We start from the raw sequence: 68,592 nt of genomic DNA, 5'->3' as shown, positions 1-68,592 counted from the left end.
ACATGGGTGCTGGGATCTGAACTAAGGTCCTCATGCTTATATAAAACCACTTTACCCACTAAGTCGTCTCTCTAGCCTCTTTCTTTAGTTTTTCAAGACAGGGTTTCTCTGTGTAGTCCTGCTGTCCTGGAACTCACTCTGTAGACCAGGCTGTCCTTGAACTCAGAGATTTTCCTGCCTCTCTCTCTTGAGTGCTGGGGGTAAAGGCGTGCACCACCACTCAGTATCTCTGTCATTCTTTTTCTTTTTTTCTTTTTTGGTTTTTCAAGACAGGGTTTCTCAGTGAAATAGTTCTGGCTGTCCTGGAACTCACTCTGTAGACCAGGCTGGCCTCGAACTTAGAGATCGGTCTGCTTCTGCCTCCTGAGTACTGGGATTAAAGTCATGTACCACCACCACCTGGCCTGTCATTCTTTTTAATAATTTATTTATTTCAATTTTGTGTGTATGGGTGTTTTCCACACATGCACGTCTGTGTACTATCTGCATGCAGTGCTCAAACTGAATCCTTTGGAACTGGAATTATAAACCACTGTGAGGTGTCATGTGGGTTCTGGGAACCAAACTTAGGTCCTCTGGGAATCAAACTTGCTGAGCCATCTCTTTAGCCCCTCTCCTTTTTTCTTTTAAACAAGGATCACTATTGTAGCCTTGGATGACCTGGAACTTGCTATGTAGATCAGGCTGTCCTCAAACTCAGTGATCTGCCTATCTCTGCCTCCCAAATGTAAGGATTAAAAGCATGAGCCCCCAAATCCACATCCATCTTTCTTCTGTGTGTGTAGGTGACATGTGGGCAGATGTACCTGTGCCCGTTCACATGGACGTCAAAAACAATCTCAGGGGTCATTTCTCAGAAAGTCTTCTACCCCTTGAGGCAGGCCTCTCGCTGGTCTGGAACTTCCACAAAAAGGCTAGGCTAGCAGGTTCCAGGGCTCTGCCCACCTCTACTTCCCATTTCACTGTCACTGGGATTACAGGCCATGCTTCTGTGGCCAGCTTCTTACATGAGGATCAAACTCATGCTTGGAGGGAAAGTCCTTTACTAAGCCATCGCCTCAGCTCTGTCTTCCTTCTCTCCCATCATCCCTTCCTTGCCTGCCTTTAGACCCCTTCCTTCTTCCACAGTTCCTACTTTAGTATTACTAATGCAGATACTACACAGAGGAAATGTGACGTCTGTCCTTCCGCTGTCCTTCTGCGTCGGGCTTACTCCCGGTACTATGTGGCTGTCCCTATGTTGTTCTCTTGCTCTAACACCCCTTCTACTCCCACAGGCCAGACTTGACCCTACTCCTCACCTGTACAATGACGGACACCTGGCTGCCAGCTTGGCTCTCAGCTTGGGATAATTCACCAAGTGTCAGGACGAAGTATCTTTTGTTCTGAGTTATCACCAGGGCACTCAGACGGACCAGTTTCCCAGCCAGATTTGGCTCCTTTACTTTGTGCTTCTTTCTAAGGAAAGAAGAAAAAAGACATTTTCATTTCTCCCTTTTTCCTCTATACAAGTCTTCCCTTCCACTGTGAAGAACAATCTTGTAGCAATGTAAAATGTCCATAATTCAAAGCTATTATCTAAAACCTTTCCAACCCCTCTTGCCCTCAGACAAGGTATATTTCCTCAGGAGTCAGTTTTCTGCTGGGAAAAGTGCCAAGGATGAGGTCTGGATTTTGATCCAGGGAACAACATGGTGGAAGGAGAACCATCTCCCACAAATTGTTCTCTGACCTCTGTGTAACTGTGTGTTATAAAGGGAGGTTATACACACACACACACACACACACACACACACACACACACACACACACGCGCGCGCGCACGCACGCACGCACGCAAGTGCAAAGAATCCTCTTGGGGATCAGGGAGATAGCACTTGTCTGACTTCTAAGCACAAGTTCTATTCCTAGAACTTAAAAAATAAGCGTTTTGAAGCCAGGCAGTGGTGGCGCACGCCTTTAATCCCAGCACTCGGGAGGCAGAGGCAGGCGGATCTCTGTGAGTTCGAGGCCAGCCTGGGCTACAGAGTGAGTTCCAGGAAAGGCGCAAAGCTACACAGAGAAACCCTGTCTTGAAAAAAAAAAAAAAAGAAAAAAAAGAAAAATAAGCGTTTTGGCCTAATCTCTGTGGTGGGAGATGAAGACAGGTAGGTCTAAATGGCCAGCCAACCTAACTTACAGGCCAGCTGGAGACCCTATCTCCAAAACTAAGAAGGCCGACAGTGTCTGAGGAATGGCACCTGAGGATGTCCTCTGACCAGCACGTGCACGTGTGCACACACATACACTAAAAGGACTTCTTGGGTTTCTTTTCTTTTGAAAAAAAAAAAAAATTATCTTATCTCATATGTATGAATGTTTTCCCTGAATGTATATCTGTGTACCACGTGCATGCCTGCTGCACAGGAAGGCCAATGAGGGTGCTGGATCCCCTGGAACTGGAAATACAGATGGTTGTGAACCATGAGAGTGCCAGGAATCAAACCCAGGTCCTCTGAAAGAGCAGACAGTGCTCTTAACCACTGGGCCATCTCTACAGCCTATTTTTCCCCATCTTTTGATAAGGGAACTCACACTGAGGCCCAGGCTGACCTGGAACTCACTAAATAGGCAGCAGGCTTCCTGCTTCAGTGTCCTAAGTGCTGGGATTACGGAGGTGAGCCACAACCAGTTCAGAGCCTTCCTCATGACTTACTTTTTTTTTTTTTTAAAGTTATTTATTTTTATTTTATGTGTATCGGTGTTTGCCTGTGTGAGGGTGTCAGATAACATATGAAGGTGTCAGATCTTGGAGTTACAGACAGTTGTGAGCTGCCATGTGGGTGCTGGGAATTGAACCCAGGTCCTCTGGAAGAGTAGTCAGTGCTCTTAGCCACTGAGCCATCTCTCCAGTCCCTCCTCATGACTTTCTTGACATTCAAACCCCCATCACTCCCTTGTTCCACCTATGTTACTGTCAAACGTCTTTTTCCCAACAGAAGTACCATCATCCTCTGGGTTTCACAACAGTCCTTTCTTCCTTCAGAGTGGAAATTACCTGTATCTGAGCAGGTAGGACGCCTTTTCTGGGTAGAGGACAGGGATAGGCGCGAGAGGGCCAAGACGGATAGGCAAAGGAAATACTGGCACGGGGGTACCCCACAGCTCCAAGTGCCCTTCCCCCAAGGAATTCTTCTTGGCAGGAGGGAGGTAACTCCAACTGGGGAACAGGAAGAGATGGCCCAACCAAGAAAGGTCTAGATCTGTAAGCTGGAAAAGATCAAAGCCACAGGTTAGCAGGGCCTTAGCAGCTGGTGTACCACTCCTGCTCATACTGGAGGCAGCGGGTCCCTTCTTCCGCTCACCTCACAGTCCACGATTCCAGTGTTATCTCTCACACACAGGCTTCCACTCCTGCACTCCTGTTCCACATCCTCAGACAGGTTTAGTAGTGTCCCTAAAAGTAACAGCGGCTTCCGGGGCAGGACACTGCCCCCTGGCCCAGCTCCCTGGGACCAAGCCTGGTGAGCATGGCCGCTCTGGGACAAGTGGCTGCGGCATGGCAGACGCTGGTGGGTCTTGAGGTTCTGTACCGAGACAAAGCTGGAAAGAAAGAAAGCAGTTCTGCACATCAGTTACGTCTAAAGAACTCTCAACCTGGACACACGCCTAGGAGTCCAAGTAGGGCTGAAGGAGAGCAGGGACTAGGGCATGTTTGACTAAAGAGCCTATGAAATTAAGGACGAGGTTTAGATCTACAGGTTAGGCAATGCCTCTAAGGGAAATGGGAAGAGAGCCTATGATAAATAGCTCCACAACAAGGGATCAAGAGACATGAAGTAGACTGTGCAGCAGTCTGAGGAAGTAAGTGTGCATGGAGGATTCCACTAAAGATTCCACACACAGGAGCTGAAGCAACGGCTTAGCAGTTAAGAGCACTGTCTACAGGCATGCTGCTGGTGGAGCACACATTTAATTCCAGCACTCAGAAGGCAGAGACAGGTGGATCTTTTGAGTTCCAGGCTAGCCTAGTCTGCAGAGTGAGTTCCAGGAGAGCCAGGACCACACAGAGAAACCCAAACCCTGTTTCAAAACAAACCAAACAAACAAAAAAGCACTGTTTGCTCTTCCGGAAGACCTAGATTCCATTCCCAGCATCCACACGGTGGCTCACAACTGTGTGTAACTCCAGTCCCAGGGCATCTGATGCCCTCTTCTGGCCTCCATGGTCACCAGGGACACATGTGGTGCACAGACATACACACAGGTAAAACACTCACATATGTAAAATAGCTTTAACGTAAAAAAGAAAAGAATTTAAAAAGATATAGAGGTATGCTGTTATATGAATAAACTGGTACGAGTCTACTGAAAACAATATGCAAATAGATACTGAGATTGTACGGATCAGCATCTCCCTTCAGGTTGATTACTTTTGAAGAGATAAGGGAGAATCAGATCAAAACAGACTTATCAGGAGAGCTCATTAAACTTCTTTACATCTTACAAGAAAGAGCGAAGCAGCCAGGCAGTGGTGGCGCACGCCTTTAATCCCAGCACTTGGGACGCAGAGGCAGGTGGATCTCTGTGAGTTCGAGGCCAGCCTGGTCTACAAAGCGAGTTCCAGGAAAGGCGCAAAACTACACAGAGAAACCCTGTCTTGAAAAACCAAAAAAAAAAAAAAAAAGAGCAAAGCAAATATGACAAAATGCTAAGAATTTTTAAGGTAGGCAGTATATCCATGGCTATACGGGATACTGTTGCACACTCCACATCAGCTGAATCACTTTCTACTCCCACTCTCCTTCTCTACAGATGTAGCTTAAGCCAAGTTAGGAGAACTTCAGGAAAAAAAGCTGAATGGAGAATAGGAAAACCCTGCAAATGAGGGTGTTTGGACTGCCTGCCTTTCCACACACTCTTATATCCTTCTCAACACCAATTCAACCACTCACCAAGCCCACCCCACCCTACCTGTAGTTCAGGGGCAGCGTAAAATCCTGGTTCTCCCTCTGGGACAGCCACGTCTCCTTCACACAATCGATTACTGACTGAGTCAACTGTTTATTAGGCTCCTTGCCAGCTGGGGAAAGGGTTGCTTGAATGAAGGTCTGGGCAGCCTCAAGCCAAGCTTGCTCCTGAGGAAAGTGAATCTAGTTAAAACTGGGTCTTCAAGAACATCCTGCCCAACAGTGGATTTTTGGGAAATGAAGAATTAGAATAAAATAAATCGCCAGGTGATAGTGGCATACACCTTTAATCCCAGCACTTAGGTGGCAGAGACAGGAAGATCTCTGTGAGTTTGAGGTTAGCCTGGTCTACATAGTGCATTCCAGGACAGTCAGGGCTACACAGAGAAACCCTGTCTCAAAAAACAAACAAACAAACAAACAAACAAACAAATAAATCCAGATTATCAAAGGTTGAATGTTTACAACCTGAAGAAGTTTTAAAAGTTAGTCCAAAACTGAAGGTAATTACATGGAAAAGAGCGCTTGCTATAGTAAGTGCAGCCAGAGACAAACAGGTGGCCACTTAGCTTGAGTTTGTCTCCTCTAACAAACGTATACTTATCCTTAAAATGCTCACTTGAAATACAGATTCCTGGCCGGGCGGTGGTGGCGCACGCCTTTAATCCCAGCACCTGGGAGGCAGAGGCAGGCGGATCTCTGTGAGTTCGAGGCCAGCCTGGTCTCCAAAGCGAGTTCCAGGAAAGGCGCAAAGCTACACAGAGAAACCCTGTCTCGAAAAAACCAAAAAAAAAATAAAAATAAAAAAAAATAATACAGATTCCTGGGGGCTGGAGAGATGGCTCAGCGGTTAAGTCTTCCAGAGGACCCATGTTCAATTCCCAGCACCCACATGGCAGCTCACAACTGTCTGTAACTCCAGATCCAGATCTGATGCCTTCTGCTGGCCTCTGTGGACACTGTAGGCACATGGTGCACAGACATACATGCAGGCAAAACATCCATATGAATTTTTAAAAAAGGAAGGAAGGAAGGAAGGAAGGAAGGAAGGAAGCAAGGAAGGAGGAAAGATTTCTCTGTGGCCCTTTCTCTGGCCATCCCAGGTCAACTGCCACTCTGACCACAGAGCTTCCATAGTACCTTGTACACACGTCTACTACATAGCACTGGCCCCATGGTTAGGGTTATTCCATCTTACATGGAGTCAGTAACCTGAAAAGTAAAAATGACAAAAATTGCTTTCAAAAGTCCACGCCTTTAATCCCAGCACTAGGGAGGTAGAGGTAGGCAGATCTCTGTGTTCAAAGATAGCCTTGTCTACAGAGCGAGTTCCAGGACAGCCAAGGCTACACAGAGAAACCTTTTGGTTTGATTATTTTGGTTTGGATTTGTGTCTTCATATTTCTGTCTTCAGACAGAGACAAAGAATATGAAGTTGAGTGGGTAGGATCTAGGAGGAGTTGACAGAGAAAAAAGATCAAAATATATTACATGAAAAAAAATTTAAGTCTATAAAAAAAAAAATCACATCACTGCTCTTAATATGTGAATATGTCTAATAGAAGACAAGGACATAGGCAAAGGCTAATTTATTTACTTACACTAAAAATGTTCATTTTATATGTATGGATGTTTTGCCTGCATGAATGCCTGGTGTCCATCCCATCTCCTGGAACTGGGGTTAAGGATGGGTGTGAACCAAATGGGTGCCAGGAACTGAAGCTGTATCCTGCAGCCTCTGGAAGAACAGCCAGTACTCTTAACTGCTGAGCCATCTCTCCAGCCCCTATTGTTTTTGTTTTTTGTTTTTGTTTTTTTTTTTTTTTGAGACAAGGTCTTGCTATGTAATCCTGATTGGCCTATAACCCAATATATAGACCAAATTGGCCTTAAAATCACAAAAATTCACCTGCCTCTGCCTCCTAAATGCTGGGACTACAGGCATGTACCATCATGCCTGTATTAGGACTCTGTGTATGTGTGTGTGTGTGTGTATTTTTTTGTTTGTTTTTTTGAGACAGGGTATCTCTGTGTAGCCCTGGCTGTCCTGGAAATCGTTCTGTAGACCAGACTGGTCTCAAACTCAGAGATCTGCCTGCCTCTGCCTCCAAGTGCTAGGATTAAAAGCATGTACCACCACTCTCCAGAAGGTTATAGTTTTTAATTATTCTATTTTTTTTAATCAAGCATAAGCACTTGAGTCCCTGTAAACTAAATATATACAAGCTATAACCCTACTCAATTTGACTCGTTTTGTCTGTCCAGCTAGTTCTAACCATCACAGCTCTATCTCTGGCCCTCCAAAGGCCTCTCTATTAACCTCTGGTTAGTATTCCACATTCAGCCCTTCTATAGCACCCTGGAAAACTACTTTCAATGCTCTAAATTATTTCAATGCTCAGCATTCTTGTGTTTTCACTACGGCAAACATTCTCTTTGCTTTCATGTTCAGTGTTAGACAGTGGACCAATCCATTATCCAGATACACTTGATCAACATAACCAAAGCCTAGAAGTACACTGTTTTCTTTCAGGTTTGTTTTTTTCTTTTTCTGTTGTCGCTATTTCTCTGATGTCCTATCCATTGTGTGACACACTGAAAACCTGTTTCTCAAAGTAGTAACACTGTCTCAAAGTGAAATCAAGTTTGGTTTTATTTATTATTTGTTTGTTTGGTTTCTCTGTGTAGCCCTTACAGTCCTGGAACTCCCTCAGTAGACCAGGCTGGCCTCAAACTGACAGAGATCCACCTGCCTCTGCCGGGATCAAAGGTGTACTGCCACCACCGCCTGGGGTCAGTGTGGTGACACTCCCCTTTAATCCCAGCACTCAGGATATAGAGGCAGGTGGATCTTTGTGAGTTCAAGGCCAGCATGGTCTATGGAGTGAGTTTCAGGGTAGCCAGGGCTAAGTAGAGAGACGCTGGTCCCCACCCCCTTCAAATAAAGGCCAGGGGTGTGATTTCTGGACCTTGATCTCCAAAGACAGGACTCTAATGGTAATGAGGAGGTAGTTCTAACTCCTGCAGAACTAACTGAAAGGCTGGGACAGACCTTTTGAGGAAGCTCACTTAAGAACAAATAATAAATGGGCCAGTGAGATGGCTTAGCAGTAAAGATACTTGGAGTGCAAACCTGATTACTAGAGTTCGATCTCTGAAACCGGTATAAAAGTGAAATAGAAACAACTCCACAAAGCTGTCCTCTGAACTCTGTCAGCTGTGGCACATATGCCCTACACACACACACACACACACACACACAGCATGAAAGAGGTCCCGTGGGCTTTGGTTTGGGGTGGTGTAACAAACACAAAGGCCAAGTGTGAGGTGTAGGAGTGCTGTGATGCAGAGTGCCCTGGAGGCCGAGGCTTGTCACGGCTACCCTAGTGGATTACACAGCAAGCACCAGGGTCACGTGATGTTAACATGACACTGTCTTAAAACACCCACCAACTGAAGGGACACTAGCCCACTTGAGCAGGTGGCTCTGGCAGGCCTTGCCCTTCTCCCCCATCCCCTCTGCCTTGCTAAAAACCGTTAGATTATATTCCCAAAGCTAGCCACCAAGGTCTGTCTCCTTATTTGGCCACTTCCTCCTCCTGAGGCAGATGACCAAGGTCCAGCTATTAAAGTATTTAAGTCCAGCAATCAGAAGCCCCTTTGGCTCACCTAATTAACACACTCAATTAAAATTAAACACCTTATCCTAACATGGGGTTTCCCATTTTACCTTTACAAACCTCCATTTGCCTATGGGCAACATTTGTCTCCTCTCTATCCAGAGGCAGTCCGTTGTCCCTCTAGGACAAATACTCCTGCCCCTTTTCCCTTGTCCCCTTGCCTTCTGCCTCGTTCCCTATCTCCTCCTTTACCACCGTATCCTAACCCATTCTAACAGACCGCCCCTTCTTCTCCACTTAAAAAAAATGACACCTGCAAGGTCATTTGCTGCTGTTTCTCAGCCTGAGGTCAGAAAGCAGACACTTTAAAGTTTCTTCTCACTGAGTAAAGGATCTCTGCGAAAACTGGTATTTGGGTGTGGTTTATGCCTACTCCGGGGTCCAGGAAGGAGCTCCTGTTGTGAAGGGGTTTCCTTCACCAACAACTACCAAGAAAGTGCCTGCTCAACAAGACAAGACAGTTCGCTATTCGTTCTGACCCCTCCACCTCCACCCAAATGGAATTAAGTTTTTCAAAAGACATCTGCTCTAACTCTTGCTTATCAACATGGCTCTGCTGCCTAGTAACGATGCTCTTCCAATGCTTTCCCGCCTAGCTAACTCCTACACGAACCTCAGGAGTGGGATGTTTCTCCTTTCCCATCCAGATACGTCAAGGGGTTCCTGGAGCCACACACAGCCCCACAACCTGCTGCCAGTCTCCCAGAGTAGGTGGGCGGAGTAGTGTTCCGGGCTCAGACCGTGGTGGAACCACCGGCCTGAAAAGCCCCTGCTCCCCAGGCCGCGACCACAGACAGCAGGTGGAAGGAGTACAGGAAGAAAGGAAATCCGGAACAAGGTGGAAAAACAAAACAAAAAACCCACGAGAATCACACAAACAGCACTCACGGAGGCAGATGCCTGCGCACGGCAAGCAGCCATGACGAGCCCAAACCCCTACCCTGAAGAACGCGGGAACGCTGGCCGCAAGGGCTCACGGGAGGGAACCTGTGACGTCACGGAGCAGCCCTGGCTCCGCCCCAGCATCCACCTGTGGTCGGCCCCGCCCCGCCCCTTTTGCCTGGACTTCAGTCTAAGGCGCACACTGACCTTGAATTTGTAGCGATCCTTCCGCTTCTGCCCAACAGCAGGAATTGCAGCTGTGCATCACCGACCTGACCTACTGTTTCCCTTCTATAGTCAGGCTTCTAGTGTTTCTTGAGAAGTGGGGCCCGGAGAGCACAGGAGCGCACAATCCACTTGGCTCCTAACATCTTGCAGTGTCCCTAATTTTACCAGGCAGAGAAAGTGCATCTTAAAAGTAGCCACAGGCTAGATAGGGTGGCACTCGCCTTTAATCCTAGCGCTCAGGAGGCAGGAGCAGGTGTATATCTGTGAGTTCGAGGCCAACCTGGTCTTCAGAGCGAGTTTCAGGATAACTAATTCTGTTACACAGAAAAATGCTGTCTCGGGGAAAAAAAAGAAAAGAAAAGAAAAAAAAGTAGCCACAGGCTCGTATGCAGAGGCAGGGGTATCTGAGTTTCAGCCCAGCTTGCTCTACATAGTTCCAAGCCAACCAGAACTATGAAGTTGGGAAAGGGGGAGGGAGCAGACATGGGACACCCATTCACATAGGTGTTGTGGACTTAACTCATTGATGCTTTTTCCCTTACCTGTCAGCTCCAACTGGAGTCTTATTCTATTTATTTATTTATTTATTTTTATTTATTTATTTTTTGGTGAGATGGCTCAGCCGTTAACGGCTAGCCTCACAACCAAAAATATTTATTTTTAATTCCAATTTATCCGGTTTGTGACAATGTGCCCTACAACTTGGGATTCACCTTTGATGATTCACAGATAGAAAGGTTGGATTTCTGCTACAATAATCACAGGAAGTAATACTGGATCTTCTCCCACCATTCCATTAGCGTGACTTAAATTTTGGGTTACTTTTTTTGTTTGGTTTTTGGTTTTTGTTTTTTTTTCCCAGACAGGGTTTCTCTGTGGTGTTTTGGTGCCTGTCCTGGATCTCGATTTGTAGACCAGGCTGATCTCGAACTCACAGAGATCCGCCTGCTTCTGCCTGGGATTAAAGGCATGCGCCACTACTGCCTGGCTTGGGTTGCTTTTATATGGTGGGACAGGTCAGAAGCAGCAAGGGTAAAAACAACACTCCATGCTCCAGCTCCAGAAATGTGAGGGGTTCCTTTACCCTTTAGTGAGGTCCACTCAGATAAGACTGGGTCCTTCACTTTATCCCAGAAAAGAATCCCAATAAAGAAACAGAGTTAAAAGAAGAAGAAGAAGAAGAAGAAGAAGAAGAAGAAGAAGAAGAAGAAGAAACAGAGTTAGTCTTTGTTCTTTGTGTTTGTTTCCTAAGACTTCATGTTGGTACTGGAGAGAAGTCTGAACAGTTAAGGGCACATAGCTCTTACAGAGGACCCACGTCAGTTCTCAGCACCCTGTCCAGTGGCTCACAACTGCCTGTAGCTCTTGCTCCAGGGCATCTGGCCTCTGAGGGTGGCTGCATACCCAGTTCACAAGTTCATGGGGGGGGGGGGCTGTGGTAGAACAGCAAGCCCTCTTAACCACTGAGCCAGCCCAATGAACCCAGCCACAGGAATTTTAACAACCTTTTACCATCACACACACTAGTCCTAGATTTTATCATCCACAAACATTTCATGACTTCCTCTGACCCTTTGCAACACCCTAAACCTTTTGATATCATCCTTATTGTTCCCTTTCCATGTTGGAAAAAACTACTCATTTCACCTTAGGGCAAAACCTTTTTTCCTGTTTTTTACATGTTGTTTGTTTCTTGCTTTTGAGATAGGGTTTCATGTAGCCCAGGCTTACTAAAACTCAATATAGCCAAGAATGACCTTGAATTTCTGATCCTCCTGTCTCTACTTTCCAAGTGTTAGGACTACAGGTGTGAGTCACTGTGCCTGGTCAACATTTTATCACACAAAAATCCTTCCTTATTCAAAAGAAATATTCTCGTATCCATATATGTTATATTATAAATGTATTCTCACATCCTTTATATGCATATAGAGACAAAGTCTTTACAATCAGAAGACAGCAATGTAAACAAATTTACCAGTTTAATAAAAGAGAGGAAGCTAAATTACATTTACAAAGTTTGTAAGAAACTAAAATTATCTGTTTAAATATGGCCTAACAATAACGTTTTTGTCTGTTGCAGGTCTTAGGCAGCCTTTATTGTTATTAGGGTCTTTTAAAGGGGTCTTTTGTGTACTTCCTCTCAGGTTTCCCGTGAGCCTGAATGTCTCAGAATGTTGCATTCCAGCATAATCAAGGCGACATAAGTTCTAAAATTAAATGACCTTGGAAAACCTACTTATCTTCTATAAACAAGAAGGCAGAAGGGAGAGAAAAAACAAAGAGAACCAAACAGTTGTACATTTTCACTTTTTAAACATAGTTTTAAAGAAGGAGTGGAGGCAGGGAATAATAAATGGTTACTTTCTCCAAGATCATTGAAGAGGAGGAGAGGACAGGAGAACAAGGGCAAGAGGAAGGTCAAGCGTTCAGGCCGAACAGGAAGAGACAGACTGTTGAGTTAGTGATGTTGGACTTGTAACCCTCCTGGCAAAAGTGAAGACGCTCTATAAAGAGACAGGTGGACCTCTCACTGGTTATGAAACTGTTGAGACAATGGTCCATGAGGAGCGGGAATGTCCCCCAAGAATTTTATAACTTCTTAGACCACCTTGCAGGAGAGACTAGTGCTGAAACGGTGATGGATAAGAGATGTGTGAGACACACCTTAATCAGAACCACTTGGTTATGCATACCTCTGTCCCTCTATTCAAATCTAAATTTTAGCCAGGCGGTAGAGGCCAGCCTGGCCAGCCTGGTTTGCAGAGTGAGTTCCAGGACAGCCAGGGCTACTCTGTCTCAAAAAAAAAAAAAAAAAAAAAAAAAAAAAAAAAAAGAAGAAGAAGAAGAAGAGAGGAAAAAAAAAAAAAGAATTGCCAGGACCCAAGCTTTGACCCTAAAAAAATCCAGCAACAGGCTAGGCCAGAGCATTTGTCTTCTTTATAACATTTATTTTCACTTAGATGGGTTGTGACAGACAGATTAAATGGTAGCTGATGGTAGAGATCAGAGTCCCACAGAGGGGACATTTCTGCTGTGGGAGTGTGTATGAGGGCCTGTTTGGGGTTGGGTTTTTGTTTTTGTTTTTGTTTTTTGGGGGGGGTTAGGTTTTTCTATGTATATATGTGTTTTTATGCTTGCATGTGCTCCACAGTGCCTGCAAGGTGAGAAGAGGGCATCAGATCCCTAGGAGCTGTGATGACAGATGGCTGTCAGCCGTCATCAGGGTCTCGGGAATCCAGCCTGGCTCCTCTGCAAGAGCAATAAGAACTCCTAATGGCTGAGCCATCTCTCCCTCTGAAAGGCTGAGCCATCATCTCTCCAGCCAGGCCAGATGTTCTTATGAAACAAAATGAATGATTTGTGTTTGAGGATCTGAGGAGCAGACCTGGGAGACCTTCTTTTTTTTCGGGTGGGGTGGGGTGGGGTGTAAAGGCCTCATGTAACCCAGGCTGGCCAGGTGCCATTACATCCAGCTAGGCCAACCTTTGAGCATTTTCCCAGTGGTGAACCTGAAAGAATCGAATGCCCAAGACTATTTCTGGTCCTACTGAAGTACATCAAGCCTGGAGTGGATGGACAGCTTGTTTGTTTGCAAAGGACCTGAGACAACACTCAAAGCTGGGCTGTCCCCTTTGGCTTGTAAACATGGGTTTTACTCTGGAGCCACCTACAGGCCAGAGTGTCCAGTTGGTCAGGTACACTGACCTCAAAGGAAGACTCCCTCCCAAATTGAAATCTGGTCACGGATTGGACATGAGGGTGGGGGGTGGGAGGACGAGGGGGATGACTCACTTCCTGGAGAAGTGAGCACTTAGTCACCTGTGAGCCTCTTGGATCAGAAATTCTGGCCAGGAGGGGAGCAGCAGGCATAAGTGCTGAAGGAGAAAGAGGGATGTCGGGGGAAGGGGAGAGACACACGGCGCATGTGGGTTTACTTTGGAAGAGCGCACATTTTTCTCTGCTTCTTGGCTGTGGTTGCAAGGTGACCAGATGCTTCATGCTCTTGCTGGCTGTCATACCTGCTCTCACATTTGATCTCCATGATAGACGTACCCCCAAATTTAAACCCAAATAACCTCTTTCTTCTGTAACTGGCTTTTGTCAGCTCTTTTGTAATAGTGATAGGAAATCTAATAGAGCTGATAATTGAATTCAGGGCACAGCACTTGACTAGCACCTGCAAAGCTCGACATCAGTGTTTCTTAACCTGTGGGTCGCAACCCCTTTGGGCTGAAGGGCTCTTTCACAGGGGTCGCCCAAGACCATCATAAAACAGATATCCACATTATGGTTCATAACAGTAGCAAAATTGCAGTTTGAAGTAGAAGTGAAATAATTGTATGGTTGGGGGTCACCACAACATGAGGAACTGTAGTAAAGAGTTGCAGCGTTAGGAAGGTTGAGAACCAATTTCCAGTACTACAGAAATGTAAGAGAGGAAAACAAAACAAAACAAAACAAAACAAACCTCTTGCTGTGTTCCCGAGTTCATTCATTAACGAAAAAAACTGAAAGCAATGAGAGAGAAGGGAGATGACAAAAAGGATATTAGACATTCAAAAAGCTTCTTACGCTGGGCAGTGGTGGTGTACCCCTTTAATCCCAGCACCCGGGAGGCAGAGACAGGTGGATCCCTGTGTTTTCGAGGCCAGCCTGGTCTACAGAGCGAGATCCAGGATAGGCACCAAAACTACACAGAGAAACCCTGTCTCAAAAAACAACAACAACAAAAGCTTCTCACTCAGATTCCTGAGTTCAAAGTATTTGTCATAATTGAAGGGACAAGGAAGTCGGAGATGAGGAATTGAATGAATGTGCTTTCATAAGAGTTATTTCAAGTTCGAGGTGTTTTCTTTTTTCGAGTTCTTTTGAGATAGGGCCGCACTATGCAGCTCTGGCTGGCCTGGAACTCGCTACGTAGACCAGGCTAGTCTCCAACTCAAAGAGCTCCCTCCTTCTGTCTCTGTCTTTGCCTCCGCGGTGCTGGGATTAAAGAAATCTGAGTTATAAAGAACCCGGGAAAGGCCCAGCCCACAGGAGGGGGTGGCGGCACCGCCCACAGCGGGGGCGTGGTCACTCAGTCCGGCGCAAGTCCGGTCTTCGCTGGTGGCGCTCGTGGATGACGTAGCAGCGCGCCAAGATTCGCGGAGTTGTGGCGCTGCGTGGACCGCTTCACGTGAGTAGGACTCGCGCGTGCTTCCCCGAGTTGCTCGTTGGTGCAGCTCCATGGCTCACACGCTCAAGCCTGATCCAGGCTGTATCGGGTTCCCCGCCAGGCCGGGCTGGGTCCTCCTGGGCCCGCGTGCCTGAGCTAGAGCATCCGTCCGCTGGAGCGCGTGTTCTACAGACATTCGGTGTAGGTGGACGACAGGATTGAAACAGCCTCCCGTCACGGCCCCGTTCACTCATTCAGTCATCCATTCATTCAGTCAGTCATCCATTCATCACCAAGTGTGTCCATCAGGACACTAGTCGTTGGGAATATAGCCCCGAAATAAAATCCTGTACCGTTATTCCTGGAGCTTATATTTCGCTGGGAATGATAGATAGAATCTTAATAAAGTAACTCCAGAGGGATGGAGATGTAGCTCGTAGAATGTTTATCTGGCATGGATGGGGCCCTGGGTTCGATTCCCACGACCTCATTAACCGGGGGTTGTGAAGAACACCTAAAGTTATAGCACTCGAGAGGTTTTGGGAGCAGAAGGATTAGAAATTCAAGGCCATCCTCAGTTACACAGTGAGTTAGAGGTCAGCCTGGGCCAAATGAAACCCTGTTTTGTCGTTGTTGCCAATTGTTTAAAAAAAATTTTTTTCAGAAGACTGAGTAGGAGGAGGAAACAGGTGTGGTAGGGATAAAAGGTTCATTCATTCAACAACTTGTTTGGTTGGTTGGTTTTGCTTTTTTGAGACAGGGTCTCTTTATACAACCCTGGCTGGCTTGGAACTCAGAGATTCACCTTCCCCTGCCACCTGAGTGCTGGGTGGGATTCAGGGTCCGTGCCATCACCTTGCCCGGCAGTGGCAAGTGTTTATCCATTAAGCCATCTCACCAGCCTCGAAATCAGGGTCTTCCTGCTAGCTTATGGCAGATAGGATGTGGTTGTGTAGTAGTGGAACTGTTCAGGAATCCAGTGATCTGGATCTATAATCCCAGCATTTGAAGGAAGTGGCAAGAAGATTGAGTTCCAGGCCAGCCTGGGACTGTATAATAACCTGACTTTGACTCAGAAAACAAACAGCAGTAACCAAGAAACCAATACGTTCATCAGTCCAGCCAAGTGGTGATGGTGACTTGGACTGCTGAGGTAGTAGACATGAAAAGGCCAGAGATTTAAGGTGTATTTGGAAGTAGATGTGTTGGCAGATGGAGTCTGGAGAGGCTGAGGGAAAAGGACTATTAAAGTTGGCTTACTTTTTACTTTTTGTAGTTCTGAGGATTGAACCTCAGGCCTTGCATGTGCTAGGCAAGTGCTTTATCACTGAATCCAGAGCCTACACATTCAGCTGAGCAACTGTTTGGATGGTAGTCGTGTTCCCTGGATGTGGAGGACTAGAGGAACAGCAGATCTTCCTGATTGGGGGTGCCAGAAGTACTCCAGTTACTTTAAGCTTCCAGCTCCCTCCAGCTCCCTTCCCATGAGCTCAGTAAACTATTATTCCTCTTGAAAAACAACAACAAAAAAAAAAAATACAAGAGGGAAGAGGAGAGATAAGTCTGTTATAACCTAGGCTGTCCTCAAACTCACTGTGTAGTTGAGGATAACCTTGAGCTCAGGATCTTCCTGCCTCCACATACCATGTGCTGGGATTACAGGTATGTGCCACTTTGCCCAGTTTATGTGGTCCTGGAAATCAAACCACACAGGGCTTCATGTATGGTAGATAAACATTTTATTGAGTTAAATCCTCAGCCCCAGTTGGCTATATTTATGACACACTTATATGTAGATGTGATGGTATTTAAGTATACCAATCTGGAGTTTTAAAGAGAGTCACTGTTGGGAAAAGTTATAGAATATTTTGGCAAATATTAGTTTGGATGCTATCAAATTGGTGTTTTTAGTTGAAAACAGTAGCCAGGTGGTGGCAGCGGCGGCGGCAGTGTTGGTGGACACCTTTAATCCTGGCACTTGGGAGGCAGAGGCAGGGGCAGGGGCAGGGGCAGGGGCAGGCGCAGGCGTATCTCAAGTGATTTTGAGGCCAGCCTAGCCTCAAAGCGAGTTCCAGGACAGCCAGGACTGTTATACTGAGAAACCCTGTCTCAATAAACAAAAACAAACAAACAAACAAAACCACAGTTGAATGGTGGCAATTTCATTGGTTTATTCTAGTAGGTAGTCTTTAAAGCACAGAACTGGAAGCCATTTAACACAAAAGAAGAGAAATATAAAACCATGGGCACCTAACATTTAGAAGTTGAGCAAAAGAATAGGAGTCAGCTCAGGTGAGTTAGAACAATCAACCAAAAGGTGGAGGAGGTTCAGGAGAATATTGCTGTCATTGAAGCCACCAGAGGAGGGTGTTTGAAGAAGTAGAAAATGAATGAGTCACATGCTGCTGACAGGATTTATAAGAACAGCTAAGAGGTCTCTGGATTGACAGAGCATCACAATACTGTTCTTGTCAGGGTAGTAAAAGAATTCGGTTTTGTTTTAAAGATTTTTGCCCCCATTTTGTGATGCTAGGGATCAGGTCCATCACCCCAGCACACTAAGTATTCAGCCTGCATCCTGAGCGTCCCAAACACTGTTGCAGTCAGAGAAGACAATCTGTGGAAACTAGCTTTCTTCCATTTTGTGGGTTCTGGGGATCAAACTCAGATCATTAGGTTTGGAGGCAAGTGTCTTTACCTGCTGAGCCATCTCACTGGCCTATGGAATACATTTTTTTATTTTCTTTTTAAGAGTTTATTATGTATGCAGTGTTCTGCCTTCGTGTGTGCCTGTACGCCAGAAGAGGGCACCAGATCTCATTACAGACGGTTGTGAGCCACCATGTGGTTGCTGGGAATTGAACTCAGGACCTCTGGAAGAGCAGCTAGTGCTCTTAACCTCTGAGCCATCTCTCCAGCCCTATTTTTATTTATTTATTTATTTATTTATTTATTTATTTATTTATTTATTTATTTATTTATTTTGGTTTTTCGAGACAGGTTTTCTCTATGTAGCTTTGCGCCTTTCCTGGAACTCACTTGGTAGCCCAGGCTGGCCTCGAACTCACAGAGATCCGCCTGGCTCTGCCTCCGGAGTGTTGGGATTAAAGGCGTGCGCCACCACCGCCCGGCTATTTATTTATTTTTTAAGACAGAGTTTTACTGTGTAGCCTTGGCTGGCCTGGAGCTCACTGTATTGACCAAGTTGGCCCTGAACTCACAGAGATTTACCTGCCTCTACCTCTTGAGTGCTGAGATTAAAGATGTGCGCCACCATGCCTAGAAATGTCTGTTTTTTTTAAAGATTTATTTATTATGTTTACAGTGTTCTGTTTGCATGTATTCCTGCAGGCCAGAAGAGGGCACCAGATCTTATTACAGATGGTTGTCAGCCACCATGTGGTTGCTGGGAATTGAACTCAGGACCTCTGGAAGAATAGTCAGTGCTCTTGTTTTTTTGTTTTGTTTTGTTTTGTTTTTGTTTTTGTTTTTTCGAGACAGGGTTTCTCTGTGTAGCTTTGCGCCTTTTCCTGGAACTCACTCTGTAGCCCAGGCTGGCCTCGAACTCACAGAGATCTGCCTGCTCTGCCTCCAGAGTGCTGGGATTAAAGGCGTGCGCCACCACTGCCCGGCTTAGTCAGTGCTCTTAACCTCTGAGCCATCTCTCCAGCCCCAACATCCGGTTTTGAATGAGTTAAGTTTGAGTCATCCACATGGAGATGTGAAGCAGTAAAGTTCTTTACTCCCTGCTTCCCCCGAAAGAGACAAGTGTACATCTGTGAGCCCTGTGTGTGGGCTGATGGTTGAATGAATGGAGCACATTAGAAGCCCTGAGCTCGCCGGGTGGTGGTGGCGCACGACTTTAATCCCAGCACTCGGGAGGCAGAGCCAGGCGGATCTCTGTAAGTTCGAGGCCAGCCTGGGCTACCAAGTGAGTTCTAGGAAAAGGCGCAAAGCTACACAGAGAAACCCTGTCTCGAAAAAGAAAAAAAAAAAAAAAGAAGAAGCCCTGAGCTCCAAAGGTGCTGTCTAGAAGGGAGGTGTTGTGAGCACTGGGCAGTGAGAACATCCCAGTTGGTACAGTGTGCTCATCTTGAAGAATAGAGAGACTAGAGCTGGTGAGCAAAGGGAAGGGGTTCAGCAGTTGGAAAGGGTTTGTCAGACTTTGGATTTACCTGGAGCAAGAATGTGATGTTTTGAAAGCAGTGAAGCAGGGGAACTGTTACTCGACTTTACCAGCCAGGCCTAGCCCATCTTCATCCTCTGAATTCATGTCTCAGACACTGCTGTGACTAAGTACCATAGACTGTTGTACCACCACAACAGAGCTGCTCAGAGTTCCAGAGGTTGGATCTGAGATCAGAGTGCCAGCGTGGTCATTTTCTTTATTCTTTTTTTATTTTTGTTTTTTAAGATGGAGTTTTTCTGTGTAGTTTTGGTGCCTGTCCTGGATCTCGCTCTATAGACCAGGCTGGCCTCGAACTCACAGAGATCCACCTAGCTCTGCCTCCCCAAGTGCTAGGGTTAAAGGCATGCACCACCGCCGCCCCACTACGGTTATTTTCTTGTAGAAACACATTCTAGGTTTCATACTGCTGACCTTGTGTCTGTGCATGGTAGACACTAATTCCATTCATTAAGGTATAGCCCTCATCATCCTAATACTCCTAAAGACCCCTGTTGAAACATTGTCATATTGGGAATTAGGGTTTGAACATAAGAATGTAAGCAAGGGATAAAAATGTTCAGTTCTGGGGCCTGGATAGATGGTTCAGCAGTTAAGGGCACTGGCTCCTCTTCCAGAGGTCCTGAGTTCAACTCCCAGCAACCACAAGGTGGCACACAACTCTATAATGAGACCTGGCACCCTCTCTAGGCATGCAGGCAGAACACTGTATACATAATAAATAAATAAATAAATACTTAAAAACAAAACAAACCAAAAACATTCAGTTCCTGGCAGATAACATTTACTCTAGGAAAGTCCTTCCTAACTGAAGTAACAGGTTGGTGTCCTTAGACCCTTAGTGTTAGTCACACTGAGCTGAAATTGTCTGATGTATTTGTTCATAGTAATATTCTTCTTTTGTTTGTTTGTTTGGTTGGTTGGTTAGTTGTTTTTTTTTTTTTCGAGACAGGGTTTCTCTGTGTAGTTTTGGTGCTTGTCCTGGGTCTCGCTCTGTAGACCAGGCTGGCCTGGAACTCAAAGATATCCGCCTGGCTCTGCCTCCCGAGTCCTGGGATTAAAGGCATGTGCCACCGCCACTCGGCCAAGGATGTGTCTGTATGCCTCTCCCTCACACTACTGTTATATGTGTGTTGGCATGTGCATGTGCTAGAGGTTGAGCCCAGGGCTGAGAACGTGCTGTACTGCGGAGCCATCCCTTCCCAGCCTGAAAAACCTACATTTTGCATGATTAGTTGAAAATCCCCAGGGCTACCCTTTTCTGAATTCCCCTGTGATGTCCCCCTTCTCCATGTCCAGTGTCTGGGTTTCTGCGGAACTTGAAATCAACTACTGTTGTTTTTTTTAGGAACCTAATCCATCTCTAGAAGGTCACCTGCAGAGATGGCCCCTGTCCTTCACTTTTATGTCCGTCCCTCTGGCCACGAGGGGGCAGCCTCTGGACATGCTCTTCGGAAACTACAAGATAAACTGCCAAAGCTTCAGAGTGTGGAGACTGAGCTGTGTTACAACGTGCGCTGGGCAGGTTGGGCCTAGATGTTGGGTTTACATTTTGTTGTTTGGTGGGATGTTTGAGTCGGAGTATCATGTATCCCAGACTGGTCTTGAACTCTGCCTGTGGCTAAGGATGACTTATGCTCCTGATTCTACTGCCTTACCTCTGGAGTGCTGGGCTGGTAAAGTCTGGTAAAGATGGCTCATTACATCCAGTGTGAGGTGTTGGATTTCCTTTTTGTTTTAATTTTTTACCCCATTTTGTTTTTAATTATGTGTATATGTGTGTATTTGTTTGTGTAAGTGTGTACATAAGTGCAAGAGTCCAGATCTCCTGGAGCTGGAGAGAAAAGTGGCCTTCTAACATGAGTGCTGGCAATTAAACCTGGTCTTCTGTAAGAGTAGATTGTGATAGTAACCCCTGATCTATCTCTCTAGCCTCCTGTTTGATTTACTTGTGTGTGTGTGTGTGTGTGTGTGTGTGTGTGTGTGTGTGTGTCCATGTTTACTCTAGCATGTGGAAGTGAGAGGACTCTTCCTTCCAACATTGTCAGACTCAGGTGCAGGTATGTTATGTGTATTTGTGTTTTACCTACATGCATGTCCATACACCACGTGTGCCTGCTACTGCAGAGGCCAGAAGAGGGCATGGATCCCTTGGAACTGGAGTTAAAGATGGTTGTATGATGATGGAAATTTCTTGTCCCTACCATCTGCTCCCAAATTCCTTCTCAATTAATTGACTCAGAGATAATATAAATTACAAATGCTCAGCCAGTAGCTGAGGCTTATTACTATTTAAGTTAATTATATTCCTTATTTACACTCTGCCACATGGTAGTACCTTTATTAGCATGGCACATTCATCTCCTGCTCCCTCTGCATGTGGCTGGCGATTCCTAACTCCACCCTTCCTCTTCCCAGAATTCAGCTCAATCTCTTCCTGCCCAGCTATCAGCCAATCAGTTTTTTATTAGCGAATGAGAGTAATACATATTCATAGTGTTGAAAAAGATTGTTCCACAGCATGCCCCTTTTTTGTCTAATTAAAAAGGAAGATTTTAGCCTTAATATAGTAAAGCTATATACAACAAAAAGTTATTAAGAATTACAGTAACAATATCCATTTTCTTTGCACTTGACTAAATTAGAGAAAATATCTATCTTATTTTGATGAGTCTAAAGTTTGTATCTAATTTACTTTCTATTATAACCAAGGAAAACTATAATTATAACTATTTAGTCTTCAACTTCATCAAAGACCCCAAAAGGGTGAAGTGTTACCTAATGACAGGGACATCAGGCTGCCTGGACAGTCACCAAAGTTCCTCTGCAATGTTGGGGCATCCAACTCTGGCCTGTAGGTCTAGAATATCTGACAGACTTTTCTGTGAAGTAGGATTTCTGAAGGACTGTCACGCCTTGTATTGGCAAAGTTTGGCAGTCACTTTTCTGTCCTGCTTGTCCAGTTTGGACAGCATACTGTCAGCAGTTGAGGCAAGAGCAGTTTCTTGCCTGGTGGCTAACTTTTGCCACAAAGAAAGTAAACTTGATAGGGAGTTTCTTCGATGCCCTTGATCTTCTCTGAAGTAGATTGGTGCTGCCAGGAGTAGACGTGTCTCACTGTCATGAAAAGCTTTAGGTTATTAAACATATTAAATGCAATGTTCTGTAGATCTTTGAAGTGTGTGAAGACCATCTATCTAAATATATCTGTGTATGACTTTGAAAACATACCTAACATGACTATAAGTTTGACTATTATAGATGACTTTTAATTTGTATTTAATTATACATTACATTTTTAAATGAGTTGCATAAACATAATACATTAAGAGTAGAAATATACATACAGTACAACAAAATTAACTTTAAATTTGTATCAAAAAAACTAATGTAAAATATTTAAGATTAATAGTTGTTTTTTTTGGATTAAAGCAGATTCAATAATCTACCCTTTTATCCTATCATTTTTATATCCCCCCTTTTCAGAACAAGATCTCTGAATCTAATCTCATTTGTTTAGCTTTTTTCCTGACCATTATAACAACTTGTAACCAAACCCCCCTAAAATGGTAATAAATATCCATAATCTGTTTTTTGGGAATGTAGTTGTAGACTACTGCCTCCTGATTGGGGGCACTGTTAATCTTTGGGGGACTCTGAGAAAATTTAGTATTATAGTGAAGTCCTGACTGGAGTATTCTGTGAGGCTAGATCATCTCAGCCAGGAGCCTTGAAGCGGCTCTGGATGCAGAACTCAGAGGAAACTGCAACAGAGGGGCTCTGAGACATTGGATCATCTGGGCCATCTGTTCCCATTGGAGATTTTTCAGGGGGTCTTCCTCGATCAAACCTGATTTTTCTTAACCCAGAATGAATCCAGAACCTCTCATTTCCTGTGGAAATAAAAGCAGAACCTCTTTCCCAAAGTAACCTATCTTTTGACTTAAATTTTGAAGTCAGGCTATTTTTACAGTATGTAGGATGGTTTTAATCTAGCAGTTTTTGTAATCAAATGTCTCTCAGCAGTTATCATTTGTTCATTAGCAGTCAAAAAATTTAAAGACAATAACATATAGTATCCAGACTGTGTATTTTCCATCTATACATGGCTTATTATATCTTTTTATTACTCTTTTCCTTTTTTTAAAGACTTTATTCATCCTTTTTCTTTTCTCCTAAGCCTACATATATTTATTATTATTATTATTGTTGTTGTTGTTGTTGTTGTTATTTTCGAGACAGGGTTTCTCTGTGTAGTTTTGGTGCCTGTCCTGGATCTCTCTTTGTAGACCAGGCTGGCCTCGAACTCACAGAGATCCACCTGGCTCTGCCTCCCAAGTGCAGGGATTAAAGGCATGCGCCACCACCGCCCAGCGCCTACCTATATTTTTAAACACACTGTGACCCATTTAGAGCTTTTTTCCCATCTGAATCTGTCTTCACTGTGTATCTGTAACTTTTCCTGTCTGTGTGAGCAAAACGGCTGTGTAACTTACTTAGATCATGGTGTGCTGTTGCTGGCTCCTCCCCCTCAGTTCTCTGAGAGTCTAGTCGCATGGCAGGGGCATGTTTACTGCCAGCTCTGGGAGCCATGTTTACTACCCAAACTCTGGGAATTTCTAGCCATGCCACCACCAAGTAACATGCCACTGGCTGCTCATAAACACCATATAAGTGTTTGGTAGCAGAGCCTCTTAAAAGAGTTGCCCGTTTTTGCTGCTAGCACTAAGTCAGGAAGTAAGTCTTAAAGGAGCCGTGCCTCTGCTCATCACCAGCAAATAGAGCCCACTGGAGAAAAGGCAGCTACCAAGAAGCTGTGCTTAACTCTGTTCTTGTGTGTCTAGAATCCTTTTTTAAACTTTGTCAAGTTTTATGTGGAAATTTCAGCCACACATTGGAACACCATATCTAAACAGGTTTCCTGTCCCTACTACCTGCTCCCAAATAACCAGCAGCCGCTTCCCAAATAACTGACTCAGAGACTTAATATAAATTACAAATGTTCAGCCAATAGCTCAGGCTTATTACTAACACGCTCTTACATTTTAAATTAACTCCTATTCCTTATTTACGCTCTGCCACATGGTGGTACCTTTATGAGCATGGCACATTCATCTCCTGCTCCTTCTACATCTGGCTGGTGACTCCTGACTCCACCCACCCTTCTTCCTCTTCCCAGAATTCTCCCTAGTCTGGCTCTCAAACTCAGTCTCTTCCTGCCCAGCTATCAGCCAATCAGCTTTTTATTAGCAGACGAGAGTAATACATATTCACAGTAGAAAAAGATGGTTCCACAGCAGTTGTAAGCCATCATGTAGGTGCTGGTAATCCAACCCAGGTCCTCTGGAAGAGCAGCCAGTCCATCTCAGCCCTGGGATGTTAGATTGTGGGTTGTTTTGCTTAATTAACTAATTTGAGGGAGATCTCTCTGTGTAGTCCCGGCTGTCCTGGAGCTTGAAATGTAGACTAGGCTGGCCTAGAACTTGTAGAGATCTTCCTGTCTCTGTCTCCCAAATGCTGAGAAAAGGTGTGGGCCATATGCCCAGTTCTAGGTGTTGGTTTCTGAAAGGAGGTGATCTGGTATATGAGGCAATGTCTTGAGGTGCCTTGTCCTGTCTCTGCAGCTGAGGCCCTTCCAGGGGCTGAGGAGATGAAGAAGTTGAAGTGGCTCTTTGGCTGCCCTTTGTTGCTGGATGATGTTGCTCAGGAGTCCTGGCTTGTTCCTGGCTCCAATGACTTGTTGCTGGAGGTGGGACCCAGGTACGCGGTGGGTTTCTTCCTGGGGCAACTTGGTCCCACATTCCCAGCACATCTCCTTTTCACACTCACTGGCAACCCCTTCACTTCTGTCTTTCTCCTTTGCCTTGTAGTCTTTGGAGATTTTCCTTTGCTCCATCCTCTCTCTACCTGGGAAGCCATGTGATATTTTCCTTGTGTGGACAAATGTCTTGAAAACTGAACTAGCTCCCAAATCTGTTTTAGAATCAACCCCTTACACTCGGAGAAGTTCAACGGTGCTTTCTCACGAGTCCCATTTGTTAGGGATTGACCCTAGGACTTAATGCATGCTGAGTAAGCACTGCACCATTCAACAGTGGGGGTTATTTTACCTTTTCTTCTGAAAGATGATTTTGCTAAGTTTCCCGTACTGGCCTTGTGTATGGGTATGTGCAGCTGAGTGCAGATACCCAGGGAGGCTGGAGACATCAGATCTCCCTAGAGCTGGAGTTACACACAGTCATGAGCCTCCTGACATGGGTCCAAGAACCAAACTTGGGTTCTCTTGAAGAACAAGGCACTCTCTTATCCACTGAGCCATCTCTCCAGCCTCTGATTAACTTTTGAAAGCAGGTTTTCTTGGCACCTAGTCTGAGGCAGGAGGCCAGTGGTAAAGAGGTAATAGTGGTGTGTTGGGTGGATCTGTGGGCAAGATCCACCTTCTCAATGATGCTTGTTAGGGCCTTCAGACCATAACTTCCTGACTCTTTCCTCAGGCTGAATTTCTCTACTCCAACATCCAGCAACATTGTTTCTGTGTGTGAGGCCGCTGGGTTGAGAGCTGTGGATCGGGTAGAGATGACCCGGCGCTACCGGCTCTCGGTGAGGTGTGGGCATTGTGGTGGGAAATCAGGAGGAGTAAGTGGGCCAGAGATTAGATCCTAAACTCTCACAAAGTCGCGGGAGAGGGAGGGGAGAGCTCTTGGCCTTAGGCCTGACCTGTACGCTTGGGAGGTTGTTTGCTGCTTTGAAGGTACCTGGTTGAAGGGTAAATGGTCCATCTGGGCTTCCCAGACTGATCTATGCATCCTGGCACAGGTTCATCCCCAGATGGGGAATTTTTTGTTTTGTTCTTTTTTTCTTTTTCTTTTAGTCCGAATAAAGATGCCCTGTGGGCCTGAGTATTCATAGCTCAGTGGTAGGGCTTTTACCGAGTATATTCAAACCCTGGCCTTGATATCTGCACTAAAACAGGAAAATGGTGCTGTATGGTGGTAGTGGGGTGAGTAACGTGAAGGTTCAGAGTGAGTCCTTTGTCTCTGTTCTTCAACTCCAACTGTTGTTTTCTTTATGTATCCTCCCACTAGTTTGCTCACCACCCTACGGCTGAAATGGAGGCCATTTCTCTGGCTGCCTTGCATGACCGGATGACTGAGCAGCAGTACCCTGACCCCATCCAGAGCTTCTCCCCTCAGAGCATCCCAGCCCCACTCAATGGCACCATCGACATATTAGCTGAGGGTCGGCTTGCCCTGGAGCAGGCCAACCAGGAGCTAGGTGAGCAGGTGTCCATGGGAGATGAAGGGAAGGGCCCGGCATAGGTCAGCAGGACTGCTGAGACATGGAATATGGTGGCCTGAGGCATGCTGTCAGCTCCTCTAGGGTTTGTCTTCTAGGTCTGGCCCTTGACTCCTGGGACCTGGATTTCTACACTAAGCGCTTTCAAGAACTGCAGCGGAACCCGAGTACAGTGGAGGCCTTTGACTTGGCTCAGTCCAATAGGTGAGGAGGAATGCCTTTGTCTGCTGTCCCTTACCCTTCTAGGAGTCTACTTTTTTTTGGGGGGGCGGGGAGGTTGAGACAGGGTTTCTCTGTGTAGTTTTGGAGCCTGTCCTGGATCTCACTCTGTAGACCAGGCTGGCCTCGAACTCACAGAGATCCGCCTGGCTCTGCCTCCCGAGTGCTGGGATTAAAGGCAAGCGCCACCACCGCCCGGCTAGGAGTCTACTTTTAAATCGTGGTTTTGTCTTTGGTTCTTGACAAGTGACAGTGGCAGTGTACGTAAGGATTTTCTGGAATGTACTTTGACATCTCCTAAGTATGAATTAGCTGTGACTGCTGTATGATGCTGTCGAGGGGATACAGCACTAAAGAGTGACCCGTTCTCTCTACCTTCCCCTCCTGTCACTCCCACAGTGAGCACAGTCGACATTGGTTCTTCAAGGGCCAGCTCCATGTGGACGGGAAGAAGCTAGGACATTCCCTGTTTGAATCCATCATGAGCACTCAGGCATCCTCCAACCCTAACAATGTCCTCAAGTTCTGTGACAACAGCAGGTTGGCTGTGCTCTGGGCTGAAGGGCTCCTGGGTTGGAGAGAAGGGAAGCCTTGGACCCTGGTTGGGTTGGCATGGCTCTTGGGGAAAACAACAGAGTGGAGCATGGCTATGTCCATAGTGCGATCCAGGGGAAGGAAGTCCGATTCCTACAGCCCGAGGACCCTACACAACCAAGCTGCCTCCGGCAACAGCAGGGGCTTAGACATGTTGTCTTCACAGCAGAGACACATAACTTCCCCACAGGTGAGTTGGGTCCCAGTGTAGACAGGTAAATATAGAGAGTAGGGGGGTATAAAGGTCCCAGGCCCTGAGGCTGAGCCTAAGTTGTTCTTTTTTCCATGGAGGACATTAGCGATGGGTGTATGTGGTTGGGGGAAATGGGGCAGGCGTTAGGGGTCTGTGTGTCCGTGTGTTTACAGCCCTGGCTGGAACTCGCTTTGTAGACCAGGCTGACCTCGAACTCACAGAGCTCTACCTGCCTGTTTCTAGGGTGCTGGGATTAAAGGCGTGCAGCACCCCTGGGCTCGGGATGGTTTTATGGATGTCACCCACATCTCCTTTGCTTTCTCTTTGCAGGAGTGGCCCCCTTCAGCGGAGCAACCACAGGCACCGGTGGCCGCATCCGAGATGTCCAGTGCACGGGTCGTGGGGCCCATGTGGTAGCTGGCACTGCTGGCTATTGCTTTGGAAACCTGCACATCCCAGGTTCTATCTTTTCCTCCTCTAACCACCTTCCCTGCTTCCCTGTGTCCTGGGGGCACAAACACTTCATCTCTTTGGTCTAAAGTCAGCTGGGTGTAAGGGAGAGCTTCACAGTAGTCAGTTGTTTTTGTTTTTGGTTTTTTGTTTTGTTTGTTTTGTTTTGTTTTGTTTTTCGAGACAGGGTTTCTCTGTGTAGTTTTGGAGCCTGTCCTGAAGCTCACTTGATAGCCCAGGCTGGTCTCGAACTCACAAAGATCCACCTGGCTCTGCCTCCCGAGTGCTGGGATTGAAGGCATGCGCCACCACTGCCCGGCTCAGTAGTCAGTTTTTGCTGACCATGAACATGAGCAGTACAAACTGAGGGATTTGGAGATTGCCAGACTGACTTTGGAGACCTACAGTTTTCTTTAGAAACCAGCATTCACTTAGGAAACATGAGACCGGGTTATCTTATGATCAATACTTGTCCACTAAATCCAGTTTCTTTTCTTTAAGGGGGTGGGGGGGCTTTTTTGTAGTTTTGGTGCCTGTCCTGGATCTCGCTCAGTAGACCAGGCTGGCCTTGAACTCACAGAGATCCGCCTGGCTCTGCCTCCTGAGTGCTGGGATTAAAGGCGTGCACCACCACTGCCCGGCTTTAAATCCAGTTTCTTAGAGAACCTTAAGAGACTGAGGGGCTGTTGTGGGACAAAACTTTTCCTGGGAAGACACAACATACACGTGGACTCACCCACAACAGACCGAAATACGGATTCCACCACAGTCCATCTTGGTGAAGCAATGAGTTTCACTGGCATTACGTAATATGAGTATGGGTCAGGGGTCACTTACAGGAGTAGAAATGACTCCAAGACAGCTGCATCACCAAGACCCGCCCCAGCATGGGTGACATGGGTGACACACTGCACAGCCTGTAGGCAGCTCAGCCGGTTGGAGAGTGTCCTCCTTTCCAAGTGGCTCTGGTCTCCGCCTCTTCCAGGCAGTTGGGAGGGATCTAGTGGCTGGTCAGTTTCAGGGACTTCCTGAAGCTATTTTGAGTTTTTTACCTTTTTAAAGAGCTGTTCTGCAGGATGGAATGTTTCCATATCTGAAAAACTTACACAACAGGGCCTGGAGAGATGCTCAGTAATGAAGTGTGCTACTGTTGCGGGGACTTGAGTTTGGTTCCCAGCACCCATGTTGGTCGGTTGGTTCACAACTGCCTGTGTAACTCTAGCTCCTGCAGGTACCCACACATATACACATCGTTTTATAAAATGATAAAAGTCTTGTTTAAAAAAGAAGGGGCTCTGAGTGGTGGCGCACTCCTTTAATCCCAGCACTTAGGAGATGTTGTTTTTGTTTTTTACTCTTTTTTGGGGGGCTGCTACTCAGCTCCCAAATAAATCACACACGGAGGCTTACTCTTACTATAAACACCCACCTGGCCTTAGCTTGGCTTAGTTTCTAGCCAGCTTTCCTTAAATTATCCCAACTACCTTTTGCCTCTGGGCTTTTCCCGTTCTCTTACTTCTGTAAATTTTACTCTTACTTCGTGGCTCGCTGTGTAGCTGGGTGGCTGGCCCCTGGAGTCCTCCTCCTCCTCTGGCTGCTAGATCTCTCTCACTCTTCCATCTCCTTTCTTCTCTCCTTTCTCCCAGATTTCTCCTATATATTCTCCCTGCCTTTCCTTTCTCCTGCCTTGCTGTTAGCCAGTTCTTTATTAGACCATCAGGTGTTTTAGACAGGCACAGTAACACAGCTTCACAGAGTTAAACAAATGCAACATAAACAAAAGTAACTCACTTTAAAACAACATTCTCCAACAGAGAGAGGCAGAGGTAGGTGGATCTCTTGAGTTCGAGGACAGCCTGATCTACAGAGTGAGTTCCAAGATAGCCAGGGCTACCAGAAAAACCCTGTTTTGAAAAGCAAGAAACCAAAAAGGAGCTATAGAGGGATAGCTTAGCAATTAAAAGTACCTACTGCTTACGCAAAGCACCAAGTTTGGTTTCTAGCACCCATGGAGGTGGCCCGCAACTGTCTGTAACTGCAGCGCCAGGGTGATCTGATGCCCTCCTCTGGACTCTGGGTACCTGCACTTACATGTGCACATAAACATACATGTACATACACAAACATAAATTTTTTAAGAAGGGGGAGAGACTATTTTATTTTTATTATTTGATACAGTTGAACTATATAGCCTAGAACTCACCAAGATCAACCTGCTTCTGCCTCTCGAGTGCTGGGATAAAAGGAATGGGTTGCCCAGCCATTTCTTGGAGAGGACCTGAGTTAAGTCCCAGTACTTAATTCAGGTAATTCTAGCTCCATGAGACTCAACATCCTCTTCTGGTGTCCGTGGGCACGTGTACTAACATGTGCACCCACACAGACACACAAAATTTTTGTGGGGGTGGGGGGAGCTTAAGTGGTCTGATCCTAGGACTGGGGTGTGGCAGAGGGGTAGTTCTTACTTAGCTTGTACAAGCCTCTGTTGGATAACTAGCATTACTAAAGGATAAAAAAGCCTAAAAGGCTGGTTTTGGTGCACACCTTTAATCCCAGCACCCAGGAAGCAGAGGTAGGCTGATCTCTGAGTCTGAGGCCATCCTGGTCTACAGAGTGAGTTCCAGGAAAACCAAGGCTACACAAAGAAACCCTGTCTCAAAAAACCAAAAAACAAAAACATAAAAAACCCACAGGTACCATAAATAGGCTCTACACAGTTGAACAAGGCTTTGATCCCAGCACTCAAGAGGCAGAGGCAGGGGTATCTCTGGGTTCCAGGCCAGCAAGGCTGCAAAATGAGACCCTGTTTCAACAAACAAAACAAAAAAAGTAACAAATAAATGAAAGTATCATGAGACAAGGAAAGGCTAGTGTTGGGGATGGGAAGCAGGCCATTGTTAACTGTCTGCTTTCCACCTCCACATTCTAACCATGCCGGCAGCTTCAGTGCCTAGAGTCGCTTTTCACTTCCTTTTACTTCCGTGCTGGGGACCGAACCCAGGGCTTGTACGTGCTGTGCACATGCTGACAGAGCTTGTACGTGCTGTGCACATGCTGACAGAGCTTGTACGTGCTGTGCACATGCTGACAGAGCTTGTACGTGCTGTGCACATGCTGACAGAGCTTGTACGTGCTGTGCACATGCTGACAGGGCTTGTACGTGCTGTGCACATGCTGACAGAGCTTGTACGTGCTGTGCACATGCTGACAGAGCTTGTACGTGCTGTGCACATGCTGACAGAGCTTGTACGTGCTGTGCACATGCTGAATCACTGAGCTGCCTCTCTAGCTCATCTTTATAGTCTATTGACCCTTATCTTTCCATCTCAGGTTATAATCTGCCCTGGGAGGATCCAAGCTTCCAGTATCCTGGGAACTTTGCCAAGCCTTTAGAAGTTGCTATTGAGGCCAGTAATGGAGCATCTGACTATGGCAACAAGTTTGGAGAACCCGTGCTGGCTGGTGAGCCTTGGGGTGTATAAGAAAGAATAACGCACTCCAGAGCGGCTTGTGGGTGTGCTGTGACCCAGGGCTGCGGTGCTGCACAACTGGGACTTAACCTCCTTTCACTTCCACACTAGGATTTGCCCGATCTTTGGGTCTACAGCTTCCGGGTGGTCAGCGGCGTGAGTGGATCAAGCCCATCATGTTTAGTGGGGGCATTGGGTCCATGGAAGCCAAGCATGTGGGCAAAGAACCCCCAGAGCCAGGTAAGAGCCTTTCTCTGCATCTAACCAGCTTGCTCTCGGTGTAGGACAACCACAGGGAGGGAACAGGGAAGACACGGGGTGGTTTCTGCTCTCCTGCCTCCCACCTCTTCTCCGTACAACAGGTTGTCAGGCAGGACAGTTTTCTGTTAGGTGGGCACTCTCAGTCTTGTGGCTTTAATCCCTGCCAAGTGTACTCGTGTATTGCAGGGGCCCTTACCCCTACCCCTGTGTTAAGTCACTGAAGCCAGTGTTTATACTTAGTACCTGCTTTATGCTCAGTACTTTTCTCTGCTGGCTCAGCTCAATAGAGCAAACATTATTAAGTGCTGGGCACTGTGTTTAGGGCTGTGATTAAAGTCTAAGCCCCAGACCAGTTGGATGGCTCAGTGGGTAGGACATTCGCCAAGCAAGCTGATGACTGAGGTCAGTCTCTGAAACTCATGGAGGGAGAGAACTGAAAACTGAAAGTTGTCCTCTGACCTCCACATAAGTACCATAGTACTGTGGTATCTGTATGTTTCTGTGTGACGCACACATGCTCACACACACACACACACACACACACACACTAAGGAATTAAGAAAAATGAAAGGGTTGGAGGGATAGCTCAGAGCTTTAGAATACATGTTGCCCTCACAGAAGACCTGAGCTCAATTTCCAGCATCTCATGGCAGTTCACAACCATCTGGAATTCCCGTTCCAGGGACCTCTCTGAGTACCAGGCACACATACAATGCACATACATACTTGCAGGCAAATACTCATATATATAAAATAGGATTGAAGGGGACACCACCACTGCCTAGTCCTAGTCCACATCTTTTTTTCTAAAACACACACACACACACACACACACACACACACACACACACCCTTTTTTCTTTTTTAAAGATTTTATTTATTATGTATACACTGTTCTGCCTGCATGCCAGAAGAAGGCACCAGATTTCATTATAGATGGTTGTAAGCCACCATGTAGGTGCTGGGAATTGAACTCAGGACCTTTGGAAGAACAGCCAGTGCTCTTAACCGCTGAGCCATCTCACCAGTCCCACGTCTTTTTTCTTAATATTTTTATTTTTAGCTGGGTGATGGTGGCACATGCCTTTAATCCCAGCACTTGCGAGGCAAAGGCAAGAGGATCTCTATAAGTTCAAGGCCAGCCTGGTCTACAGAGCGAGTTCTAGACAGCCAGGGCTACACAGAGAAACTCTGTCTTGAAAAACAAAATTAAAAAAATTTTATGAGTGTTATTTTTTGGGATTATAATAGAATTACGTCATTTCTCCCTTTCCTTTACCCTGATATACTCCTCTTTGCTTTCTTTCAAATTCATGGCCTCTTTAATCATTAATTGTTTTTTGGTTTGTTTTTTTTTTTTTTTTTTTTTTTGGTTTTTCGAGACAGGGTTTCTCTGTGTAGCTTTGCGCCTTTCCTGGGACTCACTTGGTAGCCCAGGCTGGCCTCGAACTCACAGAGATCCGCCTGGCTCTGCCTCCCGAGTGCTGGGATTAAAGGCGTGCGCCACCACCGTCCAGCTTCATTAATTGTTTTAATATATTACAGGCATATAGGCACATACATAAGTAGAAAAATATGGAACATTCCACTAATACGCATGTCATCTTTGTGCAGGAGCCAGGCTAATCTTTGTATTTTTCCAATTTTACTATGTGTGCTACCAAAGTAAGCGCTTTCTTTAATTTTTTTGAGGTAGGGTCCCACTATATAGTCTTGGCTGTAACTCTTAGAATTCCCTATGCAGACCAGGCTGGCCTAGAACTCACAGAGATCCACCTGCCTCTGTCTCCCTAGTGTTGGGATTAAAGGCATGTTCCATCACGACTGGCTTTTTTTTTTCCCCCTTTGGTTTTTTCGAGACAAGGTTTCTCTGTGTAATTTTGTGCCTGTCCTGGATCTGACTCTGTAGACCAGGCTGGCCTTGAACTCACAGAGATCTGCTTGGCTCTGCCTCCTGAGTGCTGGGATTAAAGGTGTGTGCCAACACCACCCGGCATTCATTTAGTATCTTAATTTTTAAAAAATTATATATGTATGTATATGTGTGCTACATGCATATGGGTACTCTTGGAAGCCATGAGAGGCTACTGAATCCCTTGAAGCTAGAGTTACAGGTGGTTGTGAGCTCTAAGTACCAAATCAGGTCCTCTGGAAGAATATTGTGTGATAAGCCATCTTGACAGCCCTTCAGATAACATTTTGAGTTCATTTTTATATGTTGTATGAAGTTGGCATCCAACTTCATTCTTTTATGTGTGGTGATCCAGCTTGCTTTAGATAATCTTCTTGGTTGAACTGTCTTCATATTCTATTCAGAAGTCAGTTGGCAGAGACTGGGGATATAGATAGCTCAGTGTGTGGCTCTCGCCTGGCATGCTTAGGGCTTACATTCAGTCATGTGGTTGCTGGGGATTGAACTCGGGACCTCTGGAAGAACAGCCAGTGCTCTTAACCTCTGAGACACCTCTCCAGCCCCAGGCTTTATATTTTCTTATGAACTTTAAAATCAAGTTATCAGCTGGGCGGTGGTGGCGCACGCCTTCAATCCCAGCACTTGAGAGGCAGAGGCAGGTGGATCTCTGTGAGTTTGAGGTCAGCCTGATCTACAGAGCGAGATCCAGGAAAGGCGCAAAGCTACACAAGGAAACCCCGTCTTGAAAAAACCAATAAATAAATAAATAAATAAATAAATAAATAGAATCAAGTTATCAATTTGTGAGAAAGTCAGCAAAGACTTTGATAGGCACTGTGTTGAATCTACAGATAAGTTATGGGGAATATTGCCACCCCAACAGTATTGCCTTGCAGTCTATGTATTGTTTCCTGTATTTGCCAAAACAAATAATTACTCTTGTATGTAGATGACTTTGTACCTGTGAATAAAACTAGGCTCAATTCCTTGACGTGTATTTCCCTGTTAGAGAATAAGTGTGTTGGTAATTTTAGAAAAACTTAGTTTTACTTTATGCATCTGACTGTTTTGCTGCATGTATGTAAATGCACTATGAGTGTACAGTGCCTACCAAGGCCAGAGGAGGGTATCAGATCCTCTGGAACTGGAGTTAGAAGCAGTTGTGAGTTGCCCTGTAGGTGCTGAGAACTGAATTCAGGTCTTCTGCAAGAGTAAGCACCAAGCCTTCTCCTAACTCTGCGTCCCCGTCATTTTTATTATTGTCGCATTGTCTTCCATAGTTGTGTGGTTGCTCTGCCCTCTGCCTAGTGGATCATTGTGGTCCTGCTCCCTCCCATCAGATTCTTCCGGACTCATATTGTCTTGCTTTAATGGCCTCCTATATAGCCTCCCCGGGTTCTGGTTCACACTTCCTCCCTTGCAGGCATGGAGGTTGTAAAGGTTGGGGGTCCCGTCTACAGAATTGGAGTTGGGGGTGGAGCTGCTTCATCTGTGCAGGTGAGTGAGAACAGTTACAGGCCAGCTTTGATACCCTGGGCCCCTTGTGGGGTGTGTGGGTGGGGCTCCCAAGCCTCTCTGAGCTGAGCTATGCCCTGTGCTTCCTCAGGTTCAGGGCGACAACACCAGTGACCTGGACTTCGGAGCTGTGCAGCGGGGAGATCCAGAAATGGAGCAGAAGATGAATCGTGTAATCCGGGCTTGTGTGGAAGCCCCAGGAAGAAACCCCATCTGCAGCCTCCATGACCAGGGTGCCGGTGGCAATGGTGAGGGAAGGGGTCAGAACAAGTCAGACTGGGTTAGGGAGAAGGAGTGAGGATTTGTGGCCAATCACCAAGCTCTGCAGCGCCTTCTCCATGCCCTCGACATGCTGGCCAGGCTCAGGGGTGGGGGCCTAGAGCCTGCTGCTGCCAAGGCAGGGTAGACAGTAAGTGTGTCACAGCAGCTCTTCAGGGACGTACAGAATTAGGGGCTACTCTGGAGACCAGGAAGTGCTCTGTTCTCCTGGGGCTGACCATGACCAGGTGTCCGTCCGTCTCTTCCCGCCGTTCTCTCACCAGGCAATGTCCTAAAGGAGCTGAGTGACCCAGCAGGAGCCGTCATTTATACCAGCCGCTTCCAGGTGCTGCATAGGTCTCACCCCTGGAGCTTGGCCGTCCTCTCCGCCCCATTTCTAGCAATACGGCGAGGCAAGGCGATGGCCACTGACCCTTCTTGTCTTCCCTGCCGTCTGTGCAGCTGGGTGACCCGACCTTGAACGCACTGGAAATCTGGGGGGCCGAGTACCAGGAGTCAAATGCACTTTTGCTGAGGCCCTCGGACCGGGACTTCCTGAGTCGTGTCAGTGCCCGGGAGCGCTGCCCAGTTTCTTTTGTGGGCACAATCACTGGAGACAAGAGAGTGAGTTGGCCCCAGTGATCAGGAGCAGGTGCTCCAGGCAGGCTGGAGCTGCCTGGGCACATGGGCTTGGGGAAGAAATGTTGAGGGAGCAAAATGAGATTGAATGGAAAGTGGGCGTAAGAGGAGTGGGGAACAGAGCAGGGGTCGGGAGAGAGGGGGACCTCAAGGAAACCAGACAGGATGGGAACATTGTTTCCTGCTCTCTAGGCACATTCTCTGCTGGTATTCAAGGTCTCATTTTCTTTGGGGGCTGTCCCTGGGGTCCACAGATCATGCTAGTGGATGATCGTGCATGTCCTGTGGAAAAAAGTGGCCAGGGAGATGTCTCCCTGACACCTCCTCCAACCCCTGTGGACCTGGAACTTGACTGGGTTCTGGGAAAGATGCCGCAGAAGGTATGTGGGCCAGGGGAGGGGGGGGGTGTTTTCCTGTGACTGTCCTGTCACAGTAGCTTTCCCGGTGCCCGTGTTTGTCACCTGTGTGCCCAGCCCTTCTCCGGTGCTTACATTTGACTGTTCTTCCATTACAGGAGTTCTTCCTCCAGAGGGAACCCCCCGTGCTGCAGCCTCTGGTCTTACCCCCGGAGCTGAGCGTGCGCCAGGCTCTGGAACGAGTTCTAAGGCTGCCCGCTGTGGCCAGCAAGCGCTACCTCACCAACAAGGTCCTTGTAGCACACTTGGCCTTTTGCGTTGTTCCCTGTCTTGCAGCCTGGCCCTCCTCCCCATTGGGGTTTCCTCGGCTCTGGGAATGAAGGGGTTGGGGAGTGTGGCGTCCTCAATGGCCTGTTGTCCCTGGCCCACCTTCTGTGTGCTCTGCTTGCAGTTAGGCCATAGCCAGCCCACTTTGACCCTTGCCTTCTCTCCACATGCATCTGGTTCCATAGGTGGATCGCTCGGTGGGTGGCCTCGTGGCCCAACAGCAGTGTGTCGGGCCCCTGCAGACGCCTCTGGCTGATGTGGCTGTTGTGGCACTGAGCCACCAGGAGCTTGTAGGGGCCGCCACAGCTCTGGGAGAGCAGCCAGTCAAGAGCCTGCTGGACCCCAAGGTGGCTGCCAGGCTAGCTGTGTCTGAAGCCCTCACCAACCTGGTGTTTGCTCTGGTCACCGATCTCCGGGTGAGCCCCCTCCGTAGCTTTCCCCTGGGTTCTAGGCCTCTGCATCTCTCAGCCACTCTCCCTCTTCCCGTTAGTTTCTGTGCGTAGACTCCCAGGCCCTGTGCATCTCTAACGCCATGTCCATGTCCCTGCTGTGCCCAGGATGTGAAGTGCAGTGGGAACTGGATGTGGGCAGCCAAGCTCCCGGGGGAGGGTGCAGCTCTGGCTGATGCCTGTGAGGCTATGGTGACAGTGATGGCGGCACTGGGTGTGGCGGTAGATGGTGGCAAGGATTCCCTCAGCATGGCTGCCCGGGTTGGCACTGAGACCGTGCGGGCTCCTGGTAAGGATGCGGCTCTTGGGAGAGGGAAGAAGGTCCTGTGGGCTGGGCTGGTACCTTACTTAGTTGTATTCCTCCTTCTTGGTAGGGTCGCTGGTCATTTCAGCATATGCTGTCTGTCCAGACATCACAGCCACTGTGACCCCAGACCTCAAACGTCCTGCAGGGAGAGGTATGGCTTCATCTTCCTTGATCTTGTGTATATATTCGGAGCTTGGTCCTTGGTTTGGGGTCTGTTTCATGAGTCCTGGTACCCCTCATCTCAGCACTGAGCAGTGTTGACTTTCTAGGATTGGCAGTTGGGGTGTCTCTGTGTACTGTGAACGGCAGTGCTGGGGTGCTGAGGCAAGGTCTCGAGCGGCTCTCCCCTTTCCTTAGGTCATCTGCTCTATGTGCCCTTGAGCCCTGGGCAGCACCGGCTGGGAGGCACGGCCCTGGCCCAGTGTTTCTCCCAGCTTGGGGAGCACCCTCCTGACCTGGACCTTCCCGAGAACCTTGTGCGCGCCTTCCGTATCACCCAGGGGCTGCTGAAAGGTGAGTGGCCTGGTGTGTGGTAGCAGACCTGTGGCAGGCGCCGGCCTCCTGCACAAGTGAGCATGGCGTGCCTAGAGTTCAGGCTCTCCTGTTATGCGTGCCTGCCTGCCTTCTCACACTCACGGCCTCTCCGGAGGCTCTGAGGCTGGGAGGCTTGGCCTGAGGTGGCTGAACTTTTCTTCCTTCCTCCAGACCGCCTTCTTTGCTCAGGCCACGATGTCAGTGATGGAGGGCTCATCACCTGCCTGCTAGAGATGGCCTTGGCTGGGAATTGTGGGATAGACGTGGATGTGCCTGCCCCTGGGATCCATGGTGAGGAGCTTGGGGGTCTAGCCTCAGGCCTGGGCCTCCTTCTTTATTTGTAGACCCTCTGGTGTCAACAGTGTGGTGTCTCTGACCCTTTCTCCTGAGTCTTAGCTGTCTCGTCCATGCTGTCTTCTTGTTCTGAACTGTGGCCTTCTAAGACCTCTCGTAGTTCCTGGTGCGGCTGCCATGCGCTCCCCTTCCAGATCGCATCCTCCCTGAGTCCTGGCAGTGTCCTAGTCATCCTGACTCCACCCCATTTCCCTTCCAGCACTGCCTGTGCTGTTCGCGGAGGAGCCGGGCCTGGTGTTGGAGGTACAGGAGGCAGATGTAGCCGGAGTATTGCAGCGCTACCAGGGTGCTGGCCTACACTGTCTGGAACTGGGCCACACAGGCGAGGCTGGGCCCCAGGCCATGGTGAGGAAGCCAAGGAGAGTGTAGTGTTAATGTGAGCCTGTAAGAAAGCCCACTCTGAAACCATGATGGGCCACACTGCCTCCTGGCCTTCATCAGTTTCCCTTCTCCAGGTCCGAGTGTCAGTGAACGGGGCTGTAGTTGTAGAGGAGCCTGTTGGGCAGTTGAGAGACCTCTGGGAAGAAACAAGTTTCCAGCTGGACCTGCTGCAGGCTGAGCCACGCTGTGTGGCAGAAGAGAGGCAGGGCCTAAAGGAGCGTACAGGACCCAGCTACTGCCTGCCACCCACCTTTCCCACTGCCTCTGTGCCTTGTCAACCTGGTAAGGGAGTGTGCACAAGGCTTGGGTGCTTGGACCTGCTCAGGGGAAGGTGTCTGGGGTTTGGAGTGGGTAGGTGACCATCTGCTCAGAGACACATCTTCCAGGCGGTCCCATCCCCCGAGTCGCCATCTTGAGAGAGGAGGGCAGTAATGGAGACCGAGAAATGGCTGATGCCTTTCACTTGGCTGGTTTTGAGGTAAGCACAGGGGCTAGCAGAACTGGAGATCTTGATCTAGTCTTGGCTGTACCCTCTGCCAGTTTCCTCCCTATCCTATTAGGTGTGGGACGTGACCATGCAGGATCTCTGCTCTGGGGCCATCGGACTGGACACGTTCCGCGGTGTGGCCTTTGTGGGTGGCTTCAGCTACGCAGATGTTCTGGGCTCTGCCAAAGGTCAGTGTGAAGACTACTGCGTGCTCCATTTCCACATCCTTGAAAAGATGTCTTTGACTCCTTCTGCCTAGGCTGGGGCTGCTTGTTACCCCCACCAAGCCTGGCAGAGTGCTCTGGTTCAGGACCAGAGGCCAGCAGAATGACTAGGGATACCTGAAATGGGGCAGCTGGCTTCCCAGGGCTGTACAAGCCTGGAGGGCATATGCCTCATCTGAATGGTCAGCTGCTCTTCAACTTGATCAGATTGGCCTGTCCTGTGGGAAGATGGCTCACCACAACCGCAAGAGAGGCCAAAAGTTCAGACTTTCTGTGTGTGAAAAAAAAATTTTTTTTTTTAAGTGAGACAGTTTCACGAAGCCCAGGCTACTCGGGCTGTTTACGTCTCACTTTGACTTAATTGTTCTGCCTAGGTTGGGCCGCTGCAGTGACCTTTAATCCACGGGCCAGGGAAGAGCTGGGACGATTCCGCAGGCGGCCAGACACCTTCAGCCTGGGAGTGTGTAACGGCTGTCAGCTGCTGGCGCTTCTGGGCTGGGTGGGAGGTGACCCCAATGAAGAGCAAGATGAGTCAGGCCATGACTCCCAGCCACCACAGCCAGGCCTCCTGCTGCGCCACAATCTGTCTGGGCGGTATGAGTCCCGATGGGCCACCGTGCGAGTGGAGCCCGGGCCAGCCCTGATGCTTCGAGGGATGGAAGGCTCTGTGCTGCCTGTGTGGAGTGCTCATGGGGAAGGTCAGGCTGGGGAAGGCAGGGGAGGGTTTGCGGGCTGGGGCTGGGGCTGGGGCTGGGCCTGAAGAGGCTTAGCTCTCACTTGCCTTTGTCCTTTGCTTCCAGGTTACATGGCGTTTTCTTCTCCTGAACTCCAAGCCAAGATCAAGGCCAGGGGCTTGGTTTCTCTGCACTGGGCAGATGATGATGGGAACCCCACAGAACAGTACCCCATGAACCCCAATGGATCTCCAGAGGGCATAGCCGGCATCTGCTCCCGAGATGGTCGCCATCTGGCCCTCATGCCGCACCCTGAGCGGGCTGTGAGACCCTGGCAGTGGGCGTGGCGCCCCCCTCCCTTTGATACCCTCGCTACCTCCCCCTGGCTGCAGCTCTTCGTCAATGCCTGGAACTGGACACAGGAGGGCAGCTGCTGAGGAGGCAGCATGACCACCCCGGCCCACAGCTCAGCCTTTGATTCTGCTGCCCTGTCCCCATTGCCTTCAGGAGTGTCCCCACGAGATTTCCAGAAGCATCTTGGACAAACAAGAACCAAATGCTAGGGACATCTCAGCTGCATTGCTCGTTTTAGCCTCGCCCTTGCAGGGGCTGCTCCTCGCAGTCCTTGAGTTTCACATGAGCCTCCAGCAGGCAGCCTCTGGCTCCAAGGACAGCCGACAGCACAGGGCAAAGTTCTGCTGGCACTCCTCCCCAGTGGTGATCACCATGTTGCCTCTCACTCTCTCGATCTGAGCTCTGAACAAGGTATATGTCCCTTTTCTCTCTTTGCTTTTTAGAGACAGGCTTTCAGTCTGTAGCCCAGGCTGACCCTGAACTTGATTCTCTAGCTTCAGCCTCTCAGGTGAGTGCCACTGTGCTTGGCACTGGTTTGGGGACTCGGAGTCATGTACCAGCCCCTCCCAGCCCCTCCCAGCCTCTCCCAGCCTCATTGCTTTAATCTGAAAAGAGCAGATTTCTGGATTCCTTTTCAGATATGCTCTGCTAGTTGTGAGGAATTGTTGCTTCTGGCCATGCTTAAGGTTGACCTGTGCCTGCCTGGGATCACATTCCTGATGGTTGCATCATCTAAGTAGTTGGTTCCTTCCATCCTACTGGGGTACTACCTCTTGTCATTCATTCTGTCTTGTTCCTTGATCAGTGATGGTGCCACGCACTGGTCATGCCCCAATGGAGTTCATAATCTTAATAGAATTGAAATAATAGCTACTTAGCCTGTACTAACAAGCTGAGTAGGTCTTGGGTAATTTATGTGTTTGAATTCTCATAAAAACTAAGAAAGGTACTTGAGGCATTTTCCAGTTAACAAAGGAAAGGTTAATAATAAACTGTCTATGATTGGTCACAACTTGAAAGGGATAGCAAAGGGCCCTGCTCACCCAGCTACATCTGCTTCTGATCTCATCCTGAGGTCACAGGTCACATTTCCAGGAAGCAGCTGTTCTTGCTGACAGCCATCTCCCATCATCCCTTGCTTCCTTCCCTCAACAAATGTATTCAGAAGTCACTTATATGCTAGAGTCAGGTGGTCCCCTATGAAGTTCTACATCATGATTAAAGGGGTTTCCCTGTAAAAACACTGGCATCTTAATTTTTTATTTTATATTATTTTTAATTTTGTGTGCGTTGGTGTTTTGCCTGCATGTATGTCTGTGTGAGGGTGTCACAAGCAGTTGTGAGCTGCTATGCAGGTGCTAGGAATTGAACCTGGGTCTTCTGGGAGAGCAATCAGTGCTTTTAACTGCTGAGCCATCTCTCCAGCCCTGCATTTTGCAATTTCTAAAGGGTTCGGGGTTTGGGGGAGGCGGAGCACTTGTGCTTCGGCTAGTGGTGAGGTGGTGTTAAGTTGCAGGTTGTGGGTACAGCTGAGTGGTGGAGCCCTTGCATAGCATGTTTGAATTCCCAGATTGGATTTCCCTGTAGCACCACAAAAAGGAAGGGGTGTGGAGATAGGAGGTCAAGTTTTTTTTCCTTATTGCTTTGCAAAAAAAACACAAAAACCAAAGAACCTTTCCTAAGCAGAGTGGTTCTAAGGATTTTGTTTGTATTTTTGAGGCCCTATGTAGTCCTGGCTGGCCTTGAACTAATGTAGCTGAGAGTAATCTTACATTTTTGGTTTTGGGCCTAGCCTTTAACGGCTGAGCCATCTCTCCAGCCTGAGAGTAATCTTTAAATCCTGGTCTTGTACCAAATGCTGGGATCTACCCATAAATGACCTGTTTTGGCCATGTGAATATTCCCTTCTGATGCTGTACTAGGATATTTATTTTGCCAGCCATAGTGGTGCATACCTTTAATCCCAACACTTAGGAGGCAGGGGCAGGTAAGTTCCAGGTCAGCTTTACTAAATGCTTGCTGCAGAAGTAAAAGATGGCTCGGGAGGTATCCAGCTTGGCTGTGAAGTCAGCCTGCACTTTAGGAAGTGGCACTGTCTGTGATTGGCATCATCATTCCTCAGTTATCCAGACTTCCCTGCTGTGTTTCCGCCTAAGCATGGTCCATTATCCTGGACTGTGTCAGTGACCTCGGTCCACCTCATCTGGGGTTCTGTCATCACCAAAATCTGTTGCACCCACATACATTCAAGAGCCTGCACCTGACCATGCCCTTCCCCCACATCATGCTATTGGCTAGCAGACATCAGGATCAGTAAATACTTTCCCCCAACCATCTCATTTTCACTTGTTCAACTTTCTCACCCAAAGCCCTTAACTTGAACCATCTCAAAATTGAACCCATCAGCTGTCTGAAGCCAGAAAAACAGGTCCTCCAAATTCATTACTCAGCCAGGCACAGTGAGCCAGACTTTTAATCCCAGTATTCAGAATGCAGAAACAAGCAGGCAGGCTCTCCATGAGTTCAAGGTCAGCCTGGTTTACACAGTGAGTTCCAGACCAGCCAAGGATACATAGTGAGACTCTGTCTCAAAAAACTAAAGCTAAAACAAAAGAAAATAAAATTTAATTACCCACCTGTAAAGAAAATGGGATAGGAGTGAGAAAAGAAAATTAGAGATAGAAGATGCTAAGTGGCCCTTTAGTGGAAGTGTGCCGTGAATGGAAGGGCTGATGACTCATTCTCATTCTTGATTTTTTTTTTTTAATTTTACATGTGTGTGTGGTTTGCCTGCAATTATGTGCATGTCTGGTATCAGAAGAGGGCATCTGATCCCCTGAAACTGGAGTTTGGATGGTTGCCAAATGCCATGTGGGTACTAGCTGAAGCCAGGTTCTCTGCAAGAGCAATAAGTGCTCTTAACCACCAAGTTATCTCCCCAGCCCTTATTCCTGAATCTTAAAAACACCCTTTACAGTAGTATCTAAACCTCATAAGCAAGTCCTGCCCTAGATTTCATCTTTTTTTGTTTTGGGTTTTGGTGTATTTTTTTGTTTGTTTGTTTGTTTTGTTTTGTTTTGAGACAAGGTTTTTCTGTGTAGTTTTGGTACCTGTCTTGGATCTCGCTCTGTAGACCAGGCTGGCCTCGAACTCACCAGAGCTCCGCCTGGCTCTGCTTCCCGAGTGCTGGGATTAAAGGTGTGCACCACCACCGCCCGGCTAAGAACTGTTTTTGCTCTCTATTCTAACAGTACCTGGCACCTGCTAAGTGACCAGTAAGTCTATGCTGAACATATGAGTGAATATGAAAACTGAAAAGTGGCATCAATTTAAAAATGTGTTGTTACATTTACTTACAGCAGGAGGGATGGGGTGGTGCAGGCACACGTGCCATGGCGTTCAAGGGAATGCCAGAAGACAAACTGCAGAAGTTGGCGTAGAGGAAATGCCTTTGCCTGCTGAGCAATCCCAGATTTCTTTTGAAAGACTGATGTGTATAGCTGCTTGTCTGCAAGTATGTACACGCCCCACCTGTGTGCAGTGCCCTTGGAGGCCAGAAGAGGGGGTTCGATTCTCTGGAATGGAAGTTGCCAGTTTGTCGTGAGGCACCAGTGGGTGCTGGGAAAGAACTCAGGGTCCTTTGGAGAGCAGTGAGTGATCTTAACTACTGAGCCATCTTCCCAGCCCCTGGCATAGATTTTTTTTTTTTTTTTAGGTTTCTCCTTAATAGACAGTGGTTTCCGTGGGCTGGGTTTGTAGGCAGATGGGCTCTGCTGCTCCCCGAGTGCAATCCCCTATTTGTCTCCTGTGTTGGTTTGTCCAGTCATTCAGAGTTACAAAGTTCTTGTCGTCGGGCCAATGAGGGACACTAACTTGACCCCATTAGTTTCTCTTCCTCCTCCCTCCTCCCTCTGTACCTCCCCTTTCCTCTTTCCCCCTTGCCCCTCTCTCCTCGGTCTTGCAGGAGGGTATTATCCCAGAACTAGGCACACTATTGTACCTTTCAGTCTGTGCTCTGGGGCTGGAAAGGGGCACCATTGCAGGGTGGCAGGCGGCAGGAGGTTTATGGACAAGAGGGCCCAGTGGGGACTACCAGATGAGGGCTGCCTTCTCTAGGAAGACCTCTAACCAGGGTACTCTCGGCTCTCTACCCTACCAACCCCACTCTATGCTTCCCTCCAGACTGCCACTGTGATCTCTCTCTCTCTCTCTCTCTCTCTCTCTCTCTCTCTCTCTCTCTCTCTCTCTCACACACACACACACACACACACACACACACACACACACACACACACACGCTACAGCACAGACAAGGAACTGAGACAGAAACAGAGCTCACCAGGCAGCCGTGAGCTTGCAGATGACAAGAAGTTGTCTCCAGGGGCTGTGCCTCAGTGTCTCGTTGGACACTTGGGGGCAGCAAACAGCCAGAGGCGGAGCCCCAGGGGACTGCTGGGTGGGTCTCTGGGGCTTCAAGAAATGAGTCCAAGTGAACTGACCATTAGGCTTACCTTTGACACAGGGTCATCCAGCACAAAAGAACATGAGCAACACCATCTGTCTGGTCTGGCTTCAGGAGCAGAAAGGGTGGGACAAAGGGCTTTGAAACGAACCACCAGGTCACAATTGTGAAGAACCTTGGCATTGTGGCACCTTGGAGGGAAACTGACTTTTACGTTGAGAGCCCTCAACGGCACAGGTGTCTGGAGGCAAGAACACACAGCCATTTGCTTGCGCAAAGGGCGGGGAGGGTGTGGTAGCACTCTAGGAAAACAGTGTTTACCGAGCTTCAGAGGCGAGACAGGGTATGCTAAAGAACTGACTGAATGGAAATGTGCCCGCCTGGAACGTGAAGAGGAAACTAGAAACACACCCTAGCAGAACACGTTTAAGCATCCAGGACAAGAAAGACCAGTAGGGGCTGGAGAGATGGCTCAGAGGTTAAGAGCACTGGCTGTTCTTCCAAAGGTCCTGAGTTCCCAGCAACCACATGGTGGCTGAAAACCATCTGTAATGAGATCTGATGCCCTCTTTGGGCCTGCTGGGATATGTACAGGCAGAATACTGTACACATAATAAATAAATAAATCTTTAAAAAAAGAAAGAAAGAGCGAGCAGTAGAAAACACGTGAAGAGGTGGGTGTGGGGGCAGGTGTGAAGAGATCGGTGATTTGGCTGTTTTGAGATAGGAGCTAATGTAATCTACACTGGCCTCCAACTCACCGTGGAGCTGAGAATGACCTTGAGCTCCAGCCCTTTTGCCTTCACTTCCTAAGGGCTGAGGTTATAAGAGTGCACTACCACAGCTGGCTTTATGGGGGCTTCAGAATCGAACCCAGGACTTCACACATGCGAAGCAAGCTACTGGACTGAGTTATACTCTCAGCCCCAGACTGGGACCTTAGAGATTGTGGTAGCTGCAGAGAAGGAAAGAGGATGGGAGGTGGAGGGTCCAGTGTGGAAGCTGTGAGTGACCACGTCACAATAGTGTTGCCTGGAACAGCAGCTGACCTTAGGGATGGAGAGAAACGGGAGGATCTGAGAACCAGTGCAAAGTTAAACAACCAGAAGGTGGATCTGGAGGGGTAAGTGTGAAGAGGAGTCAAGGAAGGAGATGGCGGAGAAGAGAACAAGCCAGCAATGAACAGCCCTGGCCTGCCCCCTGGACCGCTGGGCATACAAACATTTCACCAGCTGGGCAGTGGTGGTGCACGCCTTTAATCCCAGCACTCAGGAGGCAGAGCCAGGCAGATCTCTGTGAGTTCGAGGCCCGCTTGGATTACAGAGTGAGTTCCAGGACAGGCACCAAAGCTACACAGAGAAACCCTATCTCAAAAAAAAAAAAAAAAAAAAAAAAAAAAAAAAAAAAACCCAAAAAAACATTTCACCAATGACGAGAGGAACACATTTGGGAGGCAATCTTATGCTTTGCTTCGGAATTACTGAGTTCGAGGTATCAATGGAACGTGCTGAACGGGGTATGCTAGAGGGGATATCCTGGAGAGGGTAGCCAGGAGGGGATATCCAGGAGGCAGTTAGAAGGGATTGAGCACTGGGATGTGGATGGATGAGGAAGTTTATCTAGGGAGAGCAGGCAGGTCTGAGAAATGAATGGCCACCTCGGTCTAACCGGTAGAGTGGCTTTCCCCTGCCAGAGTATCCTGGGATGCCCTGAAGGTATCCACGGCAACAGAGGAGAGCTTTGCTCTGTTCTCTTTCCCCCACTGAGTCCTAGCTCTGGCCCAATCTTTGCCCGGAGGCAAAGTCCTCTGTTTGCCACTACAGTGTGGCACCCACCCCCCACCCCCCACAATACCTCACTTGTGGGAACTTACAAGAAACTGACCTTGGTCAAATAACACAGATGAGAAGGTTCAGCTGTGTGTAGCTTTATAGACTAGCTCTTGTGGGTGTCCCAAATGGATGATACCTAAGGGGTTCTCAAGGAAAGGATAAGCGAAGCCCCCCTGGGTCCAAGAACAAGGATCCTGGCCGGGGTTGTAGGCCAAGGAACCCCTACTCACCCTGTCACATTGTTGTTCTCTCTTCCCCAATGAGGGCTGTGGGACCCTGAAGAGCTGTGACGGGAACCACCCTCCAAACCCTTCCTCAGACTCCAGCAGGCCACAGGTTGGTACCTGATACCACATACCCTCTCATCCTCTCCCCACCTCTGGAATATGTGTGGAGACGGGTAAGAGATGCAGGGGGCCATGAGCCTGATGGGAAGGGTTTCCAGAACTGAGTTGGGGGGATAGGAGCCTTGTTTTGGGGGTGGTGGGGATAGGAGCGGTTAGCTGGCTCCAGACCCAGGTTCCTCATGACAAAAGTTACAGAGCACTGGCTGTGGAATCGTTAGTTGTCCCTGAGCTCTCAGTACCGTGGTTTGAACAGGCCTGTCCCAGTACTGCTCTTCACGAACCTTGGGCTCCAATGCAGCGATGTTAGGAGGTGGGACCAGTGGGAGGCGTTGGGTCATGAGACAAAGCCCATGAGAGAATAAGTAGAATGTTCTCACCAGTTCTCCCTGCCAGTGTAACGGAACAGATGAGAGTAAGAACTGTTTTGAGGGAGGGCTTCGCAATGTAGCCCCAGCTAGCTTGAGACTTACTATGTAGCCCAGGCTGGCCTCAGACTTGAGATCCTACTTCTGCCTGCAGAGCACTGGAAATATAGGCCTTAAGTAACCACACCTGCATGGAAAATATGAACGATGATGTTTACCTGGTGATGTTTACCTGGAAATGAAAATAAAATTATCTGAACAGGACTCTGCTGGGAAAAATGGCCTTGCTTCCTTTTTGACTGGCTTTGAAGGCAATGTAAACAGAATGGGAAAGAAAAGGCCTGTTCCATCTGCCTTCCTTCTTTCTCCTAATCTCTCCCCCAGTAGTAAGGACTGAACATAAGGCACTGGGATGAAGAAAAGAAATCAAAGAGGAAGGACACGACTGTTCCTGGGTGAGGTGGAGGAGAAGGTTTATTGTAGATAAAAGGGAGAGCATAGGTAGAGACAGGGACATCTGGGAGAGTCCAGAGTGGACATGTCCCTGAGCCGTGTGTGTGTGTGTTTGGGGGGGGGGAGCAGCTGCCCACCAACAGGAGCAGCCTGGGCCCCAAGAGACAGGCTAAGAGAGTAGATGGGGGATGGGGAGGAGACCAGGTACCCAAACAGCTGGATTATATAAGGGAGGGCAGCCCAGTTCCCTGGGCTGGAGAAGTTTAGGGCAGGGGGCAGGTATGCCAGCCATATCCTGTAGCAGCAGGAAGGGACTAAGGGATGCAGGGAGAACCTGGAAGCCATGCCCACTTTGACATGTTAAATAGGCTTCTCCGTTAACATTCGGCCAGAGTTGGAGACCTAACAGCCTCTTCCACTACTAATATGTATCCTCATCCCTGCCAGAGTCTCATGGCTTTGCATTCACTGTGCAGCCAAGGATGACCTTGAATTTCCTTTTTTAAAAGGGTTATTTGCTTGGGGCTGGAGAGATGGCTCAGACCTTAAGAGCTCTTGTAGAGGACCATGGTTGGTTCCCCGCTCCCAAGCCTGATTAAGCTCTGGATTCTGTAAGTATACTGAAGTACTCTATTCTACTTCCACCTGGCACGGGAGCCCAAGGGAAGGCCATTCTGGGCTAGCCTGAGTGAGCCTTTGTCTCAAAAAAACAAATAAAGAGTCAGGCATGGTGGTCCATGCCTTTAGTAACAATACTCGGGAGGCAGAGGCAGGTGGATCTCTGTGAGTTTGATGCCAGCCTGGTCTACAGAGTGAGTTCCAGAACAGCTAGAGCTACACAGAGAAACCCTGTCTCAAAACACCAAAACAAAACAAAAACAAATAAGTAAATGAATAATACATAATATACTTTGGCAGGGAGAATGGCTCAGCGTTTAAGAGTACTGGTGGTGCATATATATATATATATATATATATATATATATATATATATATATATATATATATATAGACAGACAGACAGACAGACAGGCAAAATACTCATACACATAAAATGAAATAAAAAGAATTTTCCTTTTGTTTTTTTCTGAGACAGGGTTTCTCTGCATAGTCTGGGCTGTCCTAAAACTCACTCTGCAGACCAGGTTGGCCTCGAATTCAGAGATCTGCCTGTCTCTGCCTCCTGAGTGCTGGGATTAAAAGTGTGCACCACTGTGCCTGGCAAGATAAGTAAATCTTTTAAAAAGATAGTAATATACTTTTGTTTTTAGTGAGGCATGGTGGCACACCTGACATTCTGGCACTTAGGAGGCTGAGGCAGAAGGATTACCTCAAATACAAGGCCAGATCGAACTACATAGTAAGACCCTGTCTCAAACAAAACTAAGGGGCTGGAGAGGTGACTTATTGAGTATGTATCCTAGCACTCATCTCAGGTAGCTCACAAAACTTCAGCTCCCAGGGGATCTGACACCTCCTTCCAGCCTCTAAGGACATCTTCACATACCTGGCACACACACACACACACACACACACACACACATACACACACACACAAATAATGAATCTTAAAAAGAAAATGGCTGTGGGGCTGGAAAGATGGCTCAGCAGTTGTTGCTTTTACAGAGGACCCAGGCTTGGTTCCCAGAACCCACATGGTGGCTCACAACCAAACCAAACTCCAGTTCCAGGGGATCCAATACCATCTTCTGAACTCCACAATCACACACACACACACACACACACACACACACACACACACTGCATATACATTCAAGGGTAGCGAGATCTCTGTTTAGAGCCAGCCTGGTCTACATAACAAATTCCAGTTCAGCCAAGACTACATAATGAAAAACAAAACAAACTGGTTTCTCTTGTATTCTTACACATTTTATTTTATAATTTCCACACGTTTGTCTGAGTATTCATGAGTCTGAAAACAATTTCAAAGACCGAAGGCTTAAAATTCCTGCACACAAAAAATATGTTGCCTTAACTCTTCCATAAGGGGATATTTGGCACTGGGTGCTGTAGCACTGGGGGGCAAAGTCTTTTTTTCTTTTTTAAGATTTATTTTATTTTATTTTATGAGCCTGCACATATGGGCACCACATGTGTATCCGGTGCCCGTGGAGGTCAGAAGAGGGCACAGGTCCCCTGGAACTGGAGTTGCAGATGGTTGTGAGCCACCGTGTGGGCACTGGGAACTGAACCCAGGTCCTACAAGGGCAACAAGTGCTCTTAACTTCGGAGCCATCTCTCCAGCCCCCTCAAAGCCTGTCCTTTGGTTCCTTCAAAGGACAAGGACCATTCTGGAGCACAGGACCACCCGACCCACTTGTAGGTTCGCTGCCACCACAGGCGGGGGACGCTCACACCATGAGAAGGGCAGCTGTGTGACATCTCAGATTTGTCCTAGGACACCCCTCCTCCCAGCTGCAGCTGGGCCAAGGGTCCCACTGGGCTCAGTTACTTCTCAGACCGAATGGCAACGAACTGACCCAGGTGGAGTTTGAACACACTGAGCTGTCAGCCTTGAGGAGACTAGAAGAGCTGGCAGATACCAAGAGAGAGATGGCAAGCCAACAGCAGAGATCTAGAGATCTGCCGAGACAAGGGGCCTTCCACCACAGAGATCTGCCCCTGAGCCTTGGGACGTCTCTGCTCCCTGCTATCCTGTCATTGAGCTCAGAGACTGGGGAAGGGCAGGGGTCTCCAGCTACCTGTAGCCCACAGCTGAACATGAAGCGTGTCAGGAAGTACACCGGGGAAAGCCGAAGCAGCTTTCTCCTTCTTCCGGTTTGTGAATAGGTCTCCGTTCCCGGTACACAGCGCTATGACCTTGTTATTAACATCTACGTCCGTGCAGGTCTCTACCCAAGGACTTTCAATCTGCTTGACTGTGTACAAAGCAGTTAGAGCTGTTGTTGCTCCTGGTGGGGAGGAAGGACAGAAAGGTCTGCAGAGAGAGACCTCTATGGCCAGGCTCCTTCTATCCCAGGGGGGGCCTGCAGCACCCCTTCTCTTATGGAGTAAACCTAGTCACAATATCCACCCAGAAACAGACTGACCAACTACATCCACATCTCAAGTCTATTTATTTATTTGTTTATTTATTGGGGAAAGGTCTCCCTACATAACCCTGGCTGGCTGGAACTCACTATGTAGAACAGGCTGGTCTTGAACTATAGAAATCTGATGGCTTTGGCCTCCCCAGGGCTGGGATTTAAAGGCATGTGCCACCACACCTGGACACATTTCAATACTATCAGTGCTTTAGAGACGAGGAAAAGCTTGGAGAAAAGCCAGATGCCTACAGTAAGAAATAGAGAGTCCAAACTGGGTGTGGTGGGACACACCTGTGGTAGCACATACTCAGTGCACTTAGGAGGTTACGGTGGGGTGATTACAGTTACAGGGAGGGTGTAGGGAGGGAGAGAAGGAAGACGAGAGAGGAAATTCAATGGCAGAGGACCCCCATCTACTTGCTGCACCCCCGCAGTATATTGCATTTCCTAGAGTACACACTCTCACCTCCACGTTTCTACACCTAGGTCCTGGCTGGAATACCTCTAGGATGCTCTCAGGAGCTCTGTAACTCAAACTTTAAGACTCCACTGTTGCTGGGCAGTGGTGGCGCACGCCTTTAATCCCAGCATTCGGGGAGGCAGAGGCAGGCGGATCTCTGTGAGTTCGAGGCCAGCCTGGTCTCCAAAGTGAGTTCCAGGAAAGGTGCAAAACTACACAGAGAAACCCTGTCTCAAAAAAAAAAAAAAAAAAAAAAGACTCTACTGTTACACCTTGGTAAGGTGTACCTTTATATTGCCAGGCTCACCAAGGAAATGATTGCAATGTAAGACATCCACAGACATGTAACCCTCGGCTCCATTTCACTAAATTATAAGGGTTCATGTGGCCAGGATGAGAATACCCAGTTCTCAGCTGGGAAATAGATACTACAGAGAATCCACGAGGGCATGGGTGGCCTCCTGGCTCCCAGGCGTTGGAACTAGTGGATTTATTCAGTTGTGCAACACTATACCAGCAGGCCTATTATGGTCTAAACATTACGCCAGGTGCTAGGGATCAAGGATGAATGGAGAAATTAACTGGAAGGATAAAGTTGAACAAATACTTAAAAGAACACTCTAAAAATCTGTAAAGGAAATACAACAGTTTAATCCGTGCTTTGGTCCAGGTATACTGGGAGAGAGTTTCCCCTCACCCTCCCAAGGGGATGATTTGAGGGGATTAGAACAGTAATCCTCAGGTTAGGTGTCAAGGCTTGAGGTCCAAATCCCAACCCAGACCCACACCTGGACCTGTTGTTTCCCTTAATTCTCAGCATGAGATCCGGGAATTAGTGGTCTGGTTGTCAGTCCACTCGGGGTCAAGTACCCCAAGAACACCCCCAAACGATTCTCCCCTTACTCAGGAGACCCCCACCTACATAGGCCCTTTAATTGTTCTTAGCTTTTTTTTTTTTTTTTCCTTTTTTTAGACAGGGTTTCTGTGTGTAGCCCTGGCTATCCCTGGAACTCTCTTTGTAGAACAGGCTGGACTCGAACTCACAGAGATCCTGCCTCTGCCTCCTTAGTGCTGGGATTAAAAGTGTGTGCCAACACCACCCGGTGAACAACTGTTCTTAAGGACGGTGTCAAGTGACCTTCATAGAAGGTGCGACTCCTTTAAAATGAAAGAGCAAACACGCACAGCCGGCCGTCACAAACCCTAAACCCAAACCAGAGTGCCAACCAGACCCCACACTCGGGCCTGGCTCCTTCCAAAGCGCGGAGCTTCAGACAACAGCCCCGAGAATTGCCCCGCCCCCAAAGCGCGAGCGCCGATTGGTCAGCGTGATCGCAGGGCGTGGCCAGATCTTAAAGGTCCAAGAGCTTAGTGGGCCGGGAGGAGGCGGTGGCTGCTCCGGGAACCCCAGAGGAAGTGATGCCTCAAAAGCCCATGTAGGTGTCTTTAAAACCTCGCTAATGTCCAGACTCAAGTTCCAGATCTATGGAGCCCACCAGAAACTGTCCACTCTTCGGAGGCGCCTTCTCCGCCATCCTCCCCCCGGGGGCCATTGATGTGAGGTGAGAAAGCCCAGGCGTCCCGGAGGCCGGTCGGGTGGGTTGCGGGAAGAAGCCAGAGACATCGAGAGTGTCCCTGCCCCTCTTCCAGCGACCTCCGACCGGTCCCGGACAACCAAGAAGTTTTCTGCCATCCCGTGACCGACCAGAGTCTGATCGTGGAACTTCTGGAGCTGCAGGCCCACGTGCGGGGCGAAGCGGCTGCGCGGTGAGAAAGTTAGCCAATGGGAGGCCCGGAGCCGAGGAAGTGGGCGGGGCCCGGGGCTGGACGGTTATTCAGGGCGAAAACTCCAAGGGCGATCGCGGACCGGCCAGAAGAGAGTGAGGCTCGAGGGTGGGTTATTCAGAGATGCCCCTTCCTACCCCTGTCCCCCCGCCCCCGACTCCAGGTACCATTTTGAGGACGTTGGCGGGGTGCAGGGGGCTAGGGCTGTGCACGTGTTATCTGTGAAGCCTCTCTGTTTGGAGAACTTATCCCTGAGGGGCTGTTGTCAAGATGCCTGGTTCCTTTCTGGCAAGCAGCAGGTAGCTAAAGAAAACCAGCAGGTGAGAGGGCCACGGCGAATGGGATGTCCTGAAGCGGGGGAGGGGGTAGCTCCAGTTACCATCCTGGTAAGCATCCTGATTCTGATCCCTTTAGGTAGCAAAGGATGTCACACTATATCAGGCCTTGCTTCGGCTGCCCCAGTACCAGACTGACCTGTTGCTCACCTTCAATCAGCCCCCGTAAGGACAAAGGAAAGGGTGGGAAGTTCGCAATTGGATCCTTACCCTACCCCTCACCCCCCCCCCATCCCCGACAATCAGGCTGGGTGGGTCAAACAGGAAGATTGGCTGGTAGACTCCTTCAAGGAAGCAGAAATGGGCTTTGAGGGTCAGGGATTCCTGGTCTCCTGGGGAATAGGAAGTGTAATCTTGTAAACCTCCAGCTGGACCATTTTCTTTCTCCCTCTGTTGCCTCCCCCTAAGCTCTAACAGCAGGTCTCTTGGCCCTGAAAATCTGTCTTGTCCACCCTGGAGCCTGGGTAACTTTGAACAACTGGTGACTAGTTTGACTCTTCATGATCCCAACATCTTTGGTCCCCAGTGAAGATGATGGCACATAACATTCTGCTGCTGAGGACTCAGGGATCTGGTTCTGAGACGGGGAGTTCCTTTCTACTTCTTCCCTGGACACAAACATGAGACACCTCCTCTGCAGAAATAAACTTGCTTTATAAACAACACAGTTTCTGTGGCTTTGAATTTAAGAGGACACCTGGGTCTCCCCCTGGTCTTAGAAGGGGGACTTTAAAGCTGTGCACAGGAGCAGGAGGGACCCAAGAATGGCAGTAGAAATATACTTTGGGGTATCTGATTCAACCCTGAGATGGGTGTGAAGTATACAGGGGGACTTGGGAAAATTAAAGCAATATCCAAGGGAAGGACATAAATTACTGTTCAGAATCAGATTGGAGATTCAACCCTAAGAGAACAGAGGAGTGGTCATGGCTGTCCCCCTGAGGTGGATGAGAAGTCAATGGGTCAGTAAATCATCACTGAGATAGTAAGTAGTGGAGTGTTGATTTGGAGTACAGGAGAGTGACTCATTTAGTGTATGTGTTGTAGAAGACGCGCAGCTGATCCCAGAAGAAGAGAGAGAGGATAGTGTGGGGGCCAAGGCGAAAATAGGAGGCACCTATACCCTTGTACATGCCAAAAAGGCCCTCTTTCCGAGCTGTCTGCAGCAGAGCGTCGAAGATCCCCCGGTACATGAGGCCCTGGAGCATGTCGGGGAGGGAGAGCACAGGAGGAGCACGTCAGAGCCCAGCAGGATCAGACACCTTTGCAGGCAGTGTTCGAGGCTCTGCTCCTCCACCCCCAGTTTTCCTTGGCAGCCTGAACCGTACAGTGCTCCCTTACCTTGCCATGAGTATCAGTGGGCTGGTTATAGAGCCTTGTGCTGGCCACATCGAAGGGTGTCATGGCCGTGACTACTGCGATGCCACTCACCATGGCAGCCGCCAGAGCCACCTTCCAGCTCTGGGGAGGAAAGATCTATAAGAAAGAGACAGAACTTTATCAACCACACAGTCATTCAACCTTAGGGTAGGACAGGCCCTGCCCTGGAAACACAATTTCTAGGAGCTTCCATACCACCCGAGACAACACAGTGTGATAACTCCGAAGGAGGAGTGTCCAGAGGGCTTAGGTATCCCTTCTGGTAGGAGATGATGACAGAATCCTATCTAAGGGGCCAGTGACCCCAAGCCCTGCTGCTGCTCCCTCACTTTTGAACCTTGGCCCCATCCCATCCAGGGCCCACCTCCCTTCTTCCACCCTTGTTCCCCGGTCCAGGGATGGTCCCACCCCTTCCCTGGCAGTACCTCCCACTGAATCAAGAGGTCCTTGGTGGATGAGAAGGTGCACAGCTGGGTAGAAGAGCCGATGACAACTCTGGGCAGGCCTCCCACGGCCCCTCGCCACAACCCCACTAGACCATGTTTCTGGCCAATCTTGGTTAGTGCATGAAACATGCCCTGGTGGGGCAGGAAAGACCATGGAGTTGGGGTTCAGTCACCCCACCATCAGGGACTGCCTCCTAATAACACTTTCAAGGATCATGTACCCATTGCCCAGACAACCAGTTCAGTGTAGGCTTAGAGCCAGAACAGGGGCCCTCAGGTGTCTACTGACATTTGCCAACTCGAGAGTTCAGGCTGGAGGTACGGAAGTGAGGACATTAGCGGGTCAAGAGACTGGGGCAGGAGAAACAGGTGTGGGAGATTTGAGGAACGAGGGCACGTGAGGGTCAGGATGGGCTCCAGGGGCTGACGCGTGGGACCTGATGGGGTTGGGCAGAGCAGTGACTAAAGGTGGAGCAGAAAGCTGGGAGAAAATGGGGAAGAGGGCTGGGCACTCCGGGGGCTTCAGGAACCCTCACCTCATGCTTATACTGGTGTCCTACAGCGATTTCAGAGGCTGCCTGTGCCTGGAGGTGTGTCTTCACCTGAGGACAAGAGAGTATCACAGCCTGTGCCCCAGTGGTCATCTTCCCACCACGGAGAGCGAAACACCCGAACCCCTCACACCTCCTCCTCTAGGGTATTAAGCAACGAATATATTCTTTTTAATCTGATAATTACTGTTGTTCCCACTTAACAAATTGGTCATAAGAGTCTGTGTCCCTTGGCTGTAGTCCCAGAGGACAGACCTCCTAGCACTACAAGATACCCCGCCCTCTCCACATTCTACCTCCCTTGGGGCTGGGGGTGGGGCGTGGAGGTTGGAGAATGGCAATATTTCTTAAGATTTCATATTAGGCAAGATCTGGGTGTCTAGCTTCTTGTGCCAGCTCCCATTCCAGACCAGGTCTCCAACTGCCAGCTCCACAAGCCTCCCTTGTCAGAGTACCCAAAATATGTTCTTTGGCTCCCAGGACCCGAAGGGGTGTGAATTCAGTTGACTTTGAAGATGCCTTTGTCTTCAAATCTCATCCATTACGAGTGAGACCAAGCTGGCTCTCCTAGAGATCATCTTCTTCTCTTAGCTGCACTAAGCCTGGCCTAGCCCCAACAATAAACAGCTGTGAGACCTTGAGCTGTGTGACATCTCTGGGTCTCAGGCTCCCAACCCTTCACCTATATTTGATAACTCAAAGGAGTAAACTGTGAGATTGCAATTCTGTGATGCCCAGGATCCTCTTGATCCTACACTCATTAATCCATATCACTCAGATTCCTCATCCTGCCTACACAAAGTCAACCAATAATAAGACAATAAAAGCTACAGCATCACTGGACATGGTGGCACGTTTGTATTCAAAGCACTTCGGTGGCAGAGGCAAGGAGGATCAAGAGGCCAGCTTGGGTTCATAGTGAGTTTCAGACCAGCCTAGACCATGTCGCTGGACCCTGTATCCAAAAATAAATAAATAAATAAGAAAGAAAGAAAGATTGTCAAATGCTTCACATGTCCATCTCACTTGTCTCCTTTAATCCTTCTGACAATCACACAAAAGTCTATAATTATCCCTGTTTTATAGATGTGGTAACAATGAATAATTTTCAAAGCCAGGATCTGAGTTCCAGAAAGTCTGATTCCAAAGCTCAGCTGTAGGCAGATGGGATGCACACCTGTTAACTGGAGCACTGAAACCTAGGTTGGACCTTGGCTTTGAAGCCAGGCTGTGCTACAGAAGAAATTTGACACTACTATAGAGGAAGACCCTGCCTCAACTAACAAACAACACCCCCTTCCCCCTCACTCCCCCACCCCGCTCAAAGAAGTCTCTAGGAGCAAAATCTGTAATCTTCATGAGCACCTTGCAGTCAGTTGGGTGGGTGTGTACAAGGCAGATCCAAGGCCTTGAAGCTTGCCACCACTTTCCTTTAGCTTTTCCTGCTTACAGGGAGACAGCACCCTGTCACCAATGCCCTTATGAAGGGCAGGCTCCCACCCTACTACACCAAGGGTCTTTCTTGAAGGCCCCAGACAAGACCCCCTTCTTACCATATAGATTGGGCTTCCCAGATAGGCTCCTATGACCCCAGCTAGGGCCCCAGCTGCAGCGCTTCGGACAGGACTGAGGACACCTTCATTGGTGTGCAGGTATCCCCTAGCCTCCGCCAGCCCGTAGGTGCCCAGTCGGATGCCATTCATCAGGAACTGGTACAAGAGTGCAGGGGCCAGGCCCTTCTGCAAGGCAGCCAGGCCATCCACCTTGCCAATGGTGAAGAAGGCATGGAAGACGTTTCGGTAGTGGCGCTGGTAGGTTCCTGGGGCCTTCAGTTCTCCTTGCAATTGCATTCTGGTCTTTACAACCTCCAGGGGATTGGTGAACACACAGGCCCCGCAGGCTGCCAGACCACTCAACAAGAAGTCCATGGTAGGGGTAGCAAATGGCCTTGGAAAGCAGGGATGGATATCAGGGCAACACCTGGCTCTTTGCAGTCCAGGCTGCAACAGGTAGAAATTTAGAGAGCTAAAGTGTCAGGGTCAAACGTCAAGAAATTAATTAAGGTTAGAGGGAATTTGAGGGTCAGAGGGTGGCAAAGAGGAGTGTAGGAGAGTCTGGCGAGAAGGCCCTGTTGACCAAGGGATCTGAGGTCAAGGAGGAGCAGAAGTGAGAAGGTGGCAGATGCCAGGGATGACAGGCTAGGGGGACCAGGGAGTATTTTAGGAAAACGCGGAGTTGGGAAATGGTAGCTGGAGAAGCAGGAAACAGAAAAGCGACAAGAAGGATCAGAGGGAAGACCCGGAGGGGGCGTGGCGACAAGCAAGAGGAGGGTCGCCTAGGAAGTTCAGATTCTGGCTAAGCATGAGCGTGGCAAGGTAGCTACGGAGCCGGAGCACCTTTTACCCGGGGTAGCTTGCGGAGGCCGGGCCGCCTCGCTACAGTCCGTGGAACGCAGCGCCAATGGGGACTCTCCAAGAGCCGCAGCCGAGCGCCCCCGCCAATGAGCGCCGAGCCGGCTCGGCGGCCAATGGGAGGTGCTCGCAGCGGCCCGGCCCTCGGCCTCGGATGGAGCAGGTCGGGTTAACTCTCGTCGCCCGGGCTCCCAGGCCTGCTGCTGGTCTCCGCCGGGTGCCCGAGGCGCGGAGGTCTTATCACTGTCCGGGGCTCGGGGTGGGCCGTGGGTTCCCGAGCAGATGCAGAGGCTGAGAGCAGAAGGTTGGGCAGCTCCTCCCGCGGATGGCCGGCTCCCTGCGGTCGTCCTCTAGCCCAGGTCATCTGGGTTTGGGGTTGCCTGACCGCAGCCACGCCCAGCGCTGTTCCGATGCCAGGACAGCCCGGAAACAGCGGTCCCGCCCTCCGGGGAGACGGGGCACACCTGCTGGACAGCACCCATCCCCTACGGCCGAGTAAAATGTTTGTAGTGTCTCGTACTAGGGTGTGGCTAGCTGCGGGGGCCGAGGGAGAGAGACTTGAAGGCCAGCCAGGGAACGAAGCTTGATCTTATTAAGCTCTTGATCCTCACGGTGACCTAGAGGAAGCCGGGCAGGTCAAGACAAGGATTTCCATCCCCTCTCCAGCGAGGCTTAGATTACAAACTTGTCTCTTGTCCTTGCTTCATGCGTGTGGTTAATCATGAAAGAACCCGCGGGAAAGAAACTGGAAAAGAGCGGAGAGAAGACGGCTTGGAGAAAAAAGGCAGGGGCTTAGGGATGCCATCTGGGTGGCGGGAAGAAGCAGAGGGCTCACCTGAGTAACACTCAGCTCCCCTGCTTACCGCCGAGTTCCGATTCGTGTCTTCCTTCCTACTATCTGATTGACGGTGGGCAAGTTACTTATCTTCTCAGAAACCCCTTGTAAAATGAGAGCGATATCTGTGGGACACACTCCAAAGGAAGTGTTGGGCTTGTGTTCAGTTAAATTTACTGGAAAGTCGGGAGTTGACAGAATTCTTCTCACTTCCTGGAGGTCCCTGCCCTCTCTTCCGTGGTGTCCGAGTCAGGATGCCCTGGAGCATCTTCTGATGGCTTTTCCAAATTGTCCAGGTTCAGCCTCACCCTGCTTTGTTCCTCAAACATACACCTATTGTTCTCAGCGGTTGTTAATTTCCCTACTGCCCTACTCTGGAAGTTCCTAGGAGCCCTGGGGGGCCAGATCTGAGTCATAATTTGTTGTTTGTGAGACAACCTTGCGGGGTGTAGCCTACAGGGGCCTCAAACTCAAAATCCTCTTGCCTCAGCCTGTGGAGTGCTGGGGATTCCAAGTCTGCTGCCATACTGAGTGACAGGGTGATTCCACACCTAGTTTCACATCCTGAGTTTGAAGCCTGTGGTTCTCAAAAGGGTGGTCCTATAGAAATACATTTAGCCTCGCTGGAAATCCTCTAAACCAGAAGGTCTGCAGGTGGAACCCCGGCTGGCTCTCTTTCATCAAGGCCCCTGGATGCTAAAGGTTCAGAATCACTGGCTTGCTCTTTCTGTCTTTAAGACCGATGATGCCTTAGAGAGGGACATATTTTAAGGTACTATATTTTTGTTATTTTGTCTTTTCATTTTCTTTTTTTACCCCGTAGCTGAGGACCGAACCCAAGGCCTTGTGCTTGCTAGGCAAGTGCTCTACCACTGAGCTAAATCCCCCAACCCCAAGGTGTTATTTTTTTTTTAAGAATAATCTTAACTTTTAGAAGTTTTCTGGACATTTTAATTTTTCTGAACACTGCACAAAAATTGTAAAGATATTGAGTGTTCTCATGTACTCTGTATGCGGTTTTCCCTATTCTACTGCCTTCCACCATTACCATGTACTGCTGTGATTAATGAAACAACACCAAAACATTATTCTGAAGTCCAAACCTTAGTCAGGGTTCTTTTGTTTTTACTTTGACTCCTGTTCTGTTCAGGATCACGTACAGAATACTAAATTACATCTAATTGTCATAGTCACTCCTTAATTATGGCAGTTTCTTAAACTTCCTTTGTTTTTCTTCAAGATATTTATTTGTTTGTTTGTTTGTTTATTTATTAATAGAGAAGGTTTCACTATGTAGCCTTGGCTGGCCTGGAACTAGACCAGACTGGCCTCAAACTCACAGAGTTCTGGTTGTTTTTGCCTCCCGAGTACTGGGATTGGGCACTGACTGATCTTCCAGAGGACCCAGTTTGGTTTGGTTTGTTTTGTTGTTTTTGTTTTTGGAGACAGGGTTTCTCTGTGTAGCCCTGGCTGTCCTGGAACTGTAGACCAGGCTGGTCTCAAACTCGGAGATCCACCTACCTCTGCTCCCTGCCTGCCTCTGCTCGCTCCAGGGGATCCAGTTTTAATTTCCAGCACTCACATGGCAACTCACCAGCCACCCATAACGCCAATCCTAAAGGCATTTGATGCTCCCTTCTGGTGCTGGCACTGCATGTACATGTGGACATACACAGACATTAATACATAATAAAATAAATCTTTTGTTGTTGTTGTTTTTGTTTTTTCAAGACAGGGTTTCTCTGTGTAGCCTTGGCTGTCCTGGAACTCATTCTGTAGACCAGGCTGGCCTCGGACTCACAGAAATCCACCTGCCTCTGCCTCCCAAGTGCTAGGATTAAAGGTATGCACCACCACTGCCTGGCAATAAAATAAGTATATTTTAAAAATAGATAAATAAGCCAGGCGATGGTGGCACATGCCTTTAATCCCAGCATTCAGGAGGCAGAGCCAGGCGGATCTCTGTGAGTTTGAGGCCAGTCTGGTCTACAGAGTGAGTTCCAGGAAAGGCGCAAAGCTACACAGGGAAACCCTGTCTCGAAAAACCAAAAAAAAAACCAAAAAAAAAAAAAAAAAAAAAAAAAAACCAAAAAAAAAAAAAAACAAAAACAACAAACAAACAAAAAAGATAAATAGAATAAAATACAAATAAAACAAAAATGAGGAGAGTTAATTCTCCCCTCCATGAAAATAGAATACCTACATTGAATTCTTCTGTATGGGATATTTATCCAACTAATATATTTATTTACTTATTTATACATTAATTTATATTACTGATATCCCTATGGACTCATGGATATTTGTTTTATATTTTGAGTCAAAGTCCATGTTTTATTTTATTGCTCAATTTATTATGCCTTTGTCTTTTGGAGCTAGTGTGTGTGAATCTCTCATTTATTATTTATTATTTTTATTGTTTATTGCTTTGAGTCAGGGTCTCATTTAGCCTGGGCTGATCTGGAACTTGAAATTCTTCTGCTCTCTGGGTGCTGGGATTACAAGCATAGGCTACCATGCCTGGCCTAGATAGGCTTCTTTGATTTAGAAATGTGTGCTTAATTTTCATTTATTATTAATATTGTTATTATCATTGTTATTATTGATAGAGTCTCTCCCTATAGCTCTGGCTGTCCTGGAACTCACTCTTTAGACCAGGCTGGCTTTGAACACAGAGATCCCCTTGCCTCTGCCTCCTGAGTGCTGGGATTAAAGATGCGTGCCTCCACCATTCGGCCTCACAATTTATTATCTATTCATATGTTGAAAGATATCTTGTTTGGTATATTTTTGGTGCTGGGGTGAAACCTAGAGCCTCACACATGCTACCATCAAGGTACATCCCTAGCTCCTAGACAATTACTTTTCATATTGGTTGAATTGGCTGGTCTGGCACTCACCATGTAGACCAGGCTGGATTCAAAGTCATAGAGATCCACTTGAGTACTGTATTGAAAGGCATGCTCCACACACCTAGCACGATGTGTGTGAGGGTGGGGGGTGGGGTGAGTACTTTTTGTCTTGTTTAAGTGCTGGAGATGGGCTTTAAGAACTAATCTACTGAGCTACACTCTCAACCTGTAATTCTAGAATTTCTATTAAGGCAGCATAATCATCACAGATCAGCAGCCTAAACTTGTAGCCTTAGAAAGAATACAAATCCCTTAGGAAAGGGACTCTGTGATCAGCAGGGGACATCCCTGCTTCGTCTTTCTTCCTGGAAGATAAAGTAGAGAACCACAGGTGGTGGAAGGCATGGTCCCACTGTAAAAGCTCCAGGATGACAAAGTCCTTCCAGCCAATAGCAGAAGGGGGCGGGGAGCAGCTGCCAGCATTACCACTACCACTGGGGTAGGTAGATGAGCATGTCACACTGTGCTCCAGCACCGGTGGGGTAGGTAGACTGGCCATGTCACACAGTGCTTAACTTTCCAAAAAGCTGCCAGCTGGCACGCTTGTAATCTCAACACTTAGGAAGCTGCGGCAGGAGAATCTGCAGTTTAAGGACAGCCAGAGCTACAGAATGAGATTCTGTCTTAGGAAAAGAAGAGCTGGTGTATAGCTCCATGGGAGAGCACCTGCCTGGAGTGTGCAAGGCACTGGGTTCCACCACTAGCACCATAGAAAATTAAAGGCTGTCCTCAGATGCAGGCTTTAAACCTTGGACCATGTGCTGGTTACTTTTCAACAATAACAACAACAACAAAAAAAAAAAGTTAAGAGAGGAAAGGTGCATTCAGAATCACGGCTCAAGAATGTTAGTGCTGCTGGGCGGTGGTGGCGCACGCCTTTAATCCCAGCACTTGGGAGGCAGGGGCAGGTGGATCTTTGTGAGTTCGAGACCAGCCTGGGCTACAGAGTGAGTTCCAGGAAAGGCGCAAAGCTACACAGAAACCCTGTCTCGAAAAACAAAACAAAACAAAACAAAAAAGAAAAAAGAAAAGAAAAGAAAAAGGAAAAATTCAATCCAGAATCCCAGCCCACAAGGCAATGCCATCTACATTCAGAGTGGGTCTGTCCTCCAAAAATCTAACCTCTTACAGATACAACCACAGGTATGTCCCGGGTGAGTCTAAATCCACTCAAGTTGACACTGAAGATCAGCCATCACAAGCTTACCCTCTTCAACCTTTTTTTTTTTTTTTTTTTGACTGGTTCTCTTTACACTACATAGCCCTGGATGCCGTGGAAATCACAATGTAGACCAGGCTGGCCTCAAGCTCACAGAGATCCTCCTGCCTCTGCCTCCTGAGTGCTGGGATTAAAGGCATGCGCCACCATGCCTGGCCAAATACATCACTTTTAAAGTGTTTTAAAGTGTAGCATTCCACTCCTGGTTCCTGAAGCCTCATGTTGATTTTTTGTTTGTTTGTTTGTTTTTTTGAGACAGGGTTTCTCTGTTTAGTCCTGGCTGTCCTGGAACTCACTTTGTAGACCAGGCTGGCCTCGAACTCAGAGATCTGCTGCCTCTGCCTCCAAGTGCTGGGATTAAAGGCATGGCCCACTACTGTCCAGCCATGTTGATCTTTTAAACATTTTTTAATAATATTATCATTAATATTATTCTCTCTCTCTCTCTCTCTCTCTCTCTCTCTCTCTCTCTCTCTCTCTGTGTGTGTGTGTGTGTGTGTGTGTGTGTGTGTGTGTGTGTGTGTGTGTGTATGCATTCAGAGGTCCGAAGATAATTTTGTGAAGTTGTTTCTTTATGTGAATTTCTAGGATCCAACCCAGGTCACCAGGCCACATACCAAATGCCTTTACCTGCTGGGAAAACAGCAACAACCATGTAAGGGAGGAAAAGACTTTTGTCCCATGACTCAGGGATGGAGTCCATCATGGTAGAGAAGCTATGATAGCAAGTGCATGGCTCCCTAATTAGCCCAACCTGACATATGTAAATTTCACTCCTTCATATACATGTAATTACATATGCTGATTCTTCAGGCAAAAAATTCTATTCTACAATTTTTCAGCTCAATTTATTTTGTTTTTGTTTTTTTTTTTTAAAGATTTATTTACTATGTATAAAATGTTCTGTCTGCATGTATGCCTACAGGCCAGAAGAGGGCACCAAATCTCATTACAGATGGTTGTGAGCCACCATGTGGTTGCTGGGAATTGAACTCAGGACCTCTGGAAGAACAGTCAGTGCTCTTAACCTCTGAGCCATGTCTCCAGCTCTGTTTTGTTCTTTTTAAGACAGAATTTCACTGTGTAGCCCTGGTTTGCCTGGAACTTGCTATGCAGATCAGGCTGGTCTCAAACTCACAGAGATTAAACTGCCTCCTAAATGATGTAATTAAAGGCATGCACCACCATGCCCAGGTTAATTTTGTTGATTAATTTTGTTGTGGTTGTTATTTATTTGGATTTCCTGGAACTGGAGTTACAGGGAGTTTGTGAGCCACCATGTGGGTGCTGGGAACCGAACCTGGGTCCTCTGCAAGAGCAGCAAGTGCTCCTAACTAATCATGCCATCTCGATTATTGTAAAAGAGTAACTTGCCCCCTGAAATCCCTCAACAGATTTGAAAAGAGCTGGAGAGGGGGCATAAAGGTCCCAGAAGCCAGTGAGAAAGCCATGGTACCACAGAGGAGGGTGTAACATCTTGGAAGGCATAGGGCTGTCTTCTACAGCTCTGCCTCATTGGGTTCATTTTGGCTGCCAGAGTGACACCTGAAATGCTCAGACTCCACCTGGTAGCAGTTTGACATCATCTTCCTGCCTCAGCTCCCTGGTGCTAGAACCTTTAAAAATGTTACTTTTATAAGCAGCAAAACTAAAGAAAATAAAACAAAAAACCCACCCCAAATAAACACACAAACAAAAAACCCAAACAAAAAACCCCTAACATTTCAGTCAAAAATAAATGAATGCATGACTTATTTGGCTATGTAAGTGTCTAGTTTTCTTGCTGGGGTCTCCAAGACTCTTAGGAGAAAATAGTTCTTCTCTTGAAATACCTAAAGAACCTGAAAATGCCGGGGGTGGGAGGTGGGGGGGGGTGGCGGTGACAGTGGCGGTGGCACACACCTTTAATCCCAGCACTCAGGAGGCAGAGCCAGGCGGATCTCTGTGAGTTGGAGGCCAGCCTGGTCTACAGAGCGAGATCCAAGTCAGGTACCAAAACTACACGGAGAAACCCTGTCTCAAAAAACAACAACCAAAAAAGAACCTAAAGATGGGCTGGGTGGGTGCTTGGCTCTAGGGTGGGGTTTAATGGGAAACTCAACACACGTCATAGATAGGCTGTGAAGAACAAGGATAAGAGAAAGAGTACACTGTGGTCAAGATTCAATTCATTTGATTTGGATCACCAAATGATAAGCAGCTGCCTGGCACAGTGAGTTATAGTAGTTATAGCCAAACATTTGGGAGGCTGGGATAGGAGCATTGCCTGAGTTCAGGACCAGACTGGGCAACCTTAGAGAGATCTCAAAAAACAAAACAAGATAAAAAATTAAGCTTCTGTTGAGTACCTATTGTGTGCCTGACTCAGCTTCAGTACTTTGGGGATACATTACATTATTAAATAGAATAAATAAAGACCCTGTCTTTGGGGTTACTTTCTAAGACAGAGAATTCACTGTAAGCATAACACAGTATGTAAATACAGCATATGGGATGGTACAGGTATGAGTGCCATGGAAAGAGGGAGTGCTGGGGCTGAGGGATGTTTCAAGGGTGAATGGCTTGCTGCATAAGTGTGAGGACCTGAGTTTAGTTCAACACGAATGCCAGGTAATCCCAGGGACCTCTCAGGTAAACTGGCTAGCTGGACTAGTTGAATTGGCAAGCTCTGGGTTTAAGTGAGAGGCCTTGTCTCAGTACATGTAAGGTGGAGAGGAATCAAGGAAGACACCCAGGTCAACCCCTGGCTTCTAATCACATGTGCGCCCACGTGCATATGACCCCACGTCAACTCACACATGTGCAAACACACAAAAATATACATGTATACACACACGCAAGGAAGTTGGGACTATGACATGGTGTAGTGGATTGCAATTTAGTTTTTTTTCTTCTTTTTAAATTTTTATTTTTATTTATTATTGTTGTGTTTATGGAGGGGCATGTCCACAGCATGCATGTATCGAGGTCAAAGGACAATTTTTTTTTGTGTGTTTTCAGGCGAGAGTCTTATCATGCAGCTTAGGAAGGATGCCCTTGAACTCACAATCCTCCTGCTGCCTACCTGCACTTCTCAAGTGCTGGGACTCTAGGCGTACCTCATCACCCCCAAGTCATCTTCCTTTTTTCTCCTATATTCTTCTTACTTTCTTTTTTTAATTTTATTTATTTATTTATTTATTTATTTATTTATTTATTTATTTTTAAGACAAAGTCTCTGACTGTCCTGGAACTCACTTTGTAGACCAGGCTGGCCTCGGACTCACAGAGATCACCTGCCTCTGCCTCTCAAGTGCCAAGATTAAAGGTGTGTGTCACCATGACCGGCTTCTTTTTATTTTCTTTTTGAAAAAATATTTATTTTATTTTTAACTGTGTGTAGGAGCATGTGTGTGGGTACTTTTATATGGATATGTGCATATGAGTACAGGTGCCCATGGAGGCCAGAGGGGTTAGATCCCCCAGAAATTGGAGTTACAGGTAGTTGTAAGCTGCTCAGTGTGGATGCTGAGAACTGAACCCACATCCTCCGGAACAGCAGTATGTGTTTTAGTGGAACAGCAGTATGTGTTTTAGCGGAACAGCAGTATGTGTTTTAGCGGAACAGCAGTATGGGTTTTAGCGGAACAGCAGTATGTGTTTTAGTGGAACAGCAGTATGGGTTTTAGGGGAACAGCAGTATGGGTTTTAGCTGCTGAGCCGTGTCAGCTCTTACTTTCATCTTCTCTTTTTAATGATTATTTTTATTTATGTGTGTGTGTGTGTGTCTGTGTGTGTCTGTGTGTATGTATGCTGTGTGTGGGTGTCCTTAGAGGCTGGACAAGGGTGTCTGTGGGATTTTTTGTGATTGGAGTTATAGGTGAGCCATGAATTGTTGGGAACTGGACTCAGGTCCTTAGGAAGGGCTCTTAACCACTGAGCCATCTCTCTAGCCCCTCAGTCAGTGTCCTTTCTTTTCCTCTGTAGCCCTCACTTGGAACTCAGAGCCTCACAAAATGCTTGACAGGAGCTTTACTGCTAATCCACACCTTCAACCTGGATTCTCTTTTCTTTTCTCTTCTCTTTTTTCTTTTCTTTTCTTTTCTTTTCTTTTTTTTTTTTGTGAGACAAAGCCTCACCAGGTAGCCCAGTGGATTGAAATTTTAGAGTGGCCGGGACAGACCTTTTGAGAGGGTTTCTTCCAACTGCCAGAAGGAAGTGAAGGAATGTTTCACAGAGATTTCTCGGGAAGATTTTCAGGCATCAGGCACAACTAAGATCCTTGGGAGCAGGTCTGACGGGAGAAGCTGGGCAACAGGGTAGATTGTCGTCCCTTAGAAAGACTTTAGGCGCCGGGCGGTGGTGGCGCACGCCTTTAATCCCAGCACTCGGGAGGCAGAGCCAGGCGGATCTCTGTGAGTTCGAGGCCAGCCTGGGCTACCAAGTGAGTCCCAGGAAAGGCGCAAAGCTACACAGAGAAACCCTGTCTCGAAAAACCAAAAAAAAAAAAAAAAAAAAAAAAGAAAGACTTTAGGCTTTAGACATTGTACAAAAAGGGATTTAAAACATCTTTCAGGACTAGCTTACCGCATCTTCTTCCCAGTGTCTGGCTTGGTATGTGTGGATGGATGTGTGCCCACGCCAATGACATCTGACGGGGTCCTCCTTGACCAGCCAGAGCAAACTTCTACCAGTCTCCTTCCCAGGCTGGGGTGTGGTTCACTCCACCCCTCTCGGTTGTGTTTATCACACACTCCCAGCCCTGGGAACTCAGTTTCCCAATCAGAGAGCCAATTAAAGGTGTGCGGTGGGGGGCACTCCACCACCGTCTCTACTTCTCCCCAGACGTTGACTTCTGGGCCAGTCAGTGGGACAGGGAGTGATCCCAGGGACTAGGCAGAGAAACTGGGAATGCAGAAGAGTGAGCAACAGGTCACCCTGCAAATCTGGAAGATCCCCTTCCCCACCTCCCTCCACACCCCCACCCCTGGCCTGACACAATGGCTGGGTGGGGCTGAGGAACTGGCTTCCTCTGTGGAGATGGAAATCTGGGCCTTCAGTTCCCGCCCCAGAGACGCGGGGACATTTATTTGGAGACGTTGGGCAGCATTTGGTGCTCCAAGGGGGCAGGAAGAGAGACTGAAAACAGAAACTACCCCAAATCATAAAGGTAAGTTGGGGTGGGGGTGGGGGGCTCTGCAGATGAGAGGGGGGAGAGGTTCCCTCGGTGCCAAGTGTGGTTGGCTCACGTCGTCCAGGCAATAGGTTGGAAGTTGGAGAGACAGACAGTAGTCGTACAAGTGGTAGGAACCGATGGCTAGACATCCTCTCGCTGAGAGGGAGGTATAAGGACTGGCGGTACTGCCAGTCCAGCTTGTGGGGGTGGGGGTGGGGGGCCATGCCATTCTCACCCGC

The 68,592-nt window shown here is 47.9% G+C and overlaps 5 protein-coding genes and 1 non-coding gene across 9 annotated transcripts in view; 3 read left to right on the top strand and 3 right to left on the bottom strand.

Moving 5' to 3' along the window:
* Positions 1–9,619, bottom strand: part of Ctc1 (CST telomere replication complex component 1) — a 24,475-nt gene extending 14,856 nt beyond the window's left edge. The window contains exons 1-5 of the mRNA XM_059270655.1: positions 9,518–9,619; positions 4,954–5,117; positions 3,345–3,582; positions 3,038–3,249; positions 1,302–1,458 (exon numbers count right to left, since the gene is read on the bottom strand). Of these exons, the coding sequence (XP_059126638.1) occupies positions 1,302–1,458; positions 3,038–3,249; positions 3,345–3,582; positions 4,954–5,117; positions 9,518–9,550 (804 nt within the window). The 5' untranslated portion in view covers positions 9,551–9,619. The remainder of the gene's footprint in view (positions 1–1,301; positions 1,459–3,037; positions 3,250–3,344; positions 3,583–4,953; positions 5,118–9,517) is intronic.
* Positions 9,620–14,828: 5,209 nt separating this feature from the next.
* On the top strand, positions 14,829–40,908 carry Pfas (phosphoribosylformylglycinamidine synthase). The gene is made up of 28 exons (XM_059270952.1): positions 14,829–14,918; positions 20,432–20,608; positions 24,708–24,843; positions 25,578–25,683; positions 26,169–26,358; positions 26,478–26,583; positions 26,998–27,138; positions 27,258–27,382; positions 27,716–27,844; positions 31,166–31,297; positions 31,417–31,545; positions 34,902–34,975; positions 35,085–35,241; positions 35,536–35,597; positions 35,714–35,875; positions 36,145–36,270; positions 36,405–36,536; positions 36,759–36,989; positions 37,131–37,311; positions 37,397–37,480; positions 37,687–37,842; positions 38,035–38,154; positions 38,417–38,562; positions 38,673–38,880; positions 38,985–39,076; positions 39,159–39,273; positions 39,684–40,007; positions 40,110–40,908. The coding sequence occupies exons 2-28, from the start codon at positions 20,467–20,469 to the stop codon at positions 40,418–40,420; spliced, it is 4,017 nt and encodes a 1,338-aa protein (XP_059126935.1). The 5' UTR covers positions 14,829–14,918; positions 20,432–20,466; the 3' UTR covers positions 40,421–40,908.
* LOC131918092 (U6 spliceosomal RNA) lies at positions 33,136–33,239 on the bottom strand. Its single transcript, XR_009380841.1, has one exon. It is a non-coding gene; the product is annotated as a U6 spliceosomal RNA (small nuclear RNA).
* An 11,735-nt stretch (positions 40,909–52,643) lies between the features above and the next one.
* Positions 52,644–54,107, top strand: Rangrf (RAN guanine nucleotide release factor). 2 transcript variants are annotated; one of them, XM_059270950.1, is made up of 5 exons: positions 52,651–52,886; positions 52,975–53,091; positions 53,273–53,429; positions 53,524–53,609; positions 53,853–54,107. In XM_059270950.1, the coding sequence occupies exons 1-5, from the start codon at positions 52,810–52,812 to the stop codon at positions 53,971–53,973; spliced, it is 558 nt and encodes a 185-aa protein (XP_059126933.1). In that variant the 5' UTR covers positions 52,651–52,809; the 3' UTR covers positions 53,974–54,107. The 2 variants fall into 2 exon arrangements, with proteins under 2 accessions (XP_059126934.1, XP_059126933.1); XM_059270951.1 differs by lacking the exon at positions 53,524–53,609 and having other exon boundaries at positions 52,644–52,886; positions 53,853–53,965.
* Slc25a35 (solute carrier family 25 member 35) lies at positions 54,080–59,447 on the bottom strand. Of its 3 annotated transcripts, none has more exons than XM_059270946.1 (6): positions 59,068–59,447; positions 57,375–58,977; positions 55,807–55,872; positions 55,250–55,402; positions 54,786–54,920; positions 54,080–54,643 (listed from the first exon to the last, which is right to left on the bottom strand). In XM_059270946.1, the coding sequence occupies exons 2-6, from the start codon at positions 57,747–57,749 to the stop codon at positions 54,470–54,472; spliced, it is 903 nt and encodes a 300-aa protein (XP_059126929.1). In that variant the 5' UTR covers positions 57,750–58,977; positions 59,068–59,447; the 3' UTR covers positions 54,080–54,469. The 3 variants fall into 3 exon arrangements, with proteins under 3 accessions (XP_059126929.1, XP_059126931.1, XP_059126932.1); XM_059270948.1 differs by having other exon boundaries at positions 59,096–59,447; XM_059270949.1 differs by lacking the exon at positions 55,250–55,402.
* Positions 59,448–68,261: 8,814 nt separating this feature from the next.
* Positions 68,262–68,592, top strand: part of Arhgef15 (Rho guanine nucleotide exchange factor 15) — a 12,552-nt gene continuing 12,221 nt past the window's right edge. The window contains exon 1 of the mRNA XM_059270945.1: positions 68,262–68,347. The gene's annotated coding sequence lies outside the window, so the exon portion shown is untranslated. The remainder of the gene's footprint in view (positions 68,348–68,592) is intronic.

The sequence above is a fragment of the Peromyscus eremicus genome, chromosome 8a, assembly GCF_949786415.1.
Source record: "Peromyscus eremicus chromosome 8a, PerEre_H2_v1, whole genome shotgun sequence".
Lineage (NCBI taxonomy): Eukaryota > Metazoa > Chordata > Mammalia > Rodentia > Cricetidae > Peromyscus > Peromyscus eremicus.
This window is presented reverse-complemented; position numbering and strand designations above follow the sequence as displayed.

Bases quoted from the DNA above. Each gene is read 5' to 3' on its own strand.
- Pfas (XM_059270952.1), top strand. From the start codon at position 20,467: ATGGCCCCTGTCCTTCACTTTTATGTCCGTCCCTCTGGCCACGAGGGG. The intron at 26,359-26,477 runs GTGAGCAGGTGT...TTTGTCTTCTAG, and splicing joins GCAGGCCAACCAGGAGCTAG to GTCTGGCCCTTGACTCCTGG. The intron at 31,546-34,901 runs GTAAGAGCCTTT...CCTCCCTTGCAG, and splicing joins CAAAGAACCCCCAGAGCCAG to GCATGGAGGTTGTAAAGGTT.
- Slc25a35 (XM_059270946.1), bottom strand. From the start codon at position 57,749: ATGGACTTCTTGTTGAGTGGTCTGGCAGCCTGCGGGGCCTGTGTGTTC. The intron at 55,403-55,806 runs GTGAGGGTTCCT...CTGCCCCACCAG, and splicing joins GACACCAGTATAAGCATGAG to GGCATGTTTCATGCACTAAC. The intron at 54,644-54,785 runs GTAAGGGAGCAC...GACATGCTCCAG, and splicing joins CCACTGATACTCATGGCAAG to GGCCTCATGTACCGGGGGAT.
- Rangrf (XM_059270950.1), top strand. From the start codon at position 52,810: ATGGAGCCCACCAGAAACTGTCCACTCTTCGGAGGCGCCTTCTCCGCC. The intron at 53,430-53,523 runs GTGAGAGGGCCA...TGATCCCTTTAG, and splicing joins TAGCTAAAGAAAACCAGCAG to GTAGCAAAGGATGTCACACT. The intron at 53,610-53,852 runs GTAAGGACAAAG...CCTCCCCCTAAG, and splicing joins CTCACCTTCAATCAGCCCCC to CTCTAACAGCAGGTCTCTTG.